This window comes from Indicator indicator, chromosome 1, assembly GCF_027791375.1.
Source record: "Indicator indicator isolate 239-I01 chromosome 1, UM_Iind_1.1, whole genome shotgun sequence".
Classification (NCBI taxonomy): Eukaryota; Metazoa; Chordata; class Aves; order Piciformes; family Indicatoridae; genus Indicator; species Indicator indicator.
Genome location: NC_072010.1, coordinates 87,889,201 through 87,959,610, shown reverse-complemented (window position 1 = coordinate 87,959,610; position 70,410 = coordinate 87,889,201). Strand labels below are relative to the sequence as shown.

Sequence of the window (70,410 nt, the reverse complement as noted above, 5' to 3'; positions counted from 1 at the left end):
TATTAGATCCAGAGAATGCTGTTGCACCTCAATTTGCCAATCTCTCTCTCCCTCTCTCTTAGCATTGGATAGAATTATGGAATAAGGATGAATACCAAACTATGCTCTCAAGAACCTACCATAGCATATGAGCATGATCCCAGCTGGATCAAAGACATATTTGGTTTCTGGAACAGCAGAGCTGCAGGAAATCTTGCAAAACTTGCTTACTATAATGTGACTCCAAAAGCTGGGGATATGTTACTGTTGGCTGAACAGATTATTTGGCAGCAGAAATACCACAAGGTGTGCCAGGAGCTCAAGAGACTCCAGAGGTGGCAGGAGATGATCATGAGGCAAGGGCTGCCTCCTGCCTCTGGCTTCTTCAGACAAAGGAGTAATTCTGCTCCTTCAGTGCAAACCCTGGCACTTCTGGGAAAGGGGATGGCATGAAGCTAAGGTTGCAGTACAAAGTCACTGATGGGGCTGACAACGACTCCCTGGCATGGCTCCAACTAGAAAGTCAGAGCAACAAGTATCTGCAGTGGCAAGGCAGGGTACACACCTCTGCTCTCCTTTCTTTTTAGAGCCCCTTGGCTTGTTCTCTCCTTGCCCCTTCAGATCATCTCAAAATGAAGTCCTCCTCCTCGGTGCTTCCGGGTGATCATGTCTGCCCATCTCACGGGCCCCTGCTAGCCCTGCATCTGTCCCTGTGCCCCCCCAGCCTGCCCATTGCCCACATCCTGAGCATGAAAGCCGGCCGGATTAGTCCGGCACAGAGCACATTGTGTGTGAGTCATGACAGGCTCACTAAGGCGTGCAGTGCTGATAAAAGGCAGCTCTGATGGGCTCTGTCAGGGATCCCGGAGAAACAGCGTGGAAAAAATCTGCTAACCCACATCCCAGCCTGGAAGCCAAGGCCTGGAGACAGCCAGGCACCGAGGGGAGTGTGGGGAAGCCCCCGTGGTGCTCGCAGGTCCTGCTCTGAGCTCAGATCCCAGGGAAGGCCCTGGGTCAGGGCACAAGTTGGTGCTTCCTGGGGCCGTGAGGTCAGCCCAGAGTTCACAAGGTCAAATCTGAGCTTGCATGTGCCCCCAGGTCTGTAGTGATGCATCCCTAGGATAATGCCCCTCTCCTCCCCAGCTGCCCAGGGTGTTTGGGTTATTTATGGAGCTATGGAAAAGAAGGTCACACCTCAAATACTGTGTTCAGTTTTGGGCCCCTCCCTACAAGAAGGACATTGAGAATGCCCAAAGAAGTGCAACTAAGCTGGTGAAGCCTCATGAGGAATGGCTGAGGGATCTGGGGTTGTTTAGTCTTCAGAAGAGGAGGCTAAAGGAAGACTTCATTGCCCTCTACAACTACCTCAAGATAAGTTGGAGTGAGGTGAGGGTCAGTCTCATCTCACATGCAATAAGTGACAGGACAAGAGGAAATGGCCTCAAGTTGTGCCAGGGGGGGTTCAGGTTGGATATTAGGAAATATTTCTTCCCAGAAAAGGTTATCAAGCATTGGAACAGGCTGCCCAGGGAGGTGGTGGAGGTGGTATTTAAGACGCATGGATGTGGTGCTGAGGGATGTGGTTTAGTGGTAGTAGCTTAGCAGTAGTGGTGGGATTGTGAGCTCCAGGCAAGTGATTGGACTTGATGATCTCAAAGGTCTCTTCCAATCTCAACAGTTCTATGATTCTAAGTCTGCCTGACCCTTCAGTGTGTCTTTCTTCCCAAATTTCACTCTGGATATTTTTCACAGTTCAGTTCCTCACAGTCATGGACCACAACATAGATTGGCTGGGTCAATCCTTTGCTTAGTACTTAGCGCTGCTCCCAGAAGCCCTACAACAGAGACCACGGCTCAGTAATCAGTGCCCTCTGGTGTGCTGGAAAACTGCCTCATAAACAACCAGGAACCTGCAGTGGGTGAAATCATCCTACGAGTACATGTGCAGCTTACAGTCAAATGACAGAATCATAGAATGGCAGGGGTTGGAAAGGACCTCTGGAGATCATTGAGTCCAACCACTGCTAGAGCAGGATCACCTACGGCAGGCCACACAGGAACATGTCCAGACAGGTCTTGATAGTCTCTAGAGAAAGAGCCTTCACAACCTCTCTGGGCAGCCTGTTCCAGGGCTTCATCACCCTCACAGTGAGGTTTTTCCTCATGTTGAGGTGGAACTTCCTCTATTCTACTTTGTGTCTATTGCTCCTTGTACTATCATGGGGCACCACTGAAAAAGAGACTGGCCCCTTCTTGTCAGATATTTGTAAACATTAATAAGATCCCCTCTCAGTCGCCTTCTCTCCAGGTTAAACGTCCCCAAGGTCTCTCTGCCTTTCCTCATAAGAGAGATGTTCCAGTCCCTTAATTATCCTTGTAGCCCTCTGTTGGCCTGACCCTCATGAACTGGGGAGCCCAGAACTGGACACAATACTCCAGATGTGGTCTCACTAGGGCAGAGACACTGTTCCAAAGGGTTAGCAACTGCATTTGCTGCAAGCAGGGTTCTGCCCAGGGTGCCACATGGTTCAACAACTTGTCTGACCACAGAAGTAGAGTTAATAGGAAGAACAACATCAGGGATATTGCAGCAAAATGAGGATAACATTCATGCACACCACTGAGCTGGAAGGAGTTGCAGCCATGGGGTCTGTGTGGGAAGGCAGCAGCAGATTTCAAAATAATCTAGATAAATTGGAGAACTGGTCTCAAATCAGCAGGATGGAAATCAGGCAAGAGCGAGCACAAAATACCACAGCGAGGTGTTGGAACTCAAATGCAGAATGGTGACTAATTGGATAAAGAGCACTGCTGCAGGAAAGGCTCCCGGGATTGCAGACTAAAACTTAGTCAACACTGTCATGCTCTTTCAAAACAAGCCAGTCACTTGATGGGACTCATTAACAAGAGATTCATAGGCCAGGCATGGGAGAAAATGACTGCTACAGTCAGCCCCGGGGACGCCTCAGCTGAGGATGCCACGCACAGCACTCTCCAAAATGGGTAAACAAACTGGAGGGTGCTCCAAGGTGCAAGAGCAAGCATGATAAAAGCTTTAGAAAACAAAATCTATGAGGGCAGATTAAAAGAATTGGGTTTGTTTAGTCTGGAGAAGAGAAAACTATGAGGGAACACAAGGGCTTATCCTAGAGTCCAAGGGAGGACAAGGAGAACTGGGGTTGGTTTGCAGCAAAGATTTAGATCAACAGAGCAGCAATAGGGAGTCTTTGAGGTTGATGACTGATACTACAGACTCCCACCTTCAGGGGAGAAATCTAAGTGGTGACCAGATAAATGCCTGTAGTGATGGCTCAGGTATTTCAAATCTGGCTTCAGAAGATGAGGTCATCTACAAGATCATAACCAAGCACTCAGTGGTGTACTCCTCCCCTGTCCTGCTCTCCAAGTGAGCCTGCAGCTTTACTTACAGCCCCTCTCAGACCCCCTCAAGGCAAGGGAATGAGGTTACCCCAAGAAGAAAGCTTTCCATAAAGTGATCATACATCGCTCTTGCCTCCTCATTCTAACTCATCACATCTTCAGGCCTCTCTGAAGATTCCAAATTCTCAGTGGGTTTCCAAAGTTCATTTGTGCTTTATTACTTATGTGAAGTTGTCTTGTGAGACCCCTCCCTGAGAGATCCAGGAGGTCTAGGAGTTGCTATGCATGTACTAAGTAACAATGCCCACCCTAAAGAACGTTACTGTCTAAATAGATAGAGCAGAGGAATTACTTCCCACTAAGATGTGGGGGCTACAGAGGGCATATCAGGAGAAGCTGAGAGAAAGAGGCCTGTTTAGCCTGTTTAGCAGCGTAGGCTAAGAGGGAGTATACTTGGAGTCTTCAGTTACCTAAAGCAGGTTAAAGAATAGCAGAGCCAGACTGCGTGTGGAGATGCTCAGTGAGAGGACATGGAACAATGGGGACAGGTTGCAACAAGAGGATGCTCATCAGAACTAAGCAAAAAAATCTTGTCCAGGAGGATGTTTCAGCATTGGAACAGGTTTCACAGGGAGACTGCGAAATCCCCATCTTTAGAGATTTTCAAAACTGAACCAGACAAAGTTGTGACAAATGTGATCTAACTTTGACAATAGCCTTGCTCTGAGTGGGAGTCAGGGTTGGAGCCCTGCCGTGATCCTGTCCCACCTGGGATATTTTGTGGCAGGTATACTCAAAATACCACAGAAGCCACCTAGGCAACTGAATCCTGTCACTGATTATTCATACAGTGTCCTCTCTGCCGCACCGGACTGTCTTCCTACAGGCATTTCTAGCCCTTTACCCCATGAGACCTTCTTTAGTGTTCATGTTCTGCAAAGCTGGATCCCCACTGTTTGCATCAGGACTCAGTCCATTGTAAAGCACTATGTAATAACAACATTTCTTGATCATGATTCACAACAATAGCTACCACCCAAGTTCTTGGCTCGCTGTGTAGACTAATATCTAACGACATTCAGTTCAATCCAATACTATCTGCATCCCCACCCCCTCTGACTCCAGCTTCAGAGCCTGGCCAGCGTTGAGCCCATGCTGTTCCTGTTCACAAACCCTAAGCACCCTGACTGCTGCTTGGAATGAACCGGGAGCACTTGGAGATGAACTTCTGGCAGTGTATGCTCTAGTGAAGGCTGAAGTCCTTGCATGTCTGACACTTATTTATTATTGTCTCCCTAATTGTGGAATGCCAACCATACATGGAGATCTGCAGAAAGAAAGGACTTGGCTTGAAGGAAAGGGAGGTCATCACAGGCAAATCAGACACAGGCACCAATAAATTGTTTTGTTTTGTTTTGTTTTTCTTTGCTGCAGTGAATGTAATAAATGTGCATCTGCTGAGCTGTTTCTGCTGAGAGTTTTCCCTTGTTCCAGATTTGGCCTTAACTCTTCTTAGTAAACCTCATTAGCAGTTATCTGCCCAGTAAGGGTATATGTGCACATGTATGAGAAAGAGAGAGACAGTGTTAATTTCCAAAGTAGAGTTTTGTTCATTCTCTAACAGACATTTTTGGACAGAGGTATTTTTCCCTTCATTCTTTTGGGTGATAATGCAAGCATGAACTGGAAAATGATCTGCAGAAGTAAGACTTAATAAGCTCAATGACATAGCAGTCTACCAAGAAGAAAAGAAAATCAGAAAGCAAAAATCACAGATCTTTTCTCTAGACCTTCTTCTTTACAAATGTGGGTATGTTCTTTATCAAAAGTTAATCTACAGGAAATGCCAGAGAACAACTTCTTTTCAGAGAGTGTAATCTGCACTAGCTCCTCACATACCACTCTAACACACATCTTTTTTGCCCTCTTCACTCCCCTCTCTTGAGATGGAGCAGAGCTCTGGTTTAGCAGCCAGCATCTGTCGCCGATTACAGCTGCTTAAGATTTTACCTCTGAGGAACAGCGGGGGAGCAGACTGGGGGCCCTCTGTGTAGCTGCACACGTCTCTTTTCTGGCACTTCACTCCATATGTAGTCACTCCTCTCTTCTAGATGTGCTCTTCCAGACCCTCTTCAAATCAGCCCTCTCCCTCTTTAACCCTCTTTGTAAACCATGCTTGTGAGATGGATCATGTTGTTTCATCCCAGTACCAGAGCTAAAAAGCATTTATTTGGTGGCACACCAGAGAAAATGTGCAGTGTGCTTTATACCTGGGATTAAATCTACCAACCGTGCATTTTGAATCTTGCTTGCTGCAGAGTGGTCAAATGCAGCATCCAAATGAGGCTCTACAGCAGACAAACTGTCATTAGATTGAGGTTTCTGAGTCATACTGTTGAAGTAATACTCATGGCGAAGCACTTAAGAAAGAACTTTTGTTGCAGAACTTTATCCCAACAAACAGTCTAACAATGGTACTACTCATAATTGCACTCATAAAAAGCACAGGATTATTTATGTCAAGTGGCTTTTCTCTTTCCCTTCCCTTCCCTTCCCTTCCCTTCCCTTCCCTTCCCTTCCCTTCCCTTCCCTTCCCTTCCCTTCCCTTCCCTTCCCTTCCCTTCCCTTCCCTTCCCTTCCCTTCCCTTCCCTTCCCTTCCCTTCCCTTCCCCCTTTCCTTTCTTTCTCTTTTTTTTTTTTTTCTGTTTTAAGCCTTCTTCACTGTAACCTGAAGGCTTGCTCTTGTCCTGCTTTGGTTGCTATAATATAACTGTTTGTCAAGGCAGTGTGCAGACCTGAGGGTTCAAGCCTTAGTTCTAGTTCAGGTGTAGGGCAAGTAGGCTGGCATAAGTCAGGTAAGGTGGAGGGAGTAGGTCACAGACATGGCTGACCAGAGACTCTACACAACTTAAGACACATTGGTTTGAGTATGGCTGGTGCTGAGGAGGGAACAGCCTCTTGCAGCGCAGGAGTGAGGAGCAGCAGTAGGCTGTGTGTGGCAAAGTCTGTGCAGCACCTTCTTGCACTAAACTTGGACTCAGTCTCTGGAAATCTCTCGCATTCCCTTGGCAATGGATTCACTTTCCAAAACAAATTGAACTAAAAGAGAATCATTTCCTATGAATGAAAGCCGAGATGGAACATAAAACACAGGCGGGGAAATATATATATATATATATATATGACATACTTGAACCAGCACAGAAACTGATTTCATCCAGCATCCAGCTGACTGGGAAAGAGACACAGCAGCCCCTGAGGAGAAAGCCATTAACACACAAACACATTTTATGCTGGCCAAGGTGAGAAAGGAAGGGCTGTAGGTACTGAGGTGACAGCTACTTTAGGATCAAAGGAGAAAGCTGAGAGGAAACTATAAAACTAACTTCAGATCTGGATGTGGGAGGCTGTGTGAACTGAGAGGAAAACTTAATTAAATGTGGCAAACAATGGCTTATTTTTTCTGGGGAAGGAGCAACGATGATTTCACTTTCGAGGTACTATACTTGAGCAAACATTATCCAAAGATGGCTTGAATTAAGACTTCATTGCCAGTATGGTAATGCAGATCTAATCTTAACTCCAAAGGCTAAGAAAAAAAATGGGATGAGGCGGGTGTAGTTCCCCAGAGGTACTTAGTATCCCTTCCCTCTTCTGCAGAATAGCTGAACTGGATTTTTGCTGGGTATTGCTGAAAATGTGGCCATCTCATTCATGCCAAGAATTTCTGATCAGACAAAAAAAAAAAAAAAGAAAGAAAATGGTGGCACCAGTGATGAGATGGGTGGCCCAGAACATCTGCCAGGTGAAATGCTATAGCTAATAAAGCTTAGAAGAAGACATGAGCATCAACAGCATAGGGTGGCCTATGGGTCACCAGGTGTAGGCCACATCATCACGTCATTTGTCCTGCAAACCATCAAGCCGGGAAGAAATTAGTGGATTTCAACCATAGCCCAGGCTTTGGTGGTAACTGGGGATTTTTTGCACCCAGCTAGCTGCTGGGACAGGAAGGCAGCAAGACAAGGTTTGCCCAAGCAAGTGCTACACCAATGCAGAGAAAGGAAACAAGAGTATAGGAAAAGAACAGCTTGACTAGACTGCTGCTGTTGACCCTCAGTACAAAGAAGTTATGTATAGAGAATGACATCTAGGCTGGATTACTAAGAATTAGTATGCAAGCACAGCAAAAGCAAGGAAAGTAAAAATCAGAAAGTCTTGGGAAAAATAAAAGGCAGCTGGGGAATCACAGACTAATGAATTTAATTTCAATTACAGGAAAGATTCTGGAATGAATAATGAAAAAAGATATTTGTAAGGAACTGGAATGTCATGGGATAAGTAACAACCAATATTAGCTTCATAGTTTAGTCTTGACAAACCCATCTAATTTTCTTTTAAAACAAGGAGACAGACCTTGCAGGCCAGTAAGGAGAAGCAGATGTCAGTATCTTGACTTGACTTTGACACAGTCTTGCATGACATTCTCATAAACCAGCAAGGAATGTGTGGTCTATCTACTGCAGAGCAGACACAGCACTGGTACCCAGAAGGCTCTGAACAAGACTTCACTCTCCACATACAGGAACCTATTGAACAGAGATGTCCATGTTTCTGTCTCCAACTCCAAGTGACTTGAACTGTGAAGTAAAAGAAAGATGATTAAATCTGCAGGATACTTGAAGCTGGAAGGATCTGCTAGCACATCAAAACAAGATCAGAATTACAAAAAGACCCCAAACAACAACAGCCTAACAAATTAAAGAAACAGTGAGGAGGGGGGGAAAGAAAAGACACAGTAGGAATCTATGCGAGACTCCACAATGAGGAATAACTGACTGCACAAATATGGATATGGAACTACTGGAGCTGAGGTTTAGCACAGATTAAAAACTGAGCTGTTTGTCATCAATGCCATACTCTTCAAAAAGCCAAAAAAAGATGTAGGCTAATTAGATACAGTCCAGAAGAAAACAAGAATAATCAATCAGAGGTCTAGAGAACATGATCTGGGAGGAAAATCAGAAAGATTTGATAAAGGTTAGCCTCAAGAAAAGATGACCAAGGATTAGCATGGTCTTGATGTTTGAAAAAGAGCAACAAAAGCGTCCTAAGAAAATGCTTAAGACTGACCATACCCATGTTTTCAAGGGAAAATGTTCCCAGCAAAGGAGACAGGAAAGAAACTGATCAGAAAGATGGGACAAGCATAAGGAAGATTAAAACAGAAGATGCAAGCTAAACATTAGGGAAATCTTCATGACAATGAAGCATTTAAACTCATCGCCTGGGAAGGCTGTGGGATTCCCACCACCAAAGAGGCTCTCAGGACCAGCTCCGTTATGGCTGACCACCTTAGTGCAGAAAGATGGAGAACAGTCTCCTGATGGTCTTCCTAATCTTGTTTTATATTCCTTCTGCTCCTCACCTGACCTGGATTTTCCTGCATTTAAGATCTTTGTGAAGCTCAAGAGGTAAGGAAAATCTGCGTTTAAGTTCATGAAAGATCCTAGCAAGGGGAGAAAGGCACTAGTCACATCTACTTGCCCCAAATGCAGAGCTTAAAGCTTTAACTGCAGTAAGAGAGATTTAAACTTGATGTTACAAATACATTAGGAAAAACACAGAAACCATGGGTAGTGTCCAGGCAGAGGGATATGGCTGCTGGCAATGAGAAACCAGTGGGTTGCCTTCACACTTCTCCAGCAGCAACTGGTGCCTGTCTTCTTTGGCCTAAGCGAAGAGAAAGACTACAAGACTGGCACCCATGACAACTGTCCATTTTGCCTGTGCCTAAGAGAATGTTTCAGATCCCAATGTGAGAGGTTTTTCTCACAACAGGCAGTATGGTAGATGTCAAAGCCAGTGTCTCTACTCTCATCTTAACAAGGTTCTTACACTGGTTACAGAGCAGCAGTGTAAACAAGATGACTGATGACCACAGGAGAGAGAGAGAGGTAGGATAAACTGAAGACCAGAGAATTGAAAGTTACTGTTGCGTTACTTCTGTCCCACATCCATTTGTGAATGAATGCACTACGGGGGAGCACAGTTTTAGGAGTAAAACATATTATAAACCTATATTGGATGGCAGAGTAGGGGTTGTTAGGTGTCTCAGATGCACAGATAAGTTGCAGGCACATCACTGCCATCAGTCACGACCATCTTTTCCTCTGTGTTCACATTCTAAATTCAAAATTCACAGTATGCTCTGCCCTAACAATCAAGCACTCCAGGACCTCTGAATTATGCCTTCTGTTATTTGGGATCAGAATAAAATTGTTCTCCAGTGACATGATGGTATAAACTCAGCATTTCAGCTGGTAAGTGGCAACTGAATCACTTGGAGCTGCATGTATAGGCTATGTACCAGGACGTCCCTACAGCACACTATTAAAAAAACTCAACTCCATCACTGAATTAAGAGCTAGCCCCTTAAATATTTAACATGAATAACAACTTGAGGTTCATCACGAAACTTAGGATCAGATTCTCGGCTTGTGTAAGTTGGCTGAGTTAGATTTCACTGAAAACAACAGTGTCAGCTCAACAACGAAGCAGCCTGTCCTGATGAGCCCACAGGATCCTACCTAGATTATTTATTTTCAAAGAAAGATTGGTTCTAAGTGTTTTCCTGGCTTTTTGGGTGCTCACAGAACATGTGTGCAGTGGTAGTCTCACATGCATTGTTAATTATTATTAATAATTGTTTTGCATTGTTTAGAAACTCAGCAGAAATGCACTTGGCAGTACATTAGCCTTCTCTTTCCTTGTATGTTTTTACTGGCAAAACCCATCTCTGAGTATTTGTTTTCATTCAGCTGAACATTGGTGATACACACAGAAGGACCAAGAGGCATCATGACACCCTGTGTGCAGCAGAATGCATTCTGTGGGTCAAATCCTCTTCTAGTGTCAATCAGCATTAAGTATCAAGGGAGGTGCAATGTTTTCACAGGTGTGTGAGACAGGTAAATAATCTTTGTCCCACACTTCTGCCTTATGGACCATGACCAGAGCACACAGCCTAGTACTGCCTCTCCTGCTTCTTCTTTGGCACCAGGATTGTATGCTTGATTACCATGCCATTCTGTACCCTCAACACCTGTCAAGTTCCCATCTCCTCTGTGAGGATGCTCTCCCTGTGTGCTGGCGTAAGTAAGCGTGTTCAGCCAAGCCCTGGTGCAGTCAGGGAGAAGTGACAAATTATTTCTTGGTGGCAGAACTGACCCCACTGTCAGAAATCAGAAGAATCATTTCCTGGTTACAGTAGCATTCAGATACATTGATCCAACTTCAAGCCCCAAATAAAGACACTGGGAGTGATATATTGGCTATTCTGCTTTGGTGACTGAGCACTTGAGAGCAAGAATGCGGCTCCCAGAGGCACAACACAAGGGTGTGAAGAGGTTGGCTGTATTTTCTTCCACTTAAAACTAGGAGAGGTGAATAGCTGGTGAAAGTGGGGAGGAGATTGATGGCTTTGGAAACTGCAAGACCTTCTCCCCATGTGGGACAGCTTCAGTACAGACAGTTGGCTTCAAGCCTGACCTTGCCCTCCCTGACCTGTCAATAACCTCAACCCTGACCTTGGAAGGACCACCCTTCTCCTAGCAGAAGATCAGTTCAGGGAATAGGGTGAAAATTTGAGTGGTGATCAGGTCAAGATTATTTTATTTTACAGAAGAGAGGCTGCAAGATATGTAGAAGCTTGATGTCCTTCTCCTGCTTTGGTATTCATGGTGCAGCAACCACGTGGTGCTCAAACAGCACTAGCTCCAAACATGGTCTGAGACCGAGTACCTCATTACGCTTCTGCACAGAGCATCTTCTCGCCTCCTCTGCTAAGTCCCCATCTTCATTGTATTTCGGATGCCATGATAGCAGTCAGACTGCATTCCATGTATTGAGTCTCTCCTCTTCAAAAGTCATCAAGATACAAAACAGGCTCTTTTCAGAACCCAGTATTTCAGCAGCATGAGCCCCAAAACCATCTTGTAGCTCTCTGCTTCTCCCCTGTAAGGAAATCAGCCCCTACCCTCAGAGGTGCCTCCCCCCTGCATTCCCTTTCTTATAACCAGCCTTCCTTCCCCCTCCTCTTTCTGTAAAACACTCAGCACATGCTGCAGCTGAGGGGGAGGTACCAAGGGGCTGGTGGAAGCCACTCAGATTTCACATTTATTTAATAGCCGTGGCTGTGCTTGTTTGATTTATCTTCACACATACGTTTGACAGATATGGTCTCATAAAAACTCCACAAAGTAAAAACACCAAAAAGGCCTGCAGCCATACTGTGTTAGCACACAGCCTGGCTCCAGCTCCAGAGCTAAGCAGAGCTCAAGCTCGCTGCAGCTGGCAACACCTCTCAGATGGAAAACCCTTGAGTTTGCAATGCCCAAAATGAGGGGTTCCAAAGTGTAGCTGGGTCTGAGTTCCCCAGCTGGTGGTGTCTGGGCAAAAAATTAAAAAAGCCTCCTGATTTCCTCTTATCTTGAGATATTCTGCTGCACTTCATTTAAACAAATTTACATTTAGGTGGCTAATCCCATCCTTCCCCTGAATCCTGTGGGATAGAGCAGTGTTCAGTGTATCTCAAGAGAGCTTATGATTTTTATAGCACTTCCAAAAAAAACCCAAAACACCCTCTCCCAAAGTGCAGCAAAGAATAAGCTGGCTTCACCCTTACCTTGCAAGGTCCTTATGTGCTTGGACATGGCACTTTGGGATGTGGTTTAACAGCCATGGTGGTGCTAGGTTGATGGTTGGACTCCGTGATCTTAGAGGTCTTTTCCAACCAAAACAACTCTATGATTCTACTATTCTTTTTAAAACTGAGATCTTACTTAATGAGTTGGATTCATACTGTCATGGATCTGATAAATACATTTTCAGTGGAGTAGACCTGTGCTTTTGTTCAATTTTGTACAAAGCAGTGACTATGTAGTTTGGGATATAAGTTCCACAAAAGCACTACCAACTTTTCCATACACAGGTTTCTCAGTAGTTTGGGGTATTTTTTAAAGGGAAGCACACCTGAAAAACTCATTCCCAGCATCAAGACAGGCAAAGTGAAAGAGCTGTAAATGAAGTCACAAGCACGTTAAAGTTGTTCAAAGGTAGAAGCCCAGCTGCATTCAGGTGGTATTTTATTATGCATATAAATAAGAACCTCCTCACTTCTCAGAGCTGGCAGCATGGTCTGGAAGGAGTCAGTGCCAAGAGCGAAAGACCCTGTGCTCCAACCTGCTGCTGCAGTGGCTGCTTCATTTCTTTATACGTCACTCGCACGTATAAAATAACACTCTTAGTGCTTGGCTATCACACAGGACCTTGTTCTTATAAAGAAGTGAATGTGAAGGCTTGTGTATCTGGCCCACAGTTAACTTGGCTGGTTAAAACCACTGGGGAAGATTAGCGGGAGAAATTGTAACTGCTTCTCTGTCAGCAGATCAGGTACTTGTTCCCCCTTCATTAGGGACGATTTTTGCCAGCTATAGAAATGTCATCTTCTCTGATTAACTAAATAACTAAGGAGAATGCAATGGCAGTCTGGAAGCCTCACATTTTCCTGACTTTGGATAACTCAATTTTGTTTATGGATATCTCCTCTCTTGCTGATCTCCCAGGTGTGACACAGGGCAAGTGAACCTCTTGGTGCTATGCTTGCCCAGTTTTCAGTCACACTGAGCAGCATCACCCCAGTCACAACCCATGGGTGGAGTCCAGCACCTGGCAGGGAGTTGTTTTCCAACATGTCCTTGCCTGTGGCAGGGAAGCTGTAACTAGATGATCTTTAAGGTCCTTTCCAACCCAAACCATTATACGATTCTATGACTTGCAGGGAGTGCTTCCCTCTCTCATTAGGGACAGCTTTTCCCAGCTATAGAAATGTCATCTTTTCTGTTTTAAATAAATAACTAAAAAGTTTGCAGACACCTTGCCTTCAGGATGCACTCACCAGCTCTCCTGTTTCCTGAAGATACTAGACAAGGATTGCAGATACTGCTTGTTGTGATCTAACTTCTTCTCTGGTGCTGGCAGATGAAAAACTTCAATTCACTGTCATGAGTAGTTTCAAGGAGTGGAAAGATACACTCCCAGGCTGAAAGCCAATCTAACACCACTCTTTCTTTCTGGAGTCTGCTCTATTTGAACCTGTTGTACGCATTATCATGCACAAATCCACACAGTGTCTGGGCTTGGATACTTGGGCCTTGACCTGTGATGAACCAACAGTGAAGACCCATGGTCTGGCACGACTCCTTTCAGAAACAGGCCAGCATTTGCCAGAGGCAGGGCATGACAAGCTCCGTTAGAGAGCTGCACGCAGCATGGAAAGGAAAGTCTCTGAAGCACACAAAAATGAAATAACCACAAGATGAGATCTGGGTATCACAAGAAGAGGGACTAGGCGTCCTGTGTATAAAAACAGAAAAGGAGGCCACCCTCACACTGGCACCAATATGCAGCATTTCTACCCCTCCTTTTTCACTGTGGATAGCTAGAGCCACAAGGAAGGTACTGACAAGCAGTCAAGGAATTCAGCTGCTGGTTAGCTGTGCAGGACTTGGTAGCTGGAGGGTGAAAGTGATGCATGGAAATTAAGTTAATTTTAAACCGCAGGCAAGAGAAGAGACTTGCTAGCAGTTACTTAAGAGAAGCTGCTGACTGTTTAAACACCATTAAGAAGATTAATGTCGGCCCGCAGAACCACTGAAAAATTAGGGCTGAAAGGGACCTTGAAAGGTCAGACCAGTCCATCCTGGTAACTCAAGGCAGGATCACCTAAACCTTGGACATATCTGACAGCTGTTGCTTAACTTGATCTTACAGCTTTCCACTCCCCAGGCAGTCTACTCTTTATATTCCCCGTCATTAGAAAATTCTTCCTAACATCTAAATTGAGTCTTTCCTGCTGTGACTTAAGCCTTCTTTTTTCTTTCTTCCCTTCCCCCACCCCCCCCTCCTCTTCTCCACCGCATACAAGGAGCAAAGATTATGTCCTTTTATGTGCTTAAAGACTTCGTTTCTCTCCTCCTTTGGGTTAGAGATTTTCAGTTCTTTCAGGCTTCCCCTGTAAGTAATGGTTCCTTAACTTCTGCTAGTTCTCTTTGCTGGGCTGGATCCAATTACCCCACATCTCCCTTATTTTCCATCACCCTCAATGCCATGATATAGCTGACTCACATTCAGCTTTTGATCCTTTTCTTAAACTGTCACTCCCTCCTCTGTACTCACAGAGTTCATATTGCTGCTCAAGTGTACAACCTTCCATTTATCTTTATTCTGCTGCCTCCTGTTTCTTCCTGACTATTTCCCCAATTTGTCCACGTTTTTTAAAATCGAATCCTTCACAATGCCACATCTACATTTTTATTCCATGTGTAAAATATGACGTCCACATGTTTATCCTTTATAATGAGAAGCTGAGAGACCAGGAGCTGTTTAGCCTGTAAAACACAGAGGGGATCGTATTGATGTGTATAAATATCTAAAGGGTGGAGGTGATGAGAATGGGGCTGAGGTCTTTTCAGTGGTAGCCAGGAACAGGACAAGGGCCAGTGGGTACAAACCAGAACACAGGAGGTTTCACTTGAATTCAAAGAGAAACTTCTTTACTTTGATGGTGATGGAGCACTGGAACAGGCTACCCAGAGAGGTTGTGGAGTTTCCTTCTGTGAAGGCTTTCAAGACCTGTCTGGACGTGCTCCTGCATGACCTGATCTAGATGAGCCTATGTTAACAGCAGGGCTGGACTCAACCTCCAGAGGTCCCTTCCAAGCCTCAAAAAAAAAAAAAATTAAGTGGAACTAAATCAGCTGTAGAATGAAACCCCACACAAACCAAATTTTCACTTGAACACTGCTAGCAGTGGTGCCCTGGGTGAGGTTAATCAAGTAGGTTTGTACCTACATTCTACAGAAACATGTTCTCCCAAGCTGGATTCAAGCACCAAACAAAGAACTTTGACAGCCACACAACATTTCTGCAGTTGGGCCCCTCCTGCTTCTCACATCCACCTAAAGCTTCCTTTCAGGTTTGCTGTGTCTCTGCTCCAGCTGTTTTTGACTCACACACCCTCACTTTCCCCCTCACTCCAGCCCCCCCTAGCCTCTCCATCACAGCTATCTGGGGCTCTTACCAGGACTGGGACTCTTTAAAAGTCATAGAATCATGGTTGAAAAAGACCTTAAGATCATCCAAGTCCAACCATAACCTAGCATCTTCCTCTGCCCAACTCTTAGGCCTCATCCAAACATGTTTTAAGCACCTTCATGGAAGACGACTCCACTGCCTCCCTGTGCAGCCTATTTCAGTGCCTGACGACACTTTCAGTGAAGAAATTTTTCCTAATATCCCGTCTCATTCTTCCCTAGTGCAATTTGAGGCCATTTCCTCTATGTCCTATGACTCGTTACATGAGGGGGGTGGGAAGAGGGTGGTCAAGTTATCTTTTCTTTCTAGAAGTGGCTACGGAAGGGACCAGGCACCGCCAGGCAGGCCGGGATTACCGCACACTTTCCACCTGCTCCCCGCGCAACCAGCCAGCCGCCTGCTCCGGGCTTCGCAGCCGCGTTTCCAGCCCCGGCCGCGCGGCGCGTAGCTGCCCCCTGCCGGAGCGGCTCGGTGATGCCTGGCTGCCGCGGGGCTGCGGGCCCAGATCCCGTGCGAGCCGTTGGAAGCGGCGGGAGCCGCTAGCGCGGGCGGGCGGGGCCTCCACCTCAGGCCATCCGGGCCCTGTCGGCAGCGCTCCTCGCAGGCACCGTGCGTGGCGTCGGGCTTCGTGGGCTCTAAGCCCGTCCTCGCTCGGCGCCCGAGCAGCCACGCTCAGCGGGTTTGCTCAGCATTGGCCCGGTACTGAAGTATGAGGTGTCCCAGCCCAGGCCTGCCTGTCTCTTGCTTGCTTCGAAGATCAGCAGACACAGCTGCTCCAGCTGAAAGTAAGCTCACCTAGATGAATCATAGAATGGTAGGGACTGGAAAGGACATCTGGAGATATCTATTCCAGATCTCTTTTCTCTGCTCACAATGCCCCAGGCCAGGCTCCTACCATTACCAGTACTAATAGTTACACTTTTCCCATTCTTCTGTTAATTCAGTGATAGGACCAAAGATTGCAGTAGTGCTTAAAAGGATACTAGGGGTTGTGTGAAGGTACCCATCACAGAGCCTGCAGAGGACCACTTGTTGCTGTAATGTGAGAACACCACAAGGTCTCCATGTACAAAGGCAAGTTGCACCCAAAACACAATACTAATAACTGGAATCACTTGACTCTCAGCAGGGAAGGCTTTCATAGAATCAATCAGGTTGGAAAAGGCCTTCAAGATCAAGTCCAAGCACCAACTCAACTCTAGCAGGTCTGTCACTACTCCATATCCCCAAGCACCACATCTGCATGGCTTTTAAACACATCCAGGGATGGTGACTCAACCACCGCCCTGGGTAGCCTGTTCCAGTGCCCGACAACCCTTTCGGTCAAAAGCTTTTCCCTAATGTCCAGCTTAAACCTACCTTAGTGCAGTTTGAGGCCATTCCCTCTTGTTCTATCACTAATTTCTTGGGAGAAGAGACCAATGTCCACCTCACTACAACCTCCCTTCAAGTAGTTGTAGAGAGCTATAAGGTCACCCCTCAGTATCCTTTAGATTGAACAGCCCAGTTCCTTTAGCCACATTTGTTGTCTAGCATCTTCACCAGCTTATTTGCTCTGGACTTGCTCCAGCACCACTTTGGTCTGTATCAGGAGAGGTATGAGCAAAAGTCAAGAGAACCAGTAAAATCCTGACATGTGCTTATAGAGGGAAGTCTTTCCTCCAAACCATCACATTTCAGGGGCTCTGAGTAGAACAGGTTTTTCACAGTCACCTCCACATCCCTAGCAAGTGCTGTGGATCTCCCACTCTTCACCCTGGATCCAAGCTGCACATACAATGTCTGCTCTGCCCTGTACTCTGTGGCTCCCAAGTAAGACTTGGCCTCCAATCCCTCCAAAGGGCTCTCTTTGGCCAGGGGAAGGAGATGTCCAGGCTTTTTTTGTCTCCATTTAAACAAATGACATTTCTAGTAAGCCTGACATGCAAGCTGTCAACAGTTGCACACCTAAGTTGAGGAAAGACTGTATATCACTCCTGTGCAGAGGACTGTTTCCCACTCTGCTCATGGTCACAAAGCAGGAAAAAGGGAAGCTGGTATAAGTAACCTTCATGTCACCACAGCAGATATCCAAGAGACAAAACCTAGAACTGCCTTTGCTTGCTAAGTAAACTGAAGTCTAACTCAGTACCATACAGGTACCTTCTCTCCATAGCACTGCAACCAGGCTCTGAGAAGCATTTTGCACCCACATGTTAATCAAAACAGGCTGATCTCAGCTTATTTCTAGCTCTGTCTAAACTACCTCATTCAGCAAGTGTCCAAAAGCACCTCATGTCCCTGGCCTCATGCTGCACCCGTCTTGCCAGCAAGCACAGCTGTGGCTTGGCTACCGTTTCCTGCAGCCTGCAAGGAGCCCACCTGCCTGAAATGGACATGCCTCACAGCAGTGCCAGCAATCAGCACGCACAGAAGACCTGGGTAGCAGGCTGCACCCCTCCTAATTGACTGAAGGAAGAAGAACAACTAGAAGTGGCTCCAAAAGGAAGCATGAGCTCCAGCTTCTCCACATTCATTTACTTGCCCAAACCTGCAAGTAGGCATGAACTTGCAGACAGGCAGTTTAGAGGAAGCAGAGTTAGGCCAGCACAAGCCAACAGGGAGGTATTGACTCTTCTGGCGGTTTGGATGCAGACCCTGGGCTCAGCTTAAACATGTCTGTCTTCCCTTCTCCTCTATCTAGAAGAACTGGCCCTTCCCAGTTATTATTTTGCTCAGCATGACTCATTCCAACAACAAGTCTGATATATCTTTCAACACCTGTTTATCCAGGCCCTACAGATCACACCAGGGAGAACTCCAGAGCACCTAGACACCTTCCGTACAGGAAGTCTCAGGGGAAGAACAGCCATACTATCAAATAACCCAATTTTGCATTTCACAGAATCACAGAAAGGTAGGGGTTAGAAGTGGCCTCTTGAGATTGGCTAGTCCTACCCTCTACCAAAGCAGGATGACCTAGGACAGGCAACACAGGGACACATACACATGGGTTTTGAAAGTCTCCAGAGACAACTCCACTGCCTCTCTGGGCAGCCTGGCCCAGTGCTTCAGCATCCTCACAGCAAAGAAGTTTCTCCTCATGCTGAGGTAGAACTTCCTGTACTCCAGTTTGTATCCATTGTCCCACATCCTGTCACTGGGCACCAGTGAAAAGTGACTGGCCTCCTCTTCTTGACACCTGCTTTTAAAGTGTTTGTAAACACTAGTCAGATTCCCTCTCAGCCTTCTCTTCTCCAGGATAAACAGCCCCAGGTCCCTCAGCCTTTCTTCATACAAGAGATGTTCCAGTCCCTTAATTTTCCTCATAGCCCTCCACTGGACTCTCTTCAGTAGGTCCAGGTCTCTCTTGAACTGGACAGAATACCAGAACATGATTTTTCTAGCACATCATACATGACTAGAGTCCAGTTTAACTTAGGACAACACTTAAGGCCAATAGAAACAGCAAGAACCTCTCAAAAACAACCATCTGCCTCTCAGGTGATGATGGCATTCATATACTCTATATATTTCAGTGGCATGCACCAGAGAGCTCTGGTGGCAGAGTGTGGATGTGGTGTACAGACAAAAAAAAAAAAAGCCCCAAACAAATCAAGCTGAGCAGACTGCTCCACAGCCATTTCTGCAGTGCTACATCCATCAGAGCACAGAGTTGTGCTTTTTATTGAGTTACCAGGAAGGACTAAGTATTTGCAAACCCCATGGCGATGTGATCTCATAACTGAGAGCTCCACTCTCAAAACCTCTATTCCTGAGAGGCTTAAAGTTAAAAAAGTTTTCCTCTACACATTACACAGGATGAAGTCTGATCAGCAATGAATGCAAGCAGTGCCACATAACAATGACAACTGCAGGTGCAAAGGAGGAAATGCTAGAGGCATGGTAGTGCTTCAACATTTATTTTTTCTGAAGACACATAAGAAGAATTAAACCCATTCTAAAAACCCACAAAGCTTTATAACACTTCACAATACATAAATATAACAGTGCTTCCTGCTTAGACTAATCAGCAGGGAGGTCTTCTATTCAGGACTTTGACACTAGGCACATAAAGCTGTTTCACTTACTTCACGGACAGAACAAGTGATGCAAGAAACGCATGGCAGTCATTGCAGTTTGGTTCAAGGCCAGGAAATTCTCCTGAGAGGAATGCTCTGCTGTTGATTGGAAGACATGTTCAACAGATACTGCTCACACCGCATACAGATGTCCACGGTCAGCCAGTCTGCCATGGTCCCTGTGTAAAAGCACAGAGGCTGTGCTAGGCAACAGGGTTCCAAAATAACTGGTACACTGGAGTGGAAGAGGAGAAAAGAAAAGCAGGAAAGCTGACATAGGTTTATGTTAGAAAGCATGGTGCTCTTCCACCCTTCCCCCAACTACACAATCCAACACTGCTAACTGATTTAGCTAAAGGCATGAATTCCAAAGCAGTCAACTCCACTTAGGAAAGCTATGAAGTGCCAAAACAGCTTCACTGACTGACATCTCTGCTGATGGTGTCTCAGTCAAAGGGTTAAACGATGTTTCTGACTGACCCAAGATTGTGGCCATATCCTATGCTGTAGGGGATTTTTTTTTTTTTGCCATTCTGAAGCATGGCAGTAATGCAGTCACTCAGATCTCTTCTGGAACACCTGCATTATAAGACAGACCAAACCACTGCCACACACCATTAACTTCAGTAGCCAACACCACCGTTGATTTCTGGCAACTGAAGAACAGGCCTTTGAACCGAAAACTGCAGTGACTTCGTTTTGCTTAGATTAGCACTTTCAGAGCAAAAAGATACCTGTTTTCCCAGTAGAATATATTAACTGATTTGGAAAGAAGAGGACAGACAGTATATGATTCCAGTCCTTGATACTGCACATATACCCACAGGGTCTGTTTATTTCACCCAAGCTGGTTTTGAAATATTTCCCATTCTGGGCACAATAAAAAAAAACAGGTGCTTGTATGTGTGTGGAAGGACTGAGAAACTGTTTGTGGCTGTTACTCTTCAGTCAGTTATACCTCAGATCATGAGCATGTTTTTGTTCTAAGTATAAAGTGGTTACTTCTGGCTTGTAGCGACTGATTCCCAGCTGTGGGGGACAGAAAATTCTCTTAGAAATGAAGCTGCTGCAGGGAACCTTATATATCTGGGCTAATACAAGACCCTTCTGAACCCATTTTGGAAACCTGATAGCTAAAAAGCAAAATGGATTTCAGAGAACCTACACATATCCCCTCTTTGGTCATCTAAAATCCAGAACAATTCCAGAGGACTGTAGACTTGTTAGACCAGTGGCTTAACTGGTCATTCAGCATAACACTCAGCTGGCCAGCATAACACAAACTCCTGTCTGTATGTTTGTATCTGCAGAACCACAAGTAACTGGTAACACCTTTCAAGGTAAAGCAGAACACCCATGCCCCATCTTACCCTAAACACTTCCAGTGCTCTATTTCATTCAGCAACTCTGAGCTCTTCTGCTCTTGAATAGCTGGGTCCTCCTCTTTGGAAAGTCTCAGAAGTTTTAGAAAATGAAGTGGGAGATGCATACACATTCTGAAGGGCATGGACATCTAGAATCACAACACAAATCACCTGAGTTCTCAGGGAAACACATTCTCCTCCTTAGCAGGAAAAACTGGCATGCAGGTGATTTACCGTTGCACTTCGGAGATAGGCATTAATGCAGTGAACTTTCTGACCCTTACATAAATAGTATACAGAGTAATCCCAACCACTTTACACAGGATGAAAGCTCAACCAGAGTTAATGTCTGGCACCCTGTCTGGTTTTGCATCTTGTAATATTCCTTCTTCTGTTTTCCTACAAACAAGCTAGAGGGTAAATGTGAAGTATCAGTGAGATGAAGGAAAGCTTCCTATGACTAGGTGAGGTACAGGAAAAAGAAAAAGTAAAAAACCTGTATGCTGTTGTAAAAAGTACACTTGCCTTTATGCAGCAATCACAGCAGACAACACTAAGAGAAAAAAAAAGTTCCCTGCATTATCATTTGAATAAAGCTCAGCAGGTACCAATATTGCAGCTAAGATGACTTTTGCAAGTAAATCTTAGTCTGTGATTGTGACACAATCACTTAACAGTAAAGTAAGCAAGCTTAGAACTCCTCTACTTAGTTTGCCAGGCCTCCTATCTAGCCTAGTTTGAATCATCTGAAATGCGTCAGTATCCATAGCTTGAAGGCTTTATCTGCAAATGCTCATTACCTTTCACCCAGCACTAGCACCAGACAGCTAGTCAGTTCTCAGTGGTTGTTTACTTGTTACTTGTAATCAATTCTGTGCTTCACTAATAGTTCAAAAAGATGTGAGACTTATGAGCCTAAAGTTCCTCTTCTCTTCCACAAGCAGAAAACCTGACAAATAAAGTGGATACCAGTATGTCCAACTCCTTTCCCAGTCACAGGGTCTAGAGTTCACTTACTCAGTCCTCAGAAGGTTCTAATGAAGAGACTCTTTTAGACCCTGCTTAAGCCCTTGACTGAAGTTAAATCCAATGTTTAGAACAAAATGCAGAAGTCATCTGTGACAGAAATCGAATCTCATATTTGCAGAGTAAATATAGTTATTGCTAGCTTAATGCTGAAAGTTACAATTGAGATACCACTTCAGAGGCAAGTTTTTCCACATCCTCTGCAGCTGTAAACACAGCCTGGCTTCTGCAGTAAGACAAAACTGAAGGGCTCAACAACCGTTCCTATCCAGTACTACAACTATTTGAACACTGAGTATTTTCAACACTGTTCTCTCACCCTTTTCTCCCTCCTCATTCAGTCCTTTTTTACCAGCTCACCTGCTGCAGAGGTAACAGCTGTAAGGCCACTTAAGAAACATCTGCTTATAGCAGCTGAAACAGATCTGTGGAAAGGAAAGTTACTTGTGAATGCAAATGGGAAGGATCTTTGTACCAACAGTATCCACTTCTTGCCAAAGAGCAAACACATAAACCAATCTTCTAAAGGCTTTAGATCCACATACAATAACAGAGGTCCAATAAAGGATAGCAGACACAGGAATGAAAAGCTAAAAAAGGCAAAACAAAACAAAACAAAACAAAAAAAAAAAAACCAAAACAAACAAACAAAAAAAAACAACACCCAACCAAAAAGAGTCTTACTTGCAGGCCAGTGTTTTTATGGTGCAGAGGTTTGGGGCAGCTGCCAGACAACAGGAGTTTTTAAAAAGGCTCTTGAGCAGACAATAGCTGTATTGTGCAAGAATGTAACAGTAGTTAGTTGAAAGAAGGAAGAAGACAGACATTCTTTGAGGTAGACTGCAGCAATCCCAAAGAGATTAAGTCAGAGAAAATTTGAATCCAATCCTGAAGCAAAAAAATGAGTCATAAGGAAGCTGATGAATCGCTTGAACTTTATAAAAAAAGAATGCATTCATACAGAGCTGGCAGTCAGAAGTGATAGTATCTTGAGAAAGCTAAAAAAACCTTCAGCAACAGGAACAGACGGTAAGAGAGCTGTTTTAGAACACGCAGGGAGCAGGCAAGTTGAAGCAAGGTTGGTAAGTAAAGTGAGAAGAAAACAAGGATTTGGTCCCAGAAGCATCAGAGACTGTGGAAGTAGTGTAGCTCTGCTAGCAAGACCCTTTGGCTCTGTCTACACTGCTAAATAAGCAAGGGCAAGAAGCTGACCCCTAAGCCAAGTAGCACAGGCTTCCTCACTTGTGTTGCAGAGGGCTTGTACCCAACCATATCTGCTCTAGAGGTGCTGGCTGCAACAACCCCTCTAAAAGGCAACTCAGTGAATAAGCCAGCTGTTAAGCAGAGTGGACAGCTAACTCCATGCTGCAGGTTGTTGTTCCCTGTCCCACACATCTTCAACTTTGCATCCACTCAGCAAGGTGGTTTGAGTCAGCACAACTCAGGTGTGGGTGCTTGAATTAAGACCCATTGGTTCACTATTTAGTAGTACCAAATTCCAATTAATTATTTCGTGATTTCAGATCCGGTGAACAGTCATGGCAGTTAGATCTAACGTGGAAATGCTGGGTTACTTTCTAGGCAACTTACACAGGTTAAGCTTGATTTAAACCATCACTAGACAAGTATTAGAAGATTTTTACAGCTTAAGGTCAAACTCAGATCAGCTGTAAGAACAAGGTGAGCTAAGGCAGTTCAGCACTGAGGGCCATGAAGCCAGCCAGCTTTGGAAACAGCACAAAGAGAGGAAAAGAAACATACCTTTGCTCTTGGAAAGACACCATCACTACCTCCTTGGGGGAAGCCTTGCCCTTCCAGCACTATCATTGAATATCTGGTTCCAATCAGCTCAGCAATGGTTGGAGACAGCCACTTGGTAGGAAAGGGATGGTCCTATCAAAAGGCAGAAGTTAAGCATCAGAGAAAGCTGAAGGAAGAAGATATTGGGGGAGGTCATCCTCAAAACTGGGTCCCAGAAGGCCAAGTCTCCAAGACTCAGCTTTGCCTCTGATACTCAGAGTATCACTTGACTCTGACAATACCAGCAGAGAAAGCAGTGGTTGCTATAGTTTTCAAGCAGCTTTTGGGCACCTCATCAGGCAAGCAGGTTTCTCAGTCACCACAGTAGTTAATGTCATCTCCAGAGCCAGCCTCTGGGGAACTCCACCTTTCACTACAGACTACAGCACAGATGGCATCCTGGGCCTTCCTAGGTACAGGATCCCTTTCCGCATCAAAACGCTCTTGCTCTCTCTTTCCCAGCACCTACTGTCCCCATGCAAATGGAAGCTATGGTCTGGTGGCCAGAGACAATAGTGCTTTTATCCCCAGGTAGCAAGGCCAATCCACCTGCATCTCCCCCCTCCACTGCTGAACAAAGAGGTCACAGAGTTACTGTCTGTTTAGAGACTTGTCAGGGGTGGGCAGGGAGGGATGCAGAAAGAAAGGAGGAGGCAAGGGCACAACACATTTTGTCAAGGCAGAAGAGAGCAATGCCATAATTCAGAAGATTGCACAGAAGCACACAAACCCCAGCATTACTGCCACAACAGTCCTTCAGAGCCTGAGGATTTCAGTACCACATACATTCAGAAGTCAGTGATGCGGTGCTGTCTACATTTTGTCAACTACTTGTTCCCTTTACTGCACCTTAAAGGTTTTTTGTGAACCTATCAGGTCTAGAAAGAACAAGGGGAGATGAAGAAAGAAGGACAGTCCCACTGCCAACTCCAGTCTGCTTGAGGAAGCCTTGACAGACACTTTCAAGTGATGAGTGGTATTTTTCTCTTCTTATATGGGGAGCCACTTTATTTCATATCACTCAAACTGGGAAGCCTCCACAAGAACACTACAGCATACAGTCTTCACCTAAGCTGTTTTCAAGGAAACACTAGTGTTCCAACTTTAAGATCACTGTACAACATGGCCTAAGATAAAAACCACAGAACATGCTTACAGCTTGCACAAGGATCAAGGTATAAGCACTGGTCATTACCAGATGTATCACATCAGGCTTGCTAGTTGACATGCTGGACTTACAAGGTCCTTGCTTTGAAGGTCTCTCTCTAAAGATTTGGACCTTCCTTTGTGCAGAGGCAGCTGCTGTTGCCCAGCATTAGGTTTAATGGTAAGAGATGTGCAATTTGCAGCAAGGCCTGGATGGAAAGAAAGAGTTTTAGGGTGCAGAAAAACAACTATCAGATTCTAAGTATTCACTCCAAAAGCTGCATGCCTTAAGTGCTACACTGCTTTTTGAAGGTAGCAAGACTTACATCTCCCTCAATCCCCATCAGCCCAAATCACAAAAAGCATAGGTTACAGTAATCATGCTTGTCAGTAAGCAGTGATGAGGCTTCATTAGCACCCTTTTAGTTTAATAAAAACAAGTGGTGCACTTTCCAGACACTCACTTAACTTTTACGGTGAATTACAGTGAGGCCTTTGGGGACATGCTATCATTGTTTTGAAGCTGCAGGATCTGTAAAGCTTCAGTCAACTGCAGAGGAATAGTTTTGTAAAGGAACCTTCCCAAACTCATAACTTAAGTGTTGGAGCTTCTCCTGTAAAGTTTCTTCAGGTGACCAGAAAGTGTACAGCGATCCCTACACTTAGGGAATTCATCAAGCTACTGACTGTCCTTTGTCACCTGGTTTAGATGTGCAGCTAGAAGTACACCAACTTGAGCATTTGCAGGATACTACTGATGACCCATCTGAGGCAAGCCAGGTGCTGGAATGCAGTTTGGGAGTGGTTTCCTGTAGACCAAAGGACAGAATATTCTTAAGCCACATACCTGATACATCAGTCCCACTTCCTCACAAGTGCCGGTGCCAAACAAAACCCAGGACACGCAGGACTGACCATAAACGTTCAAGGCTCAGGCAGAAGTGGAGCAGAGAGAGAAATCAACCTGGTACACTTAGCAACTTTAGTTTGAAGTGATAATAGCAAGTTAATTCCCCTTGTGATCAGAAAGTTCCAGCTAAGCTACAGAAATTTCAAGCTGTCAGTCAGGTCCAATGTAGATACTAGTTCAAGTTTCATCTGTTCGGGAACCAGCTTCAAGGCAACAACTCTGAGTGCAATGCATCAGAATGCATTGAGTTGGAAGGGACCCTAAAGGGGTCTTAAGCCCCCTGCAGCGACCTCTTTGACTAAATCAGGTTGATCAGAACCCCATCAAGTTTGACCTTGAATATCGGCAGGGTTGGGGCCTTCAGCACATCCCTGGGCAATCATTTCTGTGAGCTCCAGCTCAAATATAGCAACACTGGAGAACAGTTCAAGAGACTGTGCCGCACTAACTCACCTCAGTTCCAATGCTGTATATATACAACATTGTTTCTAGCTTCTCTAGAAAAGCAAAACACAAATTCAGTTGTATTAGTCTCCATATGAAGGTACCTTCTAGTTTAGTGGCAATACATTAACCACAGGGTTCTCAAATGCTGAACAGCAGACTTGTGCAAATATTGTGAAAATTTTTGGCTTTTATTAATTCATATCCTTTTTCCTCAGTTAAGCAACTGCATTTCAGACAGAAGTGTTTACAGAAAACAGATTCCTGTCTGTATGCCAGTGCATCTGTGCTAGACACGTTGTGCTAAGGCTTAAGTTCTGCTGCTCAGAATTTCTGAGTATGCTCAGATTGAATCCCAGAACTAAGCTATCAAGCTTTTAATGATCAAACCAGGAGTTATAGAACACAACCCCTGTGTGTCACGGTTTCTTGGAGAAGAGTGCTCCCCAAAATTGCTCCACAGGCATAAAAGTGGGAATTCACCAATCAAGTTGCTTCCTGAAAATAAACCATTATTTCCTTCCACAAGCTCACATACCACATGAAATGCAAATACACCAATACATCTATCATCAAATGCCTCACTGCGGGTTAAGTGTGGGAACAGTTCAGGCCCACATTGACCAAACTCCTATGCGTATTAAAACTGTCTCTCTAGTATCAGGTGATGGAATGAGAAGAAATGGCCTGAAACTGTGCCTTGGGAGATTTAGGTTGGTTATTAGGAAAAATGTCTTTACTGAAAGGGTGGTCAGGCATTGGAACAGGCTGCCCAGGGAGATGGAGTCACCATCCCTGGAGGTGTTCAAAAAACATGTGGACATGGCACTTTGGGGTATAGTTTAATGGCCATGGTGGTCTTAGAACTATAGACCTGTTTTGGTTGCAAAAGACCTCTAAGACTGAGTCCAGCTATCAACCTAACACCATTCAATGATCTTACAGGTCTCCTCCAACCAAAACAATTCTATGATTCTGCAGGATCTAGTCTGAAGAGACCAGAGCAGATCTTGGTTCTACAGGCTGCAGTCATGCCACAAAGAGTGTTTAAATATTGGACTGGATAATCCTTGAGGTCCCTTCCAACCTGGTATTCTGTAATTCAACAATTCTATGAATATGCTCTGAGCTTCTGTAGAGGAAAGGAACTTTATTGAACCTAACAGCACCACATTTGCTCACTTCTGGGACACAAGATTGCCCACACTAGGATTTGAACCTGACATTCCAGGATGTGCGTGTGCAGATCTAATGCCTGAAGTACTTGTGCCTCTCCAGAGTCCTTTCATTTAAAGGCTTCACCTGAACACCTGGTCCCAGCTGCTGTGTTGTAGCAACAGTTTTAAACACAGTGTTGGCATCTTGGAGAGTTAAACTCTTGCTTGGAGATTTCAAGGCAATATTTGGTGTCACAAGCATTTCTGCAGGGAACAAACCCCCCCATACACACAAACAAGGTAAGATATTATGCTATGTAAACAACAAATTTGATAACCACACATCAGAATTTGCTAGTTGCCTAGACTTTGTCCTGGTAGTTACATCATCTTTCAGTTTCAGATGATGATTAAAATCACTTAGTGGACAGACAAATGCAGACATCCATAAAAATAATAATAGAAAAAAGGGTAAGTTGAACATCCTTTGAGCCTTAATAAGCAACAGACAGACATATACCTCTATTCCACAAAATCTGCATTCCCACCTCCCTTGCATTATACATGCCATGGGAAAGACAAGTGGGCATTCATTTCAAAAGGCCATGTTAGTCAACATTGACTTCACTTGCATACCTGGTAGGCCACTGGGCCTGCTCCCATTTTCTTTTGCTGCTGCTGACCAAAGTTCTTGTGGTTGTTTTATTTCTGCCATGAGCTGTTCATGACAGCTGGACTCCCATGCTGTCTCCTTCAGCACCTGCAGGCAAAGAATAGCACCAGAAAGAGCCAGTGGGTAGGACAAGAAGACCAGTAGTGAGAGAACTATTCCTTCAGCAATGCCACTGTTTTACAAGTGCCTCTCACTCAAGAGGCCACTAGGCCTGCACATGAAACGACCTTTAGCTAATCTACAGTAGAATACTTTAGCAACTCTCAAATTTGAAACCAAGAACTTCAGGAATACTTTCAGGACCAGAAATTTTTCCAAATGGAAGAAGCAGCAGCAGAAGCAGGAAGACTGATCATTTTCCTATGAAGATGTCATCTCCATGTTTTGACAGGAAGGTCTGCCCAAAAGTTAAGCATTGTTAAAATATCCCCCTCCCAAATTTAAACCAGTAGCTAAGACATCAGCTCTCTCTTCTTAGAAACTGCCCTGTTAATTCCAGAATAATCATGTTCTGCATTTATTAGATGCAGCACCAGGTCACCTACAGGCTTTAGATGAGGCTTGGGAGAGGCTAGATCAGCTTTGGGGGTCCTGCAGTCTGGCTTGATGATCACCTGAAAGCAGAAATAACACTTAAGCACCAGTTCTGTCTCTATTCTGGTACACCCTCCTATTTTATGAATTATTCAAGTCAGGATCTGGGAATGGGGGAGGTAGAGAAGGCTATATAACTAAATTGAGTTGAGAAATGTAGAATGATGAGGTTTACTTGCATGGGGTTTTGGTAGAGATGGATGTGTGGCAAACTGGAATCAGTCAGAAGTGCTGCACAGCCCTTGGCGGCTTGCACAAGCATCCATCCTTCTAGCCTCAGCAGCTTGTGAGCTGCACCAAGATACCACTGGAAAATGCTGTACTCAAACTTTAATGTCAGGAGTGATCCTGACAAGTGCCATGGTCACATCACATTCATCAGTGAGGACTTGGCTTCAGGGAGGACAGCAATTGAATGGGATATCAAGACTGTAACAAGAACTGTAGCAGCAGGCAGCTGTATGCACACACTAGAGTCCTAGAGACTGCCTTACAGCCCTACATAAGCTAGGAACAACAGTAAGGTAGAATTACAGGGCAGGTCATCATGTCAGACAGACTGTCTCCCCCATCAAGCCCCAGGCTTGCTGCACAGGGGAGAGCTGACAATGCATGTCTTTAGCTGCCTTGTTCACTCATTCTTACTTGAAGGCTATGCCACTTAGTTTCCCTGTGTGTACAACTTCAGAACAGGTGGGAATGTAGGTGGAACAACACTACAGCTTCCTGCACTAGCTGTGCTTTCATTAATTTGCAAATTAGACCACTGATTGCTAGAGAAGCTATAAAATAGCTTTTGCAGATGGGGAAGTCCTCCTAGAACAGTCTTCTCAAAGACCTAAGCATAGCACTCTATTCTTTCTTGTAACATTTTAAACTACTACTCTTCAAACATGTTTGTGCTTCTCATTGACCACTGCCAAAAAGCCAAAACAAAAAAAAAAGCCAAAACAAAAAAAAAAAAAAAAAAGCCAAAACAAAAAAAAAAAACCAAAACAAAAAAAAAAAAAACCAAAACAAAAAAAAAAAAGCCAAAACAAAAAAAAAAAAGCCAAAACAAAAAAAAAAAAGCCAAAACAAAAAAAAAAAAGCCAAAACAAAAAAAAAAAACCCAAAACAAAAAAAAAAAAAGCAAAAAAAAAAAAAAAAAAACCCAAAAAAAAAAAAAAACCAAAACAAAAAAAAAAGCCAAAACAAAAAAAAAAGCCAAAACAAAAAAAAAAGCCAAAAAAAAAAAGCCAAAAAAAAAAGGCAAAAAAAAAAGGCAAAAAAAAAAGGCAAGGTCCAGTTCATCCTGCCACCTTGAGTTACAGTTCTGTACTGCACAGTGCATTGATATGGTTCACTGCAAGGAGCACAAATAGTTATAATGTATTATCTCCTTTTCACTAGTATTTATTTACATATCAATCAAGATCTCATCTCCAGAGAAACATCATAGCCTTATCTGAAGGCTGGAGTCACAGTGAAGACAAGCAGGAGCTGGCAGATGATTTAGTTGAGGCTTTTAAATCCCCTGCACTCTAGCAGAATCAACAAGGAGAAAAGAACCTGATGTCTAGTGCGGGATGCAAAGTTTTTACTTTTTAAAATACCACTCTTTATTACAAGTAGAGCTGTGTCTCATCTTCTGCCAAGATGTCTGTTTGCAAAGCATGCCAATGCCACAAAGCCTTATGCCAATATTTTAGATTTGCTCATCATTCCCAGTTCAAGCTGCAGCAAGTGAACAACATCAGATACAAAAATGTCTGAGGTTGTCTCTAAAGGTATCTGGTCATTTTCACCCACGATCCACACCATGGCAAACCCCTACCATGTGAGCCCTGGAAGAGACTCAGCTTTTCTCCACCCTGACTAAACTCCTGCAGTAGCTCCCATACACTGCCTAGAGGCCTTTGCCTGAGCCTGCACAAGGGACTCAGTCAAAATTGCTTTTGCACTTGCACACATCACAAAATATCTGGGAAGGTAGGGAACCTAGTAAGAGATGCTGGGCACAGCTCAGCTCACAGAGCCCAGGAGGGCACAAGTCCCAAGGTGGAAAGCATAAACAGGCAAGGGGCTGCTTCGTGAAACCACTGTGTGCAAGACAGCGTAATTGCCCCAGGTAAGTATGAGAATCCAAGCCCTAGTAGGACAAAAAGTTTACCATCCAGTTTCATGAAAGCATGACTACCCCATCTTAAAAAATTATTGGAAATGAAGTGTTTGTGTGGACAAATAAGGGTGATCTAATGCTGAGCTGCAGCTGAGTGGGAGACACAAACACTTCTGGACTTGGAAGTACTTTTGGAAAAGGCTTTTGGAGAAGAGGTCTCAACAAACACTGCTTAGAAATGAGTTACAGCAAGTGGTTTCAAAATTGTCCATTGACTCTAGTCACTCACCTTCCGAAGGGTATACCTCTTGTGCTGAATGTCATCCAGCAGTAGCTCATAGGGAGAGCGGACACATTTTTGCGGAGGTGCACAGCGCCGTGGTCGCTCAGTGCTCTTCCGCAGCTTCACACCTTTCTGCAGTTCACGGATGATGCTGGACTGTGGGGTTACCTTGGGGAAACAGTGAGGGCCAAGTTAACAGCTGGCTAAAACGGATAGAGCAGCACCCCTTCCTCCATGTTACAGGGCACACAGAGCAACTGAAGTAATTCAGGAACGCAGAACTGTGTCCTTAACAAACCTTTCAACTCATTTCTAGATCAGGGCATGGTACCAAAGCAGAAAATTGCTTCTCTTTACAGAAGTTAATTTACAATGAGGGATCTCAGAGCTGTGGCCTGCCAGGCTCATGCCCAAATTTTGTCATTAACTTGATGAACGTACTTCAGCAAAACAGTTTCTGCTGCCAGGCAGCTAGACCCATTTTCTGGAATGCCTATTTGCTGCAAGTGCTCCAGGTGCCAGAGTTTTTTCAGATTATTGCATCTTAAGAAACACAGGCAATGAAATCCCAACTGTTACCATTAAAATCCTCTGAACTTTCAGAAACCAAAGGCTGAAGGGCCCACAGACAAGAGGAAGGCAAGGGGAAAGAGATCTCCTACTTTAACCTTCATACCAGCATATATTAGCAGCTTCAGCCTCGAGACACAAGCTGATAATTCTGACATCTGCTCATCCTGTTCCTGTATTAATATCCTAAGATGCTCAGGCATGCAGTATAACCCAGAGACAGTTAAAGATAGGAATAAAAATAATCCACTCAATAGCATGTTTAGAAAACATTGTGATGGAAGTGTTAAGTCAACAGCTTATCTAGATCCCAACAGCAAATTGAGTAAGAACAAGTGATGACTGTATTATAAACAGCGAAAGGGAAGCAAAACATTTTAGCAAACTGCCTCAGAACAAAGTGTCTGACTGAGAGTTCTTTCCCTTTTCCACTTACAGTATGAAGCATCTTCTCTCAACTTCTTCAGATATCTTGATCTCATAGCAGAAGAGTACTATGAAATCTTTGATTGATGGCTGCTTTCAAGAAGATGGCTTTTTTGTTGGATTGTTCCAGGCTTTGGTGCAGTCATACTTCATCTCCAGAGAACAAGAACTGTCAAAGAGTGATCATATACTAGCTATAGCTCCTAAGCTATATTGATTGTTGTGTGGGAGAACACACAAAAGTTCCTGAGCAAACTCATAAGTATCAGAGATCATATAAATAGTTTGTCTTGAACTATTTGCACTTTCTAGAGTTGTATTTCACATGACAACAGAACCTGACTGAAAGATATGAAGAGAGATTTCCATAGTGTAATATTGCCACGTTACTTTTGGGAAATAAATGGCCTTCAGATGGCCATTTCAGAGTTACTTGTACATCCATTTTTCAGATGTAAGTTTCTCACACCTGTGCAATACAACACAAATTGCTATACCACTCCAAACCCATTGCATTCAGTTCAACAAATGAACGGTAAGAAGACAGCTGTTTCTAAAAAGGTCTCACTGCTCAGATTTCAGGGTGAATATTATCTTGTGACATGTACATATCAGGTCCGTTGAAATTTTACAACCCTGCTTGCTATCAGGCTGTGGTCTATGTTTTGGAAGGCCTATTTTGTGGCAGTCAGCATGAAAAAGTGTGGTCCACAGAGAGCCTTAGCTGTTTGGCACCATTCAAGGGATCATCTCTAATCTGTGGGATCCCACTGAAGTTGGCATACTGATTAAATTCAAGTTTGTCAGAGCAATGCAGTCAACTGGTGCTCAGGGACTTGGAAAGGCAGGAGGCAGAGGATTTGCAACAGACATCCTGCCTTTGGAATTCATGTCTCCTGAAGGAGCAGAGGCCAAATACACTGGCCTTCGGGCCACACAGCAAAGCTCATGTATTTATTCATGTATTCCCTGCAGAAAAGAGCTACAGCAGTTGATGAGTTTGTGGTTTGAGATAGCTTGCCAGTTTATTTTAATAGATCACAAAACTGAGAATATGCCCAAACACACATTTCACAAACATTTTCATACGAATAGTTTGAGCACGCTTCAAAGTTAAGAGCTATTTAGACAAAGGGAGCGAGTCCACAAGTCTCTCGGGGCTTGCCATTTGTCTTCACAGACTCCAGACTACAGCGCATTTGTTTATGCTGGGCAGAGCTCCAGTCTGAAGAGCTATTTGTTTCTGACTGAGCCCTGGCTGTGTAAGGCCTTGAAAAGAACTGACTAAGTTGCTTTCTCTGCCCCAAACACACAGGCCAAGATCTATGGAAGGACAGAATGGAAAGACAAGAAAGGCAGGGAGCAGAAGGCTGGAGATACTCCTTCAAGCCCACCTTCTTTCATCCCTTTGTTTGAACTTGTGGCTGCACAACCAGAAAAATGGACAGAGCTACTGGCCTTCAGTCCCTTCTAGCCCTGAACCAGTACAGACCCACATTGTAACAGTAAACTAGTCCACCCCAGTACTACCACCAACACAACAGTTTTCTGGGAGTTTTTGGTCCAGCTACAAGCAAGGAACTTGTACACAACTTGAACAAGACAACTTGCGGCAGGTCCTGCCAAGCACTGGAGTTTGGAGCTGGTCTACAGGAAGAAACAGTCAGAGTAACTGCTTAGACTCTTACTCCAAAGACTGCCTCCAACTTCATTTTTAGAAGTGGTTTAAGCTGAACCACAAAGACAATCTTCGTGTATAATAAATATCCGCATGAGGTTAACACACAAAATGCTTCAAGCTCACTCCCCTGCTTATTTCATGGGCAAGTCTTTAACTACTTAAGCTCTTAATCTAAAACTTTTCATTTGTTTTCAAGCTCTACTTTTAATAGAAAAGTCAATGGAAAGCCTCAGAGAGCTAACGAAGATAAAAAAGCCCCAAACCCAATGAACCAACTGAAAAAAAAAAAAAACCCAACAAACCAAACCAACCAAAAACCCCCACACCACAAAAAACCAACAACCACAAAAAAAAAAAAACAACACCAATCCACAAACCAAACCAAAACCACCCCAACCCCCATAATGAAGGAATTCAATCCCTTACGCCGTATTTTTTGTTCTTCTGAAGGGGATTTTTTACCAAATCTTCCATATCCATTCTTCTCAGATGCTGAGAAGCAAGCACAAGAGGTCATTACCTTGCACTGTACAGTGATTTGCTATCTATCCAGCATAATTTACTAATAATCTGAAAAGCCTAGAAGCCCCCAAACCCTAAACTTTCAAAAGCTACAGTAAATTACTAAAATGGTGCAGAGACACTAACCTTTTAAACTGTGAAAATAGATCTCCAGCTAGGTACTCTATTCCTAGTGCAATGGGAAAGTTACTTTAGAACTAGGTGAGTGTGTGAAGGCAGATAGAATAGCAGCTAAGGGGTGATCCCAGATGTACCTCTTTGGATCTCTGGATGATGGTCTGAAGCTTCTGAAGTTCCATGTATTCAGTAAACAGGCTCCTACAGGTCATTTCATAATGGCTGCTAGCCTCAGAAGGCCTGGACAAGTGCTCCTCACAGGCCTGAAAAAAAAGTGAGATCTTGAAATGAAAAAAAAAAAAAAAAAGGTAGGATGGAATAAAGCAAGATTCACTTCTCAATCCATGGTTTAAAAAAATGATTATAGAAAAATGTCTTCCTCACAGCCCCTTTGTAGCATTTTTCACCCCTCTATTGCAGATGCAAAGAAACAAAACAGCAAGATGTCCAAACATGCATGTGCAATGATGTAAGCAGCTGTGTAATTTATGTATCTTGTACTCTGTAAGGTGTGCTTTGGAGTAAGGACCAGCAAGGGGTAGCCTCCAGTGCAAAGCACAAAACCCACAGCAGATGGAGTCACTTGCCTTGTTCTCTCCTGCCCTGGACAGACTGAAGGATGGGAAGTTTCTCATACTTGGAAATGACAGTTGAGAGGTATAGTGGTTTGAGCTAGTCCCATAACAAGAGGAAAATATTTGGGTGCAGACATTCAAATCCTAGCTCTTGCAGAACCCAAATATTATGGACAATTGACTTTTTCAGTATCCACAGTCTTACAGGTTACCAAATTTGGAGACTATGTACAGGACTTCACAGACACAGCAGTGTGAGAGCCATGCTCAGTTGTCTTAATTCTTTTCCAGAGGCACTTGCACACAAAGATGGTTTTGCCTTTTCCCTCTGATGGGAAAGACACATTCTCCCTCCATGTCCCTCAAAGAGCTAGCCATCTTTTTCCCAGAAATGGTCTTACCCCTCAGTTAAAAGCATTGTTCCATCAATTCCTCTAAAGCTGTTATATTTACTAAATGGGAAGAAGAAAACCTTGATAACATCCTGCAGGGTGTCAGCTGGTTTCATTGCTTTCTCATCCAGTTTCAACATGAGGCACAGCAGTTTCTCCAAAGGATCACTAAGTTCTCGCTCCAAGTTATTGTCAATTCCCCAGTCCAGGGCTTCATAGATCACCACTCCCAAGTACTCCAACAGCTGCAGACAGAGACCAAGAAAGCAGTGCACTACAAAGCACTGAGGTGCTCTCACTTCCCAGCCATACCATGTACCCTGCACCACCGCTCAGCACTGAGCGCATCTCTCAGAATGAGAAAAGCCTAAAGGCAGCAAGATGTTCATCAGGTAGCATCCCTAAATACGCTGGTTTAAAATTTTTAAATGAACTCATCTATCTAAGTTATCTGTTAGTAATAAAAAAACATTGTGAGCTACTCCACAGTAGGCAGCATCTGGGCACATTGTTTCTCAGTCCTTGAGTTCAGGCCTAGCATTTTGTTTCATTTTCCAAATTTCAGGGAACAGAGTCACCCTCACAGAGCACAGCAAATTTAAGCACCTTGATAGTTTCCAAAGACACCTTTACCTCCTGAGCTGATGTTATACCACAGCAGGATTATACCTGCACACATAACAAAGGTGGATATGCAGGCTTACCTTGTCCTCTGACTGCTGAATGCTGTTGCCTACGTCTGAAAGTAAAAGAAAGGAGGGGAGAAAGATAAATGCATATACATTGATAAACGGTTTTTAGAATCCCTGTCAAGGGAGAGAAGGTCTCTCCCTTAGGGTGAAGTAGGCTTCTATTTGGGGACTCCTTGAAAACAACAGGGGATACTCCTCTAATTGGGAGCATTAGACCAAACTAACTGCTGCTGGGTACCTTTTTTTTTTTTTTTGGTTGCTAAGAGATATCTAACCACAAGGAAAGCACTGGATCTTTGTCTTCATTCTTTAGTACCCACTTTCATCCCTGAAGAGTTAGCCCAGCATTAGCCCCTTCAGCAGTGCAACCAAGGGGTACCCATGACAAGCTTGTTGCCACTTGCTGGCTACACAAAGTGATAAAAAAGGGAAACTATCATTCATAGATCTGTCATGAGTTGCTATAACAAAGGAACCATACATTGGAAGATGAACAGAGCAGGACATATAATAAAGCCTCAGAATCTTTATTTCAAATAACATTAAGTGGCAACAAACTTCCATCACATCTATTCCCTAGAACCAAACGACTCATGAGAACACAATTAGAAAAATTAATAGGGCTGTATATCTATATCATCACTCATCTACAGACCTTTGAGATGAAGAACAGGCAGCAGAATAGCTTCATGACAACACACAGAGAAAAGAGAAGAGAAAAAACAAGGCACAGGAAAAAAAGACCACACAAGCCCTCCCCAAACCAACCAACAAAACCAAAAACAACCTCCCCCTCCCCCCAAAAAAACCCCAAACACACACAAAAAACCTCCAAGCATCCCATCCTCACATTTCAGCTTGCTATAGGAACAGTCTTTGGCATCCAAAGCTATCTCTGCTCTTACCAGACTTGCGGTACACCTTGAATGAAGCAGTACCATCAGCATGGAGAAAGATGCTTCCAGAACCTTTTATGAATACAGAATGGAGTGATGGGCTCAGCCCCTGAGCCAACTGCTCCATTTTACAGCAACACTGAAAGCAGATAGCCCAAGCTTGCTCCTCACTTATAGGCTGCTCAAAACACCTCAGAATCTCAGCTAGAGAGACCTTTGTGATCCTCTGCTCACAGTGTGGAGCTTCCATTTTTACTGTCTTCTCGCCTCCACTCTTAGCCTAGGAAGCTATCCCCTCCAGGACAGGAAAGTGCTCACAGCAGCCTTTTATCTGCTTTGACTCCTGAATTGCCTTCACCTCTCTTCCCTGCAGATGCAATCATTAATGCCAAATTTGCCCCATCTTTTTAAAGAGACATCACTTTAATCTGTATTTGTATGAGACTCCTTGAAAGAAAACAGAAAGTATACCACAAATGGAATATAAAGAGAAGCCCATACAAAAATCATGCCCAGTTTAATTCCATTTTTTTCTAACAAACCTGTTAATTGGAATGCTAACGTTGGCAGGCAAGAAAAAAAGTTCAAGCAGAGAAGGGTGGAGGCAGGAAATGATGTCTTATACTCATGGAAGAACTCACAGGAGACCACAAAAATTCAATCATTTTGATGGGAAATTCTTATGGAACCACAAGTATTCTACAGTAATCAGCTCCACAGGGCACCTGAATCTACCACAGGCCCTGCTTCTGCCTGGCCTTCACCCTTTGGCCCTGCCACAGCAAATTCCAACAGCTAGGGCTGGGATCAATGAGTGTAGGGAAGAGGCAGGCCAGGTGGGCACCCAGAGTAAGAGCAGCCTATTACCATGTACCAGTATATAAAGGGTGGCTACCAAGAAGATGGAAACTCCCTTTTTACAAGGAGTGACATGGACCAGACAAGGGGTAATGCGTACAAGTTACTCCTGGAGAGATTCTGGTTGAATTCTAGGAGAAAAGTTTTCAACCTAAGAACAGTCAGACAGGGGAATAATTTCCCAAGTAGTGGATTTCCTTACATTGGACAGTTTTAAGACAGCTTGACAAGGTGCTGGGCCATCTCATTTAAACTCTACTTTGAGCTAGAAGGGTTCGACCAGATGATCCTTGATGTCCCTTCCGATCTGGCATTCTGTGATTCTATGATTCCTTGTTCAAAATGCTGATACAAATTGCTACTGGTGTGAAGTAAGTTACTCAGCGTTTTCACACTTTTGCCTGTGTATGTGATGGGAAGGTGCTGTTGCATAACTTGTGATGGGTGTCATCCCCTAAAAAAAACTTGCTGCCAGGCTGCCCATAGGGTATTGCAGGAGAGTTCATCTGCTGCTGTGGTGGCTCTGAACAACCCAAACTCCCGAGGCAGGTACTGAAGCACTGCAAGGTTTAGAATGTGTGAATAACACTCATAATTCTTTGCCTTCTCACTTATGACAATGTGGTGCATCAGAGACAGGCAGTGGGCTTTGGAGTGGTGTCTAGGCCAGTGGTGTGGTCACCAAAATCAGGAGTCAAGCTCTTTAGCACTAGGATTTGCATTACCAAGCAGACATTTCTTTATTACAAAGTTGAACAAATTTTGTGGGAATGCCCCCAGCAGCTGGTCTAGCACACCAGGTGAAATTCGCAGCTGACGTTTACACCGAAGTTACACTTTGTGTCAACACCTACTAACCATCCATTGGTCAGTTTCTTACTTGCTTCACCTTATTACAGGTCCGGCTTCTCTTAAATTCACTGTGCATGCCTGTTTCGCCAGGTCCTGGACCGTATTAATTGGTTTTCATTGGTTTCAAAAACCACTTCATTAGTTAAGGTAAAATACATGCTAGATGCTTCAGTGACAAGGATGCAAAGACTCTTTGTTACAGGCAATAAGAATGTGGTTAAGTTGCTGAGATGGCACAAGCTGCCCAAGCTAATTAAAATTTGTAAGCATTTTCCAAGTGTCACTGGACCTTTACCCTACCCCAGGGATCGGCCTGGACACGGTCGTAGCTGGGCCCCACACAGGGGCTTTCCCACTGCCGCCTGCAGCGAAGACGGCTGCCAGGACGCCGAGCTGTGCTCCTAAGCTTGGCCCTGCCAGGAAGAAGGCCCGGAGCTCTAAGCCCGGGAGCTTCCCTTTCGTGACCCTGTGGTTCCAGGCACCCAGCGGCACCCGAAAGCACGCTGTGCGGGGACGCGGTAAAGGCGTAACAGACGCTGAGGACCGCAGGGAGAGCAAAATCCGCACCGCCCACTTCCAGCTCCCCGACGGCCACAGTGCCTACCCTGTCCTCCCGCCAGGGTGACTTGGTCCAGTCCAGCCCCCGATCCGCCAACATGGTCCCGTCCGTATTCAGCCTGCCTCCTGCCCTGCGCAGAGCCGCCCCACACCGGTCAAGATGGCGGCGCCCGCGGCGGCGTGGAACCGGCTGGACGTGCCGTGGCCAGCGAGCAGTGCGACGGTGGCTTTGCCGACCCAACACCCTGCAGGTCCCCGCCGCCGATCCGGGCTGGGGAATGGGCCCACGGAGGGATGGGGGGCGGGCCCTTTGCGGGACGCCCGCGGGAGGCGGGACGGTTGGGGAACGCGTGTCCCGGCCGGGGCTCTCAGGCGTCGTCGAGGTGGCGGCGGCGGGCACTGAGGCGATGCCTGGCTCCCGCCCGCAGTGAGGTCGTTGCTGGCGTTGAGGCGGCGGTGCTACCTCGCCCGCAAGCGGCTGTCGGGGACGCAGCTGGCCGCTGAGGGACGTGTTCTGCGGGCCGTGCTCTACGTCTACCACAACAAACTGCGCCGGCACCGGTCCTACCTGGCCATGCAGCAGGTGAGGAGCAGCCCCAGCTGCGCGGGACGGAGCATCACATAATAAGTATTTTGGAGCAGGTCCATTTTTGTCGTCCTTAATCCTCTTCATAGTCTACAGCAGTGGTTCTGTGTAGACAGTGGAATTTTTGCTTTCCGGCCGTGTGCGACCAGTATTAGATCTCGTATTCTTGTAAGTGGGTACAATTACACACCTTTATATGGGCAATACAAGGACTTAATTGTCAATAATTCATTTTCGGTTAATAATGGCGTGAGGGAAGAATACATCTAGGCACTTTCTGTTTTAAGATGAAAAGTGAACTCTAGATCAGTTTTGCATTAAAGGGATTGTCAGTATCTTCAAATAACTGTTTTGAAATAGGACAGGACTCATTCTTATCTTTTTGGATTTGTTTATACATTTTCACAGGCCACCATATACAGCAGGGGAGACGATGCAGCAGCAATTCACAATGGCCTACTCCAGCCCTTCACTGAAATTCCATGTTCAGAGAAGTGTGATAAAGGATTCTTTTTCATCATTGTGCAGATACAGGAACCTATCAGAACATTCTATCGAGCAAATCTGCAGTTTATGATCTTAATCTGATAAGGGGAAGGTGTCACTTAACAGCATGACAGTTCTTAGGCACTCCCGTCTCTCCAAGTATCAGTCAAAAGAATTTTCTTTTCTTCTAGGTAGAACAATGCTTGAAGCGCCTATGGAAAATGAACTTGGTGGGTTGTATTGAAACTCTATCAGAACTGGTTCCCAAGTAAGTGTCATGATCCTGTACGGTATATTATCCATTAACTCAGTCTGCAGAGTTGGGAGGGGAGTGATAGATCATAACCATTTTTTCACCCTCATGTCAACACAGGAAAAATACAACCCAAGCCCATAGAGAGTGCTTGATTCCAAGCCAGCCCATGCTGGAAACAGTGGCTTTGAAGGTACTGGGAGGTTGTAAGCTCATACTGCGTCTACTGGACTGTTGCTGTAAAGCTTTTCTGTATCCTCTTTTGACCACGAAAGTATTCTTGCGTCATGAGATCAAAAGTAGGTCTGCTGTAGGCCCTGTATTGCTGATGAATGCAGCTGTGCAATTCATATGTACAACTTGAAGTTTCTTTGATAGCCAAACATCTTATTTTCAAGTTATTATGTAGGAACCTCAGGCTGTTGGCTGGCTACTACTCCAGCCTTAGGAAACCCAGTTTGGATACTCATCTTCCAAATTATCTAGGATATTGCCTTGTGAATTGCCCCTAGTTGGTGTGTTCAGCAAGTCTCATTACATGCTGTTTATTTTTTATCCTTAACTGGTGTAATCTTCAGCTTGTCTGTTAATCATCTTTGCTCAGAAGAATACATACTTTTGAACACTGTGGCTTCAGGGTTGTTGAGCCGGCTATGGTTTGTGTATTCAACAGTCTGTCTTGTTTGTTGTCTGTTTGATGTGCCTGTCAGGGAGAAGGACTTGTAATTAGGCCTTGCTGCTGAGTGTGCTTTATTCAGCTGACAGGAGGAGGGAGTGTTAGGAGTGTCCTTCCATCCTTTTGGATTTGATTCTAGCACCTGAAGAGTTGTGTAAGTGGAGAGAGACTTCTTACTGCCATTACGGAAAGATTTGTTCTTGGTTCATTACAGACTTTCTGTGGCACTAATAAAATCACAGTTTTAATGCCAGCCTGTTACTAACACTAACACCTGGTACTCTTTGTCACAATCACTACGTCCTGCCTCATGCCAAAATGGAAAGGTTGGGATAAAGTTATAACACTGCTGAGTTTTCCAGGAAAAGTGGCTTTCTGGTCTCAGTATGAGAAAGTAACTGCTGTCTATAGCTGAAAGAGTAACAATGTTGTGTAAAACAACTCAGTAAAGTGTTCTTTGGCACAAGAAATGGGGACTCCCCAGCAAACACAGAGCAGGCAATTGTCCAGCATTGGTGATAGCACCATTGTCTTGGATTGGTACAGTTGCTTTTGGGGAAAGACCTCATGCCAAATGATTTGGATGTGACCTGAGAACCTGCTAAGTCCCAGGTGTAGCACTCAGAAAAGCTCTAGGGAAGCAGAGGGCTCTTGATTGGGGATTTTCTAGTCAAGTCAACTCTACATTCTGATCTTAAATAGTTCCTTAAAGCTCAGACCAATACTAAGGGAAGCATGGTGATGGAGTGCAAAAAGATAAGGGAAAAGGCAGCTTTGGATCTCTTCCATCAGCTTTTCTGCCTGAGCTGAAAGTACTTGTTGAGTGAGCACAAGGTTTTGCTAGAGGAGACTCCACACCTTTCTGTCTTCTCTCTTCAGGATTCAGTACAGGTGTGCATTGCAGAACCTTATGTCGTTGTATGGCTTGTTGTCAACATCACTTCTGCTGGTTTCTGAGACCCAACAGATGCCTTATATCAAAGGGTTTACCTTCCCTTCTGATATCAGTAACTTCCTTGGAGTTCATGTGTCTTCTGAGTTGAAGCAGCAACAGACTAGAATGCTTACAACAAGAAAACCTACCAGTTGGCTGAAGAAGCTCTTCCCAGCAGTGCCAGAGGCAGCATCAGAGATTGAGAAAAAGAGAAATTTTGCAACCTGCATGAGGGCTGTGAAAAAACATGGCATCCCATGCCCCACGGACATCGGAGAGCCAGTTTTGGTGACCAGAGCTAACAGAGGTAAGGCCATGTGCCATAGTGATACTGGCAGCTGACTGCAACTTCTGTGCAACAGAGCCAAGCAGTTCTACTGCTCACAGAGTGTAGTTCTAGTACAAACTCCCCTCTCTTGTCTTTGGAAGAGGAGAATGCTGCATGTACCCTTAACTTTATAAACCTGTGGATAATGTCAGTATTGTAAGGGTTTCAGGTTGTTTTTATTTTGTTTTGTTCTGTTTTGTTTTAAAAACATGATACAGCCTGGAGAGAAGCAGGTGATGAATGCAGTCTTGTAAATATGTTACTTGTATTTCCCTATTTCTGCATAGATGGGACCCAAAGATAGTGAGGAAAGCCAGGAGCATTGTGTGCAGCCCATATAAGAGTAGAAAACGGTCTAAGTACAGGATGCAAGTATCTTGTGCTTGTTGGTTGTGGGCTGTGCCAAGTCTTCCCCTATAGTCAGAGCTATGGCGAGTGACTGCAGGCATCCAGGTGTTTGTGTGAGGCTTCTAATCAGTAAGTTTTCCTTTCTAGCCATCTGTAAATCTGTGCATCTTCCCCATCCCTTGCCAGCTGCCATGTGAGATGAATGTAGTCCCCCTGAGTTTGCCTAGAAATGTTGAGTACAGGTGTGAACCTGCTGAGAGAGCCAGCAGGAGATCTGAGAGCTCAGCAGGGCAAAGCATTGTGCTGTCTCTGTGCAAAGACTTAGAACGGTCTTTCCTTTGCAATGGGAACTCTCTCTTTGTAGGGAAACCCCGAGGGTGTGATGTGAAGAGGTTACTTAGACCATCTAGACCTCCAGCACAAGAGGTTTGTATGGTATCATTTTATCTGTTTTATTTTTTAATTCAATCGTGGTAGCCCTGATTGAGAACGTGCCCTTCCCTTGCCTTATTTTTGCTTGTCTAACAATCCAAGTTAGTGTGGAAGCTTTGCACTGAAAATCAGTAACCTCTGCTTAGCAATTGGAATTTTTATTGGCAAATCAAGTGTAATCAAGCAAGTCAGCAGTAGACAGGAATACAAATTCTAATTACCTGCCTCTTCTTTTTGTATTCCACAAAACAAAATCACTCTTCCACTATCTCCTTAAGAAATAAGGAACAGTTCTCACAAAAACTTCAATGCTCTGCTCCTCTCCATCAGGGAGGATCAGGCATGTCATGTTTTTAAGACTGTTTCTGTTATTCTTTGTTTCAGGGTATCAGCATGGCATCATCATCTCTTAAAGCAAAGTCAGCATCACTTTCCTCCGTTACAGCAAAATCTCAGCATGCTGGATCTCTTGTACAAATGATCCAAACAGCTACATCCTTTAGGGAGCTGTCAGAAGCACTCAGAAAAGCAATTCTCTGGTGTAAAGGCAACAAATTCAAATCAGCAGCTTATTTTCTGCGTAGCAAGTTGTTGAAAAGCAACCGGCTGCACCATGTGGAGGCTCAAGGATGCAGGTAATTTGTGCATGGGTGTGGGGTTTCTGCAGCTGACACTTGATATTTTGGTATTATCTATTTTGCTACACTGGAGAGGAGCATAGAGGTGTTTTTGAATGGGATCACTAGTTCAGGTTACTGGATGTTCTGATGTGAACCTTCTCTTTAGTTGCAGTCACTTTTGAAAGGATTTAAAAGGCTAACAAATGTGCAGATACTTAAGCAGGAGGATGAAATATCCTTTAAAGCATGAGCATGTTTAATGGTTATGTGATGCAAGGGCTGTTCTTCAGAATGCCCTGGTACGAGGTTGTAGCTCCCTAGTAAGACAAGGAAAATGGTGAAGGCAAGGCTAGAACCCAAATCTCTTCAAATCCCAAATGGAGTAACTTTATCAGCTGCTAAAGTATGTTTTATGCACCTTGCTCTCCTTAAGCTTGAAGAAGAAACTGTGCTGTGTCAAAACTTCTGTCTGTAAATGCCTCCTCTACGGGTCACAAAATGCACGCTGGCCAAAGCAGTACCTCCAGGCACAGTTCTGTCGAAGGAGGATGAAATCATCCATGCGCTTCAGGAGAACTCGGAAGACTGCTTGGCAAAAACCTTCTGAGCTTCCTGGGGTCTGTGGGAACAGTCCATCGCTCATCCTGCCAGCCTACCACAGTGGGTCTCCAAGTCAGGAAGGACATTCCAGTGCTGGTACAGGCTGTGTCAGACTCAGTACAGCAGGGACCTTTAAGCAGCTGCTGCTGGAAGGAACCCCTGGCCCTGGGTGGAAAGAAGCTACTGAGAACATGGATATTGATTCTATTTTTGCAGCTATGGGTGTCTGACTCTGGACTTGAGAGGAAGAAAAGGGTCAAGTCATTCTAATCTGTTTGGGGTTTTTTTTTGGGGGTGGGGGGGTGTTGTTTTTTTTTTTTTTACATAAAACCTTCAGAGCTCTAATGGTGTCTTGGTAACTTGCATCCTGAATTCTGCCAAGAAACTAGCACCTATTTTAATATGTTTTTTAAAAAGGCACTTTTTTTTTTTAATGGAAAGGTGTTCCAAACTGCCAAATAAACAGTCTTCAGCCTTGTCCAGGAAGAGTAATGTATTTGAGTGACTTTCACTGTGTCCCTTCTCTGCTGTTAAGTTTTAACCACATGTTAAGTCCTGCTGTCCAATCCACAGTGCAAATAGTTACCACCCATGGCAGAAGGCTGCAGCTGATCACTTGCTACTGCTTTGGAGAGAAGACTTGCTGCCACTTTTCCAAAGAAGCAGTCTTAGACTCTTCCTTCTTTACTACTTGTAGAGGGGACAGCCTTGACTTGCACTGTTACCACTGTTCAGCATTTGTTCTCCTTGCCCTGGAATGAGGAGTTAACTGAACCTACTACCTCTGAGCAGTTCCAGAAATAGGGGAAAGCACAGCTGTGGACTGCAGCAGTAAACTCCTGACTGGTGAACACACTTCTTACTGTCCTGAAATCTTTTTAATACAATTGCAACTTCTGCCTGCTTGGCACTGTAATGAACAGCTACTCCAACCTACAGTAATGAACTAATGTTACAAGCATTTGGGTTAATGCTTTCTGATAGGCTCTTGCTTGTAACTAAGTCACACAATCAGGTTCTCTAAGAAACAGTAGAGGAAAAAAAATGTCTCAGGATGAGGAACAGGAATCTGCTTTATTGTAGAATTTCTGTTAGTGCAGGTAAAGCTGAAACAGATCAGCTTCACTTTCTTAGGCTTCATAATGGTAGAAAACAAAAGAGCTGTGCTCGTTAGAATACAAGTAACATTCCTAGCCAGTTAAGTGCCAAAACTCCTGTATTGAACACCTTGTGGCATTGATCAATATAAGTTTAATTACAAGGAGTGGGCACAAACTTAAAACATTTTATGCAAAGAAACTATAGAGAGCAAAGAACCTACAGAGAGCAAAAAACAGAATTTCTATAGGAGTTCTGGCTTGAAGACTTTCTCCAGTTAACTAAGAGCCATTTTCTAGGTTTCTTTTGACAGGAATACTGAATGGTAATTACTAGGTCTCTAAACAGCTGATTCATCACCGTCCTTCTGAAACAGAATTCTTGCGATTACAAGAATCCTTAGAGCTCTTATTTCGTAAAGTAGTATAAAACTCACTTCAGTATACCACATACAGTTGGATAATATTCAGCTGCTGGCATACTTCTCCCTTAGAAAAGGCTGGGAGTAAAGGCAAACATCCCAGCAGTGACCTCTGTCTTGAACAACCCCTCCAAACAAAACATATGATGTTCCTGTCGGGCAGCAGGTGCCTGAATAATGCCCCAGGGCAGGTTGTGCACATGATCAGGAACCATAGTTTGCTTCATCAAACGCCTTCCTGGCTCGTTTCAGTTCTTCATTCATAGTTAGGAGGTCTTTAACTCTGGCAAACTTCCGGGGGTCCTTGCGTATTAGAAAGACGATGTCCTCAACCTGAACACGACCCTGCCGCCCAATTGACATGGCCTTGTGTGTCTGTTAGAGGGAGAGAGGAAAGGTAGATGGGTTCATTCACCCCCTTTTTAAAAAAGTAGCTTAATTCCACTTTGTTTCCTGTCATTTTATAATTAAAAAGCAAACAGTTGCAAGATCTGGGCACCATCATCCTAGACATAACAGAATTCCCAGTAAACCATGGACTTAACTGTCACTGCTGTCCCCAGCTGCCTGGTCACCCCCAGCACATACCACTATATATACTTAACAGTATGGCATCAAAACTAAACCCATATTGCATGTAAGGCACCCAGCCTGCAGAGTGCTTGAGGATGAACAGCATCAGGCAGAATTTGAAGCCAGCGTGAGGCAACTGTATCGTATCACAGGACAGTATAAGGCATTTTGATGAGGGAAGGCAAGACCAACCTTCCAGAAGAAAGGGGATCCACAAACAGTAGGAATAACTTAAAAAAAAAAAAAATCCTAAACTTTCAAATAGTATTCAAACATCTGAAGAGAGATGGCTTCAGGCCTCAGAAGCTTACATTTCTTTCATAGTGCAGAGCTACATTGCCACCCAAAGACATTTTCCTTAAACATACCAGGAGAAAATTCGATAGACTTTTCAGAGCTGAGCTTTGTCTTTTGTCAGCTGCACATACAGTGATGCTACAGTGAACTCCAAAGCCAGATGTGTATTTCCTTCCCTAGAATTCCAAACTAACTGCCACTTGAGAACTTCATACAGTGTCCTATATCCACATGGAGACATAAACATGAATTTTTGCCTTAAATCTTAGAAGAACAAAGTACCTTTTTCTACTAACATCAGAATTTTGGGCCTGGGATAATGCAATATTTCAATGAGAGGAGACTTACTGAGAAGACTTAAAAGTTTTAGTGAGGATGTTTTGACTGCTGTCCAGAACTGACTCACCATTTCTGTGATAAACTCTATTACCAGGTCCTCAAGAATGTCCACTGATTCTGTGTAAGGGTTCTGATCATCTCCAAATCCATACATCATGCATCTTACTGCAGAAAGAAACACTTGGTGTGAGGCCTATTTCATCCATTCAGTGCTGTCTGCAACACACACCTGTTAAAGCTCACCAGCCTACACATTCACTCACCAGGATAGCTCTCTTAGAATCACAGAATGGTAGGGGTTGGAAGGGAACTCTGGAGATTGAGTCCAACTTCCCCTGCTAAATCAGGATCATTAAAATCAGGTTGCACAGGTGGGTTTTGAAAGTCTACAGAGACAGAGACTCCACAATCTCTCTGGGCAGTGTGGTCCAGTACTCCCACAGCAAAGAAGTTCTTCATGTTGAGATGGAACTTACTGCGTACTAGTTTGTGTCTGTTGCCCCTCATCCTATCACTGGGCACCAGTGAAAAGGGACTGGCCCCTTCTTCTTGATGCCCACCCTTCAGATATTTGTAAACATTAGATTCCTTCTCAGTCTTCTCCAGAGTAAACGTCCCCAGGTCTTTCAGCCTTTTCTCATAAGACAGATATTCCAGTCCCTTAACCATCCTTATAGGCCTGTGTTGAAGTCTCCAGTATTTTCCTGTCTTGAACTGGGGAACTCAGAACTGGAGACAAAATTCCAGATGGGGTCTCACTAGGACAGAGTAGATTCCTTGTCTGTTATCAAGGACAATTCCTGAACAGGAAATAAGCAGCAAATGGAAGCCTACAAAAGCCTAGTGCTGTACATACATAAAAGCCTGCCTAACAACAGACACTGAGTACTTAGCCTGACAATGTGACTGACTTCAGGCACAGTTAGGTTAAGAGGATGCATTAGCAGTAATTTCGGGGAGCCCTCGAGACAGCTTTCTGCTCTTTCAGCCAGGGCACGTGATGAAAGCTGCTGTTTTACTAAGGAAAACTGAATTTTGGAATCCCACAGCTGCCTCCTCGGAGTTTTGGCTGTGTTTGGAGGAAGGACATCACCCTTATAAAGCTACAGTGAGCGCTGCAGCGAGTGTCCCATCAGTGCTTGGCAGGACTTTCCAGCCCCACTCGACTCACGTTCTTTGGAGAACAGCCTCTTCCTCCTGCCTTGCCCGCCATCCAGGCCGCCGCCGGCTTCTTCCGCGTCTTCTTCAAACTAGACGGACAGAAGGAGGAGTGACCGCCGTCAGCGGCCCTGCCGAAGTGGGACCCTTCCCTCGCCCCCCATTCCCCGTCCCCCGTCCCCCTTCCCAACCGCGGCTCGGGGCCAGGCCTGCGCCACTGGCAGCTCCTCCGCGGCAAACGAGGGCTGCCCGGCCGCAGTTGGGATACGGGCCGAAGGATCCTGACACCTCTACCCCCGCCACTCACCGGCACGTCTTCTTCTTCATCAGCCATGGCCACCCAAGCCCACGGCTGCTTCCGGACGCTGCAGCAGACCTTCCTCTTCCTCGGTGCCGCGGAGGCCGCCGGGCCGTGGTAGGCTGGGGGCGGGGCTTAGGGCGGGGTGGTCCAGCCCTGTGCCGGTGCCTCTGCTTTCTGGCTGCCCTGTGTCTGCTTCCGCTGCCCGGCCTGGCCCGACCCAGCCCAGCTATTCCACGCCGAGCGGCAGCGGCTGCGGCCTTGCCATGCCGCGTTCCCGGTCCCTCTGCGCTTTGCGGAACGAAGCCAGGAACGCGCAGGTTTCTGAGGAACCGGCTGCTCGGCCGGCGAAGCGCTGCCGCAGCATCGGCCTGGCGGGGAGCGGCCGGCGATGCGTGTGATCGTGGCCGCTAAAGTTCAGGGCTGACTGCAGTTGCTGCTGTTGTCGGGAGGATTTTATTATAGCGTGTTTCCGTCAGGAGTAAAATGTGAAGTCTGATTCTCCCTTATAGGTCTAGCCCTCGGCTTTTGTTTCAGTTCCCCGCCGACAGTAACCACTGTCAGCTATGTAACCGCCTCCTGGTGTGCTCCCTTTGCTTTAGAATTGGTTTGCTGCGTTGAAAGAAACATGAGGATAAGGCTGGGTAGTTCCCTGTCCTCTGCTCCGGCTGCTCCCTCTGCCCTCCCAGCCCACGTTGGTGTAAGGAGCTCTGGTGGAGAACCTGACCAAGCCCATACAGCCTGGGGTTGGGTTGTACAGGAACTTGCCTTGGCCCAGAACAGGGTAGTTCAGGGATTTCAGGAAGAGTATGAAATGATCCAGAGTATGGATTGTTTATCCTTGGATCAGTCACTATCAATAGTCACTGTGTAACTGCAAAGCAAACAGCTTTACCCGTGAGGCAAAGATAAGCATGTTTGAGTCTCTAAAATACTGTTCCTGTGGAAGCAGAGATGCTATGAGCATCCTTTTCTTCTTGTAATTTTACAAAATTACATATTCTGCTACATACTATTCTTCCATAGTGAAGATGTGGCACAAAGGAAATACTCAAGATAAATTTGGTGACGCTTCCCAAATCTGTGTATGATTAGATAGTCTGATCATGCTAATGTGGTTTGAAAGGAACCTTGAGGTGTCTGGTTTGTTCCCCTGCTTAAAACAGGGTCAGTCATTAGGTCAGAAAGGTGTTCTTTTCCCAAACAGCCTCTGGCCCATGTGGTTGCTTGGGGCTCTTATTTCCTTGAGCAAGACTTACACTTGCCCTTGTTAAATTTTGTAACATTGTTGTCAGTCCTTTCCTTCAGCTGTACCATCTCACTCTAAATGGCGGCTCTACCCTTGAGCTGTTCCCCCCAGTGTGGTGCCATATGCACAATTGGCAGCAATGAACCTTCTCCTCCAGACCACTCACTAACTGGACGCATCCCAGGATAGACCCTTACAGTATTCCACTTGTGACCATCATACCAGTAGAGTATGACCCACTAACTACTACCCTCTGAGCCTAATTATCCAACCAGCTTTCACCGATGTAGTTGTGCACCTGCTCAAACCTCTTGTTTCCTAATTTGAATACAAGAACAATGCAGGAGACCGTGTAAAAAGTTGCTAAATTTGGGGTATATGATGTCTGCTATACTTCTCTCACACAAAAAAATCCATTTTTTTTCTTATTAAAGTGTCGTAAGAAGTAGTGACCACTGTCTAATTATTATTTAATCACGATTTAATAATTTTTAAAATAAAGTCTTTTAGTTTATCCCACAACAGTGACTTCTAGTAATTCACCCATGACAGCCTCTCAATTTATTAAATTATCCTTAGTTTGGATTTCATACAAGATCAATTTGCCTTTTCTTAGTTCTGTTCCTTTCATCTTGTGTCGTGCAGCATGGAATAAAACCACAGGTACAGAAGCAAAGATTTACAAGGTAATGCTGGATGCCTGCAGTGTGGCTTACTTGCTGCAAACAAGACATCAAAAGGATTTAAAACAGTAATCATCTCTGTTACATCAGAATGTGGCCAGGCACACCACTGATCAGTGAGTGAAGAAAAAGAAAAGGAGAGCTTTTGTGTCCCTGGCCTGAGAAAATACAGTTCCTCGTTCAGCACCACAGCATGTTCCTTAAGAACTTGGCAAGAAAGTCTGCTAGTGGGTCAGATGCCTGTTTACCTAAAGCATGCTCCCATGAAGGCACTTCAAGTTTTGAATGTTTGGGTGAAGAAGAGGACTTGATTTTGGTTACTGCCTTACTTATGGCAGGGGCACTGATTCTGTAACAAGCTAACTGGCGTGACTTTTTCAAAAGGCATGAGGGGTAATGGCTTCAAACCGGAGGAAGCTCAATTTAGATTAGACATGAGGAAGAAATTCTTCACCATGAGGATGGTGAGGCACTGGAACAGGTTGCCCAGAGAAGCTGTGGAGGCTTCAAGCTTCGAAGTGTTCAAGGTGACGTTGGATGGGGTCTTGAGCAACCTGGTCAAGTAGGAGGTGTCCCTGCCCACTGCAGAGGGGTTGGAACTAGATGATCTTTAAGGTCCCTTCCACCCCAAACCATCCTGTGATCCTGTGATTCCCTCATGCAGACAGCTGAGCAAAATGCAAGTTATTCCAGTATTGAAATAAATGAAGATCTTTTGAACAACACAGCAGAAACTGAGATGTGTCCAGAGCTAAAACTCATTCTTCAGGGTCAGACTGTACCTGCTGTTTCTGGTACAGCTGTATGACCTAGCTCCACATGGCTTCAACAAAGGATGCCTCAAGGCAACTGTACACACAGAGCTTTTGGGGTCCAAGTCACAATCTGCTGCCATTTCAAAACACTTTTACACAAAGAGGTTTACCAGACATACCTAAGATATATAATGGTTAATAAAAGACCTGAAAGTACTGTAAGGGGTTTTGTTATGAAGAAAGAGTGAAAACAGAAGTGCAGTTTTTCACGTTTACAGGCTTATTTTCAGAGGCTCTTCAGTCACGGCTGAGGCCTTGGTAAGACTGATACTTTTGGAAGATCCTGGTTTTAAGATACAAATAAAAGGTTATTTCTGAAGTGTTCACCTGCACTTGTTCCATCTGTCCAGATACTACTGTACTTCCCCCTAGAATCAAGCATTCTATGGGCTGGTTTCCTCTGAAGCACTTGAGGATTCTTAGAAGTAAAAGGTTACAGAATTACATCTGCTAAGAGGAGGAAAAACTAGAGTCCCACATCTTCCTACTGCATTCCCCATGCCCCCCACTTCTTACCTGTATGCTGAGAACAGACCTCACCTCTTGTCTGAGAGTTACAAGAAATTCCATAATGAAACAAACCACTAGAAATACTTCAGAGAATGGTTCATGAAAGGCCTGCCCCTTCTTGAGGTTTCAACTCTTAATGAGAGCAACTGACAACTGTGTATGCACATCTGTTAATGCTAAGACATGACAAGACTGAGTGCAAGTTTGACACAGCCATTTAATAGCTTTGGTCTAAATTCTCCTGTACTAATTCCTCCTATTGATGTCAGTAATTTTCTCTTTCACCCCCCAGTTTCGTGCCTTGTAATGAGCCACTTTCATGTGCTCTTTGTTGCTGTAGGACACAGTTCTGTCTGCTTCAGTGCCCCTGAAGAGTATGAGACATTGGCACTGTGCTTCAGCACCCACAGCAAAATGGATGGAGATAATGGACAATGTGCTGTCTCACACAGCTCATCCAAGGGCAGCTGCAAACTTCATGCTGGATTTAAAACAGAAGGTAGATGCAGCAGTACTGATGATAAAGTACAGAAGGAGAGAGTTCCCCTAGGTGTCAGTAATTCATTCCACTCGATTTCAAGCCAACAGGTATCAATAAGCAGATCTCATTGAAGATTTGTCCTTTTTTCATCCACCTGGAAGGACAGCTCAATGTATGCAAGCAAGGCATTCTATCACACCACACCTGCTGAAGGCAGGGGAATTACAAAAGTACAATAAACACAAAGTCCTCAACGCACCTTCACAGACCACATCTTGCCTATTTCCACTCCAGATCACCTTAGAGCAGGCAGGTTGTGCATGTGCTAGTTTTTGACCCTCACCACATAAGCTGAGAAAACTAAACCTCTGTGTGTTAATTCAACTGGGCAAGTCCAGTCTGCTTGGCATTAGGGATATAGTTTTATTATGGCTTTTTATTAACCAGATGTCTAGTGTCCTAAATATAGCAGAGCTTATGCATACAGTGGTAGCTTTTTGAATAATTTAGCAGAAGGGAGAGAAAATGCTCTATTAAAACAGCTTCTCTTAGAAGTTTCTCTTTGCTTAGTTCTACTTAGCACAATCATTCAGGTTTTAAAGAAGTTTTATAACAACCTGGATTCATTCATAATGCAAACTTCCTGATATGATGAATTTATAAAACAAAAAACTTAGCCTTACAATATCAATTTACTCAAGTTTATCCAAAAATAAATTATAATACCTTGAGTTATTTACAACAAAACCCCAGATCTCTGGTTTTGGTACCTTTTGTTCTGGGAGAGCTGAGCAGATCAAGGAGCAAGTTTTTTTTCAGCTGGATTCTACCGTAGATAGGTTTCCAGTAACATGGGCTACAAAGCACCTCAGCAAGTGAACCCCTGAAAACTCCAGAGAACTGTGGAAAGAAAGGTTCAGTGCCAGATGCTGCTATGTCTTGTGACAATAGAAGCAAACTCAGCCACAGTAAATCTCCTGCAGCGTGGTAGTGCCTCAGTAAATGGAGCATTTCCGCTACATAAACAATTCCACCTTGCTACTGGTAACACAGCTCCAACCAGAATGGCAAAGGCCACTAGCATGCAGCATAGGGACATGCTGCCTCCCTCAGAGAAAGGCCAAAGAGCAGCAGCCTTTAAAACTGAACTCCATTCACTTGCAGAAAAGGGGGAAGACCAAAAAGGGCATTTCCCCACTGGCAACCCACCCTCCATCCCTGGAGCACACCACCTCTAGAGGAGACAGGCCTCTTTTGGCTGAAATCGTCACCTGAAAGGAAACAGCAGCAATGGAGAAGGGCTTTACCTGACCAGGAATAACTGAGGAAAACATCCATGAGTTTTCTCCTTGACATAGTCCTGAATCTCCAATACATTCCTTAACAACACTCCCCTGGAAGCTCGGTCAATTTTTGTTAACACCATCTGCACGGATCCAGAAAGAGAGGATTGAAAAAGGAAAAGATTATACTAGCCTGGGACAACTTTAAGAGCCCTGGACTTTTTTACAAGGCAGGCTGGAAGCTCTGGGTCATATCTAGACAAAAAAATGGTACAATACACTTCCCCAAACACTCCTATAACCTGCATAAAGAGTGGACCTTTTCAGGCTACTCAACATGAGCACTGAAAAAGCAGTGTTGATTTAATCAATCAAGCAAAACCCCCTTAGATCCCATCACCCCCCCAACATATTTTAGGCCTATTTTATTAACAAGAAGGGGATGTGTGTGTTATGACTTAGGTAGGATATCAGTAACTTAGAACTAAAACATGAACAAGGCATTACATACCACATAAGGAATTCCAAACTCTTCCAGCATCTCTACTCCAATATGATCTGTTTTCTGGAGTCCTACTACACCATCAACTAATAGAAAAGTCCTCTTCAAGCTGCCAAAAATACAAGCAACAATAATCACTATCATTATTTCATGCTTGCTCTGCTACTTTCAAATTTGCAAACAAGAACGAGCAATGTGGGATCTGGGGATAGGAAGAGCCAAGAAAAGCCATGCGTGGAGCTGAGGAGCAGCATGGAGCAGCACCTCCAGCTTTTCTGCCATTGTGATCTCTTCAAACATGAATGAGTGACACCATAGAGGTTCCCAGGGAAATTACTACAGGGGTAATCAATACTACCACTGGAAGTAGCTACCTCTCCTACATCTTTTCACCTACTTACATGACACTGTATATAGATATTTGGCTTTTATTGCTTTGAGAAGGTACAGTTGAAGCCCTTACTTGTGTCGTTCCTGCAGATAGGCTTCCACCATCTCCACAAAGTCCTTCGGGGCGTGGTAACCATATCCTGGCATATCCACCAGGGTAAAGTACTTCCCTACTTTGAAGAAATTCATCTTCTTGGTGTGGCCCTGAAGTAAGGCAAAAGAAGAAAGGCAGTTAAAAAGTCACTTTAAGCAGTGGACTAGAAGGTGCCATCTCTGTACCACACCTTGCCTCACCCCAGCCTCCAGATGACTCCAAAGCTGCTACTCTTGCTTTAAGCTATCTAGTCTCCTTCTCTTGTGGCAATGCTATGTAGCTCTATGCTTAAAATAGACTAAAAATGCCTTCATGGTTGTCTGTGCTTGGTTCTTCCCAAGGGGCTTTACATCATGTCTGCTCAGCTCCTACAACTCTCCTGTCTGACACATGCACCAGGCTTAGCTAAAGAACTAAACTGGACTCTTTCTACCTTCTCCTTTGCTAGAACAAGGCCTGTGCCAGCCTTGTACTGGTGGCCACCATGGCTGGCATAGTCTGCTGCTGCCTCAAGTTACTAACGAGCTTGTTCTCTCCTGTCTTTCTCAGCCCTTTCCTCTGGATTGGCATGAGCTTCTGACCAAGAAGGGTTGTTAAAATCATCACTTACGGGAGTTTTTGACACTCTGACCTCCACTTCTGGGGAGAGTGAAAACAAGGCCCGGATTAAGGACGATTTCCCCACATTGCTTCGGCCGATAAAGCACACCTGGGGCAGGAGAGGCAGAGAGAGCATTGCTACGTTTGTCCACCTTCCCCCACTCAAGGTGTCGGAGCAGCGGGGCTGACCCTGACCTCAGGCAGGTCTGGCGGTGGGACATGGTCCATGCGGACTGCAGAGCTCACGTAGTCGATGGCGTGACCGCGGTCGGACCTGAAGAGCCCCTCGGCGCGCTGCAGGGCGGCCAGGCCGGGCTGGAAGAGGCTGAACCGCGCCGTGTCCACGCCGGGAGCCAGGCAGCGCGCCAGCTTCTGTAGCGGAAACACGATGCCGGTGCGCCGGTTCTGCTCCAGCCGCAGCACCTCGGACAGGGCGGACAGGGACGGCACGCACCGTGCCGCCACGCCGCCGCCGCCGCGGCCCCAGCCCCGCGGCGGCAACATCCGCAGAGGCAGCGGCACGGCACAGCGCAGCGCAGCCCTGCCCTGCCCCGGAAGGAAGACGGCGGGATCGGGGCGGGGCCCGGCGCTGCGCCCCCGGCTGCCCTCGGGCGGCCCGGGCCGGTCTGCTTCCGGTAGGTGGTGTCTTCTGACCTTCGGAGGGAAGTAGTTTCTCCGTGGGATGGGGTGTTTCGGTTTTGTTCCTGCTCATCTTGTGTGCCAGCTCAACAGCATCGCCAAGCTGCTGGGGGGTCTGCATGGTGAAGCCCAGTTTAGCCACGAAATGGCTCAAAACCAACAGTGTTCTTAGCACGCTCCATCTCTGCTCCCTCTATCAGTTTCCCAAGAACTAGTCTGAGGTTAGACCTTACAGCCAGACAAGCCTGAGAGCCCTGGGGAACGTTGCCGAGGCTTTGAGAGACAAACCCATTTTTCCTCTGCAGCTACAGACCTCTACTTAAAGCCCTGTAAGTCTGGATTGTTTGAAGTGGAAGGGACCTTAAAGATCATCTAGTTCTAACCCCCTGCTATGGGCGGGGGTACCTCCCACTAGTCCAGGTTGCTCAAAACCTCATCCAGCCTGGCCTTAATTCCAGTGATGAAGGTTCACAGCTTCTCTGGGCAACCTGCTTCAGTGTCTCACTACCCTCATAGTAAAGAACTTCTTCCTATTGTCTCATCTAAATCTGCCCTGCTGCAGTTAAAAACCATTGCCCAGCCACCACACAGCCTTATAAATATATATATAGTCCCTCTAGTTTGCCTGTAGCCCCATTCAGGTACTGGAAGGCTGCTCCAATGAATAGATTTAGGGCCTGGAAAGACAATTAGAAGATAACACAGGTTATATCATACTTTCCTGGTATTGAGCCCAGTTATGAAGCTATAAGGAGGGAATTTCCCCTACAAAAAGGACAGCCAGAAACCTACACAGTTCTCAGAAATATTTTCAAATCTTTTGAAATAGGACAAATTTCATAGAATCATAGAATGGTAGGAGTTGAAAAGGACTTCTGGGCATATAGTCCAAGTCACCTGCCAATGCAGGATTACCTAGGACAGGCCACACACAGGAACAAATCCAGATGGGTCTTGAAAGTCTCTAGAGAAGGAGACTCTACAACCTGTCTGGGCAGCCTGGTCCAGTGTCCTGGCACCCTTATGGTGAAGAAGTTTCTCCTCATATTGAGATGGAACTTCCTGTGTTCTGGTTTGTGCCCATTGCCCCTCATCCTATTACAGAGCACCACTGAAAAGAGACTGGCTCTTTCTTGACATCCACCCTTCAGATATTTATAAAGATTAATAAGATTCCCTCTCAGTCTTCTCCAGACTACACAGGGCCATAGGCTTTTTCTCAAGTTTATGACCAGTGAAAGCAGTTAGTGGGAAGAGTTAGGCTATATGTCTCCAATCCAGGTTGAAACCTATGGAGCAGGCTTCTCTCCTGTCACCTGCAGTGATGCAAACTTATGTTTTTTGTTTTGGTTTGTTTTTGTGGTGGTAATGTAGCAACCTAATGTAGTTGAAATCTGCGGTGAACCCAGTAACAGAACACTGACGCTGCCCAGAGGTGATGCTCATAATCACTCCAGTGGGCAGATTTCCTTATTTCTATGCCAAAGTGTGATGTGCAAAACAGAGGAGAAAGTGATCTTAAGTCACTGTCTCAAGACACTGTCTTAAGACAGTGTCTCAGTGTCCCTGGCAGCAGATTTGCCTGCTTGGAGTTACCCTTACCAGGCACAAGTTTTCCAGCACATTACCCCAGGATGGCTGGTCAGAGACAGGAGGGAAAGTGGCAGAGAAACCAGCTGGCCCATTACACAGTACATCTGCAGTTATGATGATGTGGACAGAGGTGCCTAGTTCACAGGCTAATACCCTAGCCACTAATTAAGTCTCCCTTGTAAAATGTGATAGTATCTGCATAGGCAACAGAAACAAATTCAAATGGTACAGGACCTTCTGAATACTTTGTTAGAAAAGGGCTGGATAAAAAAGAGCACCCAGTAGACCCCCATCTAAAACCTGAAGATCTGAACTGTACATTTCAGTGGAAGATGTTTTGTTGTTTGTTTGGGGTTTGTTCATTTGGTGGTTTTTTGTTTGTTCATTTTGCTTTCTTTTTCCCCTGAACTAAACTGCAGTGTAGGAGTTGGACTCAATGATCTCTAGGGGTCCCTTCCAATGCCTACCATTTTATGATTCTATGATTTTCTGTGGACAGGTCATACAGAAGCTGAAGGAGGGTGGTTACTGTGAACAGGGTTGTTAAATTACCAGCACTTAAGGCTGCTTTGTATCTGTCCTGAAGAACAACTTTCTATTCCCTGTTTTACTGCTAAACATTAGGCATTCAGACTACAATTACCTATGGCTCATGTCTGTGGCAGCAGATGTCTCTTCTCAGTTGCAGGTTATGTAGTTCAGATGTTAGGAAACAATGACAGAGATAATTTAGTCCACATTAGAAACTCTGACAATCATTCCTTTAGAGTATGAAAGAGGGATCTATAATTACTGACACTGACCTAAATCCCATAGAATGGTCAAGAGCATGGAGCTGGAGGGAAGTAGTGACACCAGTTGTCTTGTCTGGTCTTATCTTGTCTATTGCAGCACTGTGTGACAGGTCAATCATTATTCATTTCAGATACCTCCCAGAGGAGCTGGGAGAGAAGTGAGGGCTTCTTGTGCATTTGGGACAGTTGGTTTGGGTCTTGTGAGCCAAAGCCTGCTGGGCTTTAAGCTTCGTTTCTAAGAAGAGGAAATGAGACCAAATATTGTCACCAGGAAACATGCCAGAGAGGACAGAGCATGTATACCTGACTTATTTTTTTATTTATTTTGACATTAAGAGTCCTACTGTCTGTGAATTTGTGCTTTCCTCTAAAATACAACCTATATTCTTTCCATGTGGAAGGTGGTTTAAGAACTATAGTTAGTAGGATGGACAGTTTTAAAGGCACAATTACTTGTATAAAAGGCAAAGAAACTCCACTTTCCTTAATACAAATTAATCTATTTTAAACCCCCCACAATTTATAAGTGTCGCTTTTCTCCAATAATTAAAGTGTCTCCTTCCTCCAGAAGGAGTTTAAAGACAGAAACCTCTTAAAGGTTGGACATTCTAAGACAACTCCCAAAACTCCCCCAAAACAACAATCTCCAACAACAAAACAAACCAACAGAACCAACCAACCAACAACAACAAAACCCAACAACAAATTAAAAACCCACAATTAAAAAGTAAACCACCCCAAACAACTCATTACTGGGAAAATTACTGGGAAAGTTCTCTAGTAAAGGAGGAGAGAAGCATCATTGTTCATGTGGCAGAAAACGCTTTCAGCTGAAGGATAGTTTCCATTGGCTTCACAGAACAGAAGTTCTTTTTGATATTCACCTCAAATTTGATGAATCTTTTCCATTTGTACCCTTTCTGACCTCTGCTGCAGAGTCTGTTTTTGCACTTCAGCCCCTGAGAGGCAAAGAACAGAAGACAGAACTGCTCCATCCATTGTCTCAGAGTTGGCTTTGGTCAGTTGTACAAGAAACAGTGCTGTGAATGTGCAGAAGAGGAGGAAATTCTGTGTGTTGAGGGGTGCCTAATCAGTTTGAAATCCCTCAAATCTGGGCTGAAAAAGCAGAAGTAGTGCCAATAACACTAACAGGTGAAGACACTGACTCAGCACAGGTGTGATGGACAACCATCATCTCAACTAAGAGATGATTTGATATCGAGTTTTATTTCCTTAATGCTGGTTTCTATGGTCATGACCAGGACCATAGTAGCAGCAGATAAATCTTGAAATAAAGGAATTGCTAAAGAAAGAGGACAAGGTCATGTATTTCCTTCTCAGTCTTGCTGTGCCTCAGATCAAGTGATTTTGTTACAGAGCCATTCAGAATATCAGAAAAAGCTGTGCAAGGAAGGACACTTCTATACTCAACAGCCTTAACCAGGTTTATCAGTAGAGCTCGTGCCTTCATACAGTTCACATCTGTGGTACAACTGCAATGGCAGGGAAAAACAAACAAACAATAAAATCCCCAAAACAACAGAAAGAATATAATTCCTGCTACAATTTTCCAAGCAAGGTACCAGTTTATGCAAGAACCTAGTGTTGAATGGCTAAGATTTTACAACATACTTTTGCTTTATTTATAATAATAATCTAAAAATGTAGTCTTATTGCCTCCTCCGTTTGAGATTGCCTTTCTTATCATGATGAACTTTTTGTGGGCATAGCATCCAAAGGCTGTCTTGTGACCGTTCAGGGGTACTGACAGCTCACGTAGTCCACAGTTATGAGTTTTAGGTTGGAAGAAGAGCTAGTGGGGATGGTCTGTCCCTTGCAGACCTACAACACGTTTGTTCAGATTGCAATATTCTCTAATGATCTGGCCCCAAAAGCATTTCTGATGCAGGCAGAGTATTTCTTTGATCCTTTACAATAGCAACAGCTTCAGCAAATGCCGTCTAGTACTGATGTGGTAAGTTTGGGTTAAATTTTAAACAGAGCATTTGTTATTCCTGAACTAGAAAGCAACAATAAGCATCCCTGAAAGTAAAATATTTTCATTTGAATGTGATATAGCCCATTATTAAAAAACAAAGCCAAAAAACCAAACCACTAACAAAAAAATCCAAAAGAACATTTTCAAGGTGAGTGCTGTTGCTTGCTTTGACCAGAAGATGGAGAGGAAGGAGCAGATAGAGCCTGGGCCCTGACAAAAGCCCTCAAAAAGAGACTGCACAGCAGCAGCATGAAAACAGCATTTCCAAAACTATTGAGCTGAGCCATAAATAACAATTGAGCAGCTATGATTCTATAATTCTATGAGCTACTCAGCAGCGTGCTCTGAAACAGCTGGGAGGGAGACAAACCCATCATTTGGTATATCAGTAACTGGGAGAGAAGAGAGGCTAAGATGTTCTGTTAGAGATATGACATACACATAAAGCCCTTTGCCAGGGCTCTTGCAGAATGGCTACAAAAAGTAAGGTAGCAAGCAAAAAATGACACAAATTAAACAGGTTATCAGGGAGTTCTTCGTGGTACTCTATAACTTCAAGTAAGACAGGGTCTCAAAACACAGAAGTCATCCAAGCTGAAGAGGTGTCTCCATCCTGAAGTTGGGAAGGAGACGCGGTTCAACTGGACATTCCCATCAGTGAAATTAAGACACAAATGAGGTCATATATCAAGATGAGACTATTTATTAAAGAGAGAGAGAATGGAGCAAACAAAACAGAGAAAGAAAGAAAAGAAAAGGGAGAGAGAAAGAGAGAATGGGGAAATAGAGAGCAGGATTGATAATTACCACCCTATGGTCCTTCTTTGGTGGTGGCGGCGGTGGGGGGAGATGTTCCTGGGCTGCTGCCTCCAGCCTGAGATGTCCCTGGTGGTGTTCCCCCCCAAGTAAGATGGCATAGCCCAGGGCTTTCATTCATCTTAGCTCCACCTCACTCACATTCATGTGTGGACTTCCAGTGGGGGTTTTCCTGTGTGTCTGAAGGGGTCATTGCAGAGCAGCCTCCACCTGCCTTTGCCATCCACTGTCAACCACACCCCCTAGGCAGTGGCTGGGCAGGATGACACATCAGGCAGGTCGTTCAGGATGATATTATCTTTGCTGAGATACTTCTCAGTTTTTAATATAATCATCAGGATCACCAGGTGATTTATATTGAGGAGAAGATTCCTTCAGGAGGAAACAATCTAATACTGAAGGACACTTAAAACCGGTTCCAGGGCGGTGTTGGAGGTGAATGGAGAACAATTAGGTCTAACAGCTCAGTTGTGTGGATCAACTGCCTGGGGCACAACAGTGGTGCTCTCACCACAGTATTACCATGCTGTCTGGCTCCAACTCTAGCATCAGACTGGGAGTTTTGGCTTCCAAAAATAAAAAACACCCATCAATCCTATCCCCTGACAAATAGCCCATATACAACCTTTCCACTCTTCAACCATGCAGTAAGTATGCTGTACCAGACTGTAATCCAAACACTCAACCCCCCCTGCCCCGAAAGCTAATAAAAGAAATACAAACATTGTTTCCTGCCCATCACCTTTAGCAAAAGAAAGGCCAAAAAACCCAACCACAAAAAAAAAAAAAACCAAAACCCCAACCAAAACCACACAAATAAAATAACAACAACAACAAATTATGCCTAAGTCCAAAGATAAGGTGACTGGGCTGGGTTGAATTACATCCTGTAGGGAATCCTCTCTTACCATTTCTCAGGCAGTTTCCCGTCTTAGTTTCTACAACGACCTTAGATTCTTTCAGGCGCCTGGGTGCATTGCTCCAAATTAAATCCCAAGTGATTAGGACGCTGAAAGGTTCTGATTCTCATGACTCAGAACATTATTTCTTGCTTCCTCTACCATTTAGTGCTGAGCTACATCACCCACAGATCCTACATGTGAGACTATGGTGTATCACACTGCAGTGACCTAAATGTGATCTTTGCATCTCTGACCTTGCTCTAAACACGAGAAATGGTTGTTCCACTTAACTGCCAAACCACATTGGCTCAAGTTTATGTGGCTGCTCACCAAACAAGAACAAGTCAACTTTGTGGTCTGATTTACCACTGCCACAAAGCAGGGGGGACTGCAGGGGAACAACAGGAATGGACAGGGCAAGTGGGGACATCTGCTTAAACAGAAGAGAGAGTGGCCTCGTGTTCCAGTTAGAAGCAATATCTCGTTATGGTGGGAGAGAAACCACAGAGCAGACTGCAAGGAAAGAGAGGCAGTCTGAGCACCCCAGCTCAAGGACAAAGAACTGGTGGAAAGAGTTCAGCAGACTAAGGGCCACTAAGATGAGGTGACTGGAACACCTGTCATGAGGAAAGGCTGAGAGAGCTGTGGCTGTTTAGCTTGGAGAAGAGAAGGCTGAAGGGGGGTCTTATTAATGCTTACAAATATCTTAGGGGTGGGCATCAGGAAGATCGGGACAGACTCTTCTCAGTGGTTCCCAGTGACAGGTCAAGAGGCAATGGGCAAAACTTGAATGCAAGAAGTTCCATCTAAACATGGGAAAGACTTCTCTACTTTGAAGGTAGCACAGCACTGGAATAGGCTGCCCAGAGTGGTGGTGGAGTCTCCTTCTCTGGAGACTTTCAAGGCCCACCTGGACATGTTCCTATGTGATCTGCTTTAGGTGATCCTGCTCTGGAGGTGGAGCTGGACTTTATCTTCAGAGATCTTTCTAACCCCTGCCATTCTGTGATAATTAATTTAAAAGGCTCCTCCTGTATCTAAAGATGATCAGATATTTCTACCTAACTCTGCTATTCAGTTACCTTCATGCTCGCACAACAACTTTCTACAACAGCAGGTTTAGAACTCCTATTGCTGCTTTTCTGTCCTGGGATGTGTTCAGACAGGACCTAGATTATTAGCTTTTTTTTGGGGGGAAAGCTGGGGTCATGCCTGGACAGTGCTAACACCCTGTCAGTACTGGAGGTAGAACATGTTTCATCCAGTTCCGAACATCTATTGTACAACTTAGCTGTGTGAGAAGTGAAATACAGAAGGCACAGTCACTATCTCTCTTTCCACATGCTTTCCCAGGCTGACAGCACAGGAAGCTTGGTGCAGTGAAGAGGGATCTCCAGCTCCAAAAAGCTAATCATTCAGGAGCAGACAGGTCAGAGTGAACTAGCACTTGCAAATAAGTGTTGACTGAGAACACAGTGACAGTCTTTCACAGCTGAGCAACACAGCCACTTGAGCAATAAAAACAACTGTTGATGGCATGAGTTTTGCTGGAAGGAGTGCATGAACCTTTATGCTGCTTAGTCTTGGAGCAACAGCAAAGGCAGATTACAGTTTAGGAGCAAGTAGTTGTCAAAGCTGGAGGTCAGGGCTTCATGCAGCTTCATTACACCCATGGCTAGGTAGCATGCTTGCATCAGGAGCACGGTGCTTAATCAGCAGCTGGAAGGAAAAATGAAGGAAAAAGTTTTGCTTGCAGGAGTGTGTCAGTGTGAGCTGAAATCCCCCCCCCCCCCCCGACAATAACCAGGCTAGCCCAGTCTGGAAGCAAATGAAAGCTGTATTTACAAGCAGAGTCTACAATCTATGATGAAATGCAATGAATATGTACAAATATACAAAATTCACAATATTTACAAATATATACAATCAACAGAAAAGCACAACCAATCTCCCTTTGCTTCCCCCCAAAGGGGACCCTTTCCAAAGGGGCCTCCCTCTCCCAGGAGCTTCCCCCCAGACCCTCCTTGAACAGAAAGCAGAGTTAGTTAAAGCAGAAAGTTGTTAACTTAGCTGCCAAGGTCAGTACGTGTTATCTTCAGCCAGAAGAGAAGAAGAAACAGCAGCCAGACAGCCCAGCAACTGCCCCCACTGCCGAACGCAGAATGTGCAGAGTGCCCACTTTGTTTTGGGTAATAGTTCTTAAACATTTCTATCTATCCAATGGAAGTGTTTAGAACAATCAGTATTTTGATTTCTTACACCCAATAGTGACTTATTTACACTCTTTCACTTTCTCTGTTTTGAACTTTGCAAGAAAAAATTAAAAAGACAATTTCAAACCATCACAAGGAGCTACAAGATAATTGCATTAGCTTGTGTTTCCCAACAGCTGGAAGTCTCCCAGAAAAACAGGACCATGTGAGCTTCATTTAGCTTTGAGTCCAAGCAGCATGCTGCAGTCAGGTGCTGGTGCTACTGCTGTGCCAGATCAGAATTTCACAAGTGCCACAGAGAAGTTGCACTGCTCATTCCCCACTGGTGTCTGTCAGCCTTAGATCAAAGCTGTAGCTTTATGCACACTTGAGGGTATCTAGCAAGAGCATGAGAGAAAAGAGAGTGAACATCTATTTTAACAGCTCCTTTCTACACACCCACAGGTTTCACTTCCCTCAGGGGTGACAAGGCTCAGCATCACACTCTGGACACCACGGACAAACTGGAGCTTCTCCACAATTTGCAGATAATCTATTCTTGAACTCCTCTGGAGGAGGGAAGAGAGCAGGACCCAGGCCAGCAGAAGACAGTGCTCTAACTTCCAGCAGGGTGTGTGAACATGAAAACCAACCCTATTGAGCTATTACCAGTAGTTCTAATAAAGCTGTTTCCCCTGTAGTTGTTGCTCTCCTACAGATGCAGCTTGCCTCAGCTGCAGGCCATTCCAGCAAATGCCCAGCCACATTTGGGCAAAATAAGAAAGTCCCCCATTAATTCTTTCTGAACAGTCTTTCCTCATGGTATTACAGACTGTAAAATAATGCACATATGCTGTACCATATTCAGGCCTTTCCTTACCTCTATCCTACTGCTTCATTTTCAACAGTTCCATAATATGCATTTAACATATGATTTTCTTTGCCTGTTTTTCTTTTTGTGTCAGTATGAGCTGAAATCCCCCCCCCCGCCCCTGACAATAACCAGGCTAGCCCAGTCTGGAAGCAAATGAAAGCTGTATTTACAAGCAGAGTCTAAAATCTACGATGAAATGCAATGAATATGTACAAATATACAAAATTCACAACATTTACAAATATATACAATCAACAGAAAAGCACAACCAAGCTCCCTTTGCTTCCCCCCAAAGGGGACCCTTTCCAAAGGGGCCTCTCTCTTCCAGGAGCTTCCCCCCAGACCCTCCTTGAACAGAAAGCAGAGTTAGTTAAGCAGAAAGTTGTTAACTTAGCTGCCAAGGTCAGTGTGTGTTATCTTCAGCCAGAAGAGAAGAAGAAACAGCAGCCAGACAGCCCAGCAACTGCCCCCACTGCAGAACGCAGAATGTGCAGAGTGCCTACTTTGTTTTGGGTAATAGTTCTTAAACATTTCTATCTATCCAATGGAAGTGTTTAGAACAATCAGTATTTTGATTTCTTACACCCAATAGTGACTTATTTACACTCTTTCACTTTCTCTGTTTTGAACTTTGCAAGGAAAAATTAAAAAGACAGTTTCAAACCATCACACTTTTCCATCATCTTCTTCATGTTTTTACTAATGGTGCAAAGTGAACAAGAAGTAGGTGGAGCATCTTGTGATAAAACCAATCATTACTCCTAACTTTCCATTACTAAAACAAAAGGATATCAGTAAGTGTCAAGTCTTCTACTGCCACATGTTTTACTTGCAAGACAACAAATCTGTGACGACAGGTTGTTTTTTTCACTCAATGTATCTGTCCATCAGAGAATTATGAAAAAAAATCCACCCACATCTTCTTAGCATAGCCTCTGTTCTACCTGTCTCAAGCTAGTAGTGCCTTGCTAGGTAAGCACTTCTTAAGCTCCACTATGTTTACTCATACACTCACAGCACTTTCAATATGCATATGATTAGAATTAACACTACACGCAATTAACCTACTCAGCAACAAACAGGAAGTCTGAAATCTGGAACAAGATTGATCTTTGGTTTTGCTACAGACAGTGTGACACGCACCTCAGTCTACAGACCTTTTTCTTTCATGTAGTATGACTGATTGGAGTCATAGGAGTGACTTCAGCTCCTTCGAAGTGGAACTTATCATTTTGGGAAGCGATTAGATAAAAAAGAGAGGGAAGGGAAAAAAAACCCACAAAGCTTTAATCTTGAAAGGAACCCCCTGAAATATGAATAGGAGGAAAAGCTTTTTAGTCTGACCAAATTGTACTGTGTTTTTTTCACAAGTAGCCTTCATGCAAATGCTGTGTGGAAGCCTGAGTGGGTTGCTTGTAAGTGGCACAGGTACAGTCAGCTCTTAAGAGTGTGAGAGAGCTCCCATTATAAGAGTCTGCATTCTACAGTTTATAATATTGCCATGTATTGTGAGTTTGGGCTTGAATTATCTGTTGTAGATGTCTGCCTCAGCTTGATATTTGATTCTTTTTTTCATTACATTTTAGTTTAGATCAATAACTCAACATTTTACTCATAATGGAAAGTGTGGACAATCTTTCATTTGGAAACCTGTAGCAGTGACCTATTTCAGATCAGGTGGTTAATATTTGGCCATTTGTCTTTCTGTTAGTGGTGTGCTGTGCTAAGTCCTGCCTGGCCAAAATTAGTCAAAGGACATGACTTTGTAAATGTACAATTCATATACACACTACATTATTCTCTGAATCTTTCTTCCCAGAAGGAACATGCATGAGTTCCAGAGAATGAAAGCACAGGTATAGTCCAATGTTGCTGTAAGATTTTATGTGCAGGAAGTGAGTGAGGATGCAGACCCTAAGAGTCTTTGCAAGAGCAATTATATCATTTTGAAACAGAAGGCTGTCTAAAGACAGGAAGGTATCTGTATAAATTCAAGCTCAAACCAATTCTAAGCCTTAAAGTAGAAATAAAATAAAACACAGGACTAGATCTGCCATTTCAACACAGAGAAATGGAGTGAGAGTGACACAGCCCTTTGTCTAGCTGGAGAGAGTACACCACTTGGGATGTTTCCTAAATCAGGGGGAATTAGGATTGCTCTATTTGCCATGGCAGAGAAAAGTGATGAATTTCTAGTAAAAGTTCAGAAGAGAGTGGTCTGAAGGAGAAAACTGACCATGACCATCAATCCATATTCCAAATCCTCAGAAGCAGCAAGAAAACTGAGAAGAACGATGAACAAATATTCCCACTTTAGTTTCTATTCACTATGCCATGTAGTAGAAAGTTTGCTTCAGAAACTTGCCTGAAAAGTCCATTTCTTTGGGTGTCACATTATACTGAAAGGAGTCTTTACTACAGAGAAATTTTACAGTTGTTCTTTCTCCTGGCACATAAGCAAATTATTATTTGGGAACTAGCAGATGCTATGGATTGGTTTCTTTCCATTTTCATTCTGTCCTGCATCACAGACATGAAGTTGCAACCAGTGCTGGGAATTTCCGCAAAAGCATTAATATGGCTGGCTGGCTAAAATCCTGTTTTGTTCTTTTTGCCAAGCATGGTCACAGGCCATGACGTATCAAGCTCTTCTCTTAGGAGCAGGAGAATGCCCACCCAGAAGGCCAGATACAGCAAGAAACTGAGACAAACCTGTTACAGTCTGATTTTGGTGTTCTTAATATTCCCTGTGCCTCAAACATTTCTCGTGCTCTTTCCCTCACAGCCGCTCTCATCAGTTGTATGGCTGGGTGTGATGGTTTGAAACTGTCTCTTTAATTTTTCTTTGCGAAGTTCAAGCAGAGAAAGTGAAAGAGTGTAAATAAGTCACTATTGGGTGTAAGAAAGCAAAATAATGATTGTTCTAAACACTTCCATTGGACAGATAGAAATATTTAAGAACTGCTACTCAAAACAAAGTGGGCAGTCTGCAGTCTGCAGTTGGGGCAACTTGCTGGGGTGTCTGGCTGCTGTTTCTTCTTCTCTTCTGGCTGAAGATAACACACTGACCTTGGCGAGCTAAGTTAACAACTTTCTGCTTTAGCTAACTCTGCTTTCTGCCCAGGGGGTCTGGGGGGGAGGCCCCTGGGAGAGAGGCACCCTTGGGAAAGGTCCCCTTTGGGGGGAAGCAAAGGGAGATTGGTTGTGCTTTTCTGTTGATTGTATATACTTGTAAATGTTGTGAATTTTGTATATTTGTACATATTCATTGCATTTCATCACAGATTGTAGATGCTGCTTGTAAATACAGCTTTCATTTGCTTCCAGACTGAGCTAGCCTGGTTATTGTTGGGGGGGGAGGGGGGGGGAATTTCAGCTCACACTGACACACTGGAGAACACAGGCATGAGCCAGATTTCCACCTGATACAGTCAGGACTTTGTTAGTTAAGAGAGGCTTCTGCATAACCAGATCCATGTTTTATGAAGTATTTTGAGTAAACATTAAGCCTGCTAAGAGCTACCGTTTAGGCTTACACGTTTCTACACGTGCCCACATAGGCAGTACAGTTTCCAGGCAATCTTAAACCATACCAAGCGTGGTGTGTAAATCAGCAATGAGAACAGAAAGAACATTTTCGGTTTGCACTGAGAAGCAGCACAATAAGCACTTCACAGCACTGAACTGGGATTGCTATTAGCTCTTTGTGGTAATGTAACTACATGACTGAAAGCCACAAAGAATTCAGTAGCAGAAAGATACTCTGGCCTGAATATACATTTTAAAGTAACGTGAAGATAAATTTCACACAGTGAAAGTGGGCCTGCTGCAGCAGAAAAGTGCTTGGTAAATCTTTTTTTCAACAGCAGCAGCGGGACAACCTGTGAGTTCACCTGTAATTGCACAGAGGATGCATATTGGGCATTGCCCAGGCATGAGAGGGGCCACTGGTCACCACAGAAGTTTATACTTCAAGACCTACTTAGACTTAGGCCCCTCCAAGAAGTTGCTGGCCAAGACTACTCTAGGAAAAGGTATAGTGTAGCTTTTGCGGACATTATTCTTCACAGTGTCCTGACTCATGAGATTGTGGACCTTGTCACGATTTCTACTACTGTCAGTAAAATGCTTTGTCAGCAACATCCTTTGAGTGCTTACTGTATCTCACTTCCTCCAGTAGTCTTGTTTTATCTTTTATATTCATTATGTTTATGTATTGGGTTTGGCTGAGCTGGAGATAATTCTCCTCACAGCATCCTTCTAGTACTGTGTTTTGCAGCAGTAATTGGTAACACAGCAGTGTTTTGGCTACTGTTGAATAAGTATCCAGGCTGTGTATTTCCAACATTTCCCAGCCCCAAGAGTACATTGAGGGGTGGGCAAGATCCTGGGAGGGGACATGGCTGAGCCAGCTGACCCAGAGTGGCCAGAGGGGTATTCCATGCCATGTGATGTCAGCTCAGATATAAGAATGAAGTGAAAGAAAGAAGCTGGGGGATTCATCCATGGCATCTATTCTCCTAAGTAACCACCAAGCTTAGAGAGCCCTGCTTCCCAGAACCAACCATCATCTGCTGATGGGAAGCAGAAATTAACATCTCTCTCTCTGCTTTGGCTTCCATGTGGTCTGGTGCCTTTGCTTATTATTGTTATTAAATTGCTTCTATCTTATTACTGGCTTTTGTTATATTTTTCTCCTCTCCCCTGTCCATTTAAGAAGGGGAGTGACAGAGTGGCTTTGGTGGGCATCTGGCCTCTAGGCTAGGGCCAAACCACCACAGTTCAGTATTTAGTTTTCTCCAATTGGTTAGATGTTGTCTAGATGAACTGAGAGAAATAAATAGCAGACTTTTCCTCAGAGGTTCAAAAAATTGCCTTCAGTTACCCCATACCAAAAATGTCCAGTCAACAAGCTTCAAGACTAAAGTGAAAACAAACAGATTTACTAGGAAATAGCAAAGATCTGACTACAAACTCCAATGTTTTATTACTACTCTAATTCATTATTGCTTGCCAGTTTGTCCCAGAGGCTTACAAAGAAGCCCACCTACACGATTTTAAGGTGCAAAGTGCTCTCAGAGTCAAGTTTACAATTGATCAAGGCCTTCATGGGTGAGAAGTTGTTTAATCTGGTATCTAAGGAAGTCACCCTCTACCACTGAGGTAAGCAGGTGATTTCATAAATATTTTCGAGATGGGGACAAAGAACAGAAGTACAAGATATCCTCTGAGGCCTGGAAATAATTACTAGGTCACAGAAGGGGCAGCAGCAACTTAAAAAATTCCAGGGTTCTTTCCAGCATGACTTCTCACTTTAGGCAAGGATTCAATGG

General features: G+C 44.4%; 4 protein-coding genes across 4 annotated transcripts; 1 reads left to right on the top strand and 3 right to left on the bottom strand.

Moving 5' to 3' along the window:
- Positions 1–15,868: 15,868 nt before the first annotated feature.
- On the bottom strand, positions 15,869–39,314 carry LOC128971366 (protein spire homolog 1-like). The gene is made up of 17 exons (XM_054386922.1): positions 39,149–39,314; positions 38,957–39,069; positions 36,956–37,226; positions 36,063–36,097; positions 35,439–35,603; positions 34,529–34,654; positions 34,179–34,244; positions 31,082–31,243; positions 28,631–28,711; positions 28,070–28,184; positions 27,570–27,688; positions 25,647–25,722; positions 25,007–25,122; positions 23,729–23,860; positions 22,328–22,392; positions 21,438–21,494; positions 15,869–16,187 (listed from the first exon to the last, which is right to left on the bottom strand). The coding sequence occupies exons 1-17, from the start codon at positions 39,312–39,314 to the stop codon at positions 15,869–15,871; spliced, it is 2,184 nt and encodes a 727-aa protein (XP_054242897.1).
- Positions 39,315–39,374: 60 nt separating this feature from the next.
- Positions 39,375–44,714, top strand: NEPRO (nucleolus and neural progenitor protein). Its single transcript, XM_054386804.1, has 9 exons — positions 39,375–39,465; positions 39,643–39,797; positions 40,478–40,554; positions 40,660–40,791; positions 41,118–41,195; positions 42,095–42,456; positions 43,190–43,251; positions 43,642–43,892; positions 44,311–44,714. The coding sequence occupies exons 1-9, from the start codon at positions 39,375–39,377 to the stop codon at positions 44,705–44,707; spliced, it is 1,605 nt and encodes a 534-aa protein (XP_054242779.1). The 3' UTR covers positions 44,708–44,714.
- A 948-nt stretch (positions 44,715–45,662) lies between these two features.
- TAF13 (TATA-box binding protein associated factor 13) lies at positions 45,663–48,744 on the bottom strand. The gene is made up of 4 exons (XM_054386089.1): positions 48,671–48,744; positions 48,377–48,455; positions 47,273–47,370; positions 45,663–46,371 (listed from the first exon to the last, which is right to left on the bottom strand). Exons 1-4 carry the CDS (start codon positions 48,695–48,697, stop codon positions 46,201–46,203), a joined length of 375 nt encoding a protein of 124 aa, XP_054242064.1. The 5' UTR covers positions 48,698–48,744; the 3' UTR covers positions 45,663–46,200.
- A 4,027-nt stretch (positions 48,745–52,771) lies between these two features.
- Positions 52,772–63,099, bottom strand: GTPBP8 (GTP binding protein 8 (putative)). Its single transcript, XM_054386684.1, has 7 exons — positions 63,094–63,099; positions 55,464–55,922; positions 55,279–55,377; positions 54,648–54,778; positions 54,194–54,293; positions 53,707–53,825; positions 52,772–53,299 (listed from the first exon to the last, which is right to left on the bottom strand). The coding sequence occupies exons 1-7, from the start codon at positions 63,097–63,099 to the stop codon at positions 53,215–53,217; spliced, it is 999 nt and encodes a 332-aa protein (XP_054242659.1). The 3' UTR covers positions 52,772–53,214.
- Between the last annotated feature and the right edge of the window lie 7,311 nt (positions 63,100–70,410).

Coding starts and splice junctions, on each gene's coding strand:
- LOC128971366 (XM_054386922.1), bottom strand. CDS start 39,314: ATGTTGGCGGATCGGGGGCTGGACTGGACCAAGTCACCCTGGCGGGAG. Junction 28,712..31,081: donor AGAGGTATACCCTTCGGAAG/GTGAGTGACTAG, acceptor TTCTGCTTTCAG/GTGATCATCAAGCCAGACTG. Junction 23,861..25,006: donor ACCTTCAAAGCAAGGACCTT/GTAAGTCCAGCA, acceptor GCCTTTTGATAG/GACCATCCCTTTCCTACCAA.
- NEPRO (XM_054386804.1), top strand. CDS start 39,375: ATGGCGGCGCCCGCGGCGGCGTGGAACCGGCTGGACGTGCCGTGGCCA. Junction 42,457..43,189: donor GGTGACCAGAGCTAACAGAG/GTAAGGCCATGT, acceptor CTCTCTTTGTAG/GGAAACCCCGAGGGTGTGAT. Junction 43,252..43,641: donor CTAGACCTCCAGCACAAGAG/GTTTGTATGGTA, acceptor TCTTTGTTTCAG/GGTATCAGCATGGCATCATC.
- TAF13 (XM_054386089.1), bottom strand. CDS start 48,697: ATGGCTGATGAAGAAGAAGACGTGCCG. Junction 48,456..48,670: donor ATGAAGAAGAAGACGTGCCG/GTGAGTGGCGGG, acceptor CTGTCCGTCTAG/TTTGAAGAAGACGCGGAAGA. Junction 47,371..48,376: donor GAGGCTGTTCTCCAAAGAAC/GTGAGTCGAGTG, acceptor TTCTTTCTGCAG/TAAGATGCATGATGTATGGA.
- GTPBP8 (XM_054386684.1), bottom strand. Junction 55,378..55,463: donor CACCGCCAGACCTGCCTGAG/GTCAGGGTCAGC, acceptor CTCCTGCCCCAG/GTGTGCTTTATCGGCCGAAG. Junction 54,779..55,278: donor TCAGAGTGTCAAAAACTCCC/GTAAGTGATGAT, acceptor GCCTTACTTCAG/GGCCACACCAAGAAGATGAA.